The sequence below is a fragment of the Chiloscyllium plagiosum genome, chromosome 34 (assembly GCF_004010195.1).
Source record: "Chiloscyllium plagiosum isolate BGI_BamShark_2017 chromosome 34, ASM401019v2, whole genome shotgun sequence".
Classification (NCBI taxonomy): domain Eukaryota; kingdom Metazoa; phylum Chordata; class Chondrichthyes; order Orectolobiformes; family Hemiscylliidae; genus Chiloscyllium; species Chiloscyllium plagiosum.
This window is the reverse complement of record NC_057743.1, coordinates 36,035,571-36,103,789: the sequence shown is the minus strand read 5'-3', so window position 1 is coordinate 36,103,789 and position 68,219 is coordinate 36,035,571. Positions and strand designations below refer to the sequence as shown.

The window sequence follows — 68,219 nt, the reverse complement described above, 5'->3', positions numbered from 1 at the left end:
ATCTGCAGTCATTGTTTTTACCAACCAGATATCCTAACCTAACATAGTCCCATTTGCTAGCATTTGGCCCATATCCCTCCAAACCCTTCCTATTCATATACCCATCCAGATGCCTTTTGAATGTTGTAATTGTACCAGCCTCCACCACTTCCTCTGGCAGCTCATTCCATACACGCACCACCCTTTGCATGAAAAAGTTGCCCCTTAGATCCCTTTTAAACTTTTTCCCTGTCCCCCTAAACCTATGCAGTCTAGTTCTGGACTCCCCAACCCCAGGGAAAAGACCTTATCTTTTTACCCTATCCATGTCCCTCATTATAAACATCTATAAGGTCACCTCTCAGTCTCTGACGCTGTAGGGAAAACAGTCCAAGTCTATTCAGCCTCTCCCTATATTATTCAATGGAAATCATGTCTTGAATGATAAAGAGCCAAGTAAAAGGCGTCTGGTGGAGCAGGATCAAAGGTCAGAGCAGTGGACTTTATGTAAGAGTATGGGGACTAGATGTTGGAGTCTGGTAACAGGATGCAATCTAACACAGGGGTGGTCAACACGGCCAACACCATTCACAGGGGCATATCACAGAGAGTATGTGAGCAATATAATCATTGCTCCTCACTCCTCACTTAACATAAACCTGGTACACACCCCCTTGAGTACATTACATAGTATCTCACAATGTTGATGAGGGCTGTTTGTCACTCACTGACATCTTCTGGGCAATAAGTTGTCCACTATCTTCCTTCTCTTGCCTTCATCATTATGACTCCAGACTATTGCTCAATGTTCCTTGAGTAAATAGCCATTCAGAAAATATCTTTAGCTGCATTGTATGGGCATTTTCTACATATATATATTTCTTTATATTTTCTAAAATCAGTAAGTGATCAAAGTTCTGTCGCTGGATGGAATTCCAGATAATATTTGCAGTATCTTACTGTAAGATATGTGACTTGACTCTTGGATGCCTTCTGAAGCAATTATTTCTTTTCCTCACTATGTACATTGTAGCACTGCATGATGTCTATGCCGATGTCCTTCTCGAGAGCAGGGCTTCCCAAATTTGGGGTCAGGACCCCAAGTTGGGTTGCGACCTTAGGTTTCTGTGTGGTCGACTTGGAGACTGCAATGGCAGACCTACTCCCCCACTCCTGCTCTCCCCAGTTTTAACCCTTTACCTACTGCTCACTGCAGGTAGCATTCATAGGACCATCAATGCAAATGGGCACCCCCTGCAGGATTCAGGTTGATGATGCAACCTTTGTGGCCCATTTATGGGCTAGAGAGAAAGAGGAGATGCTGGTCACCTTCATTCCAGCCTATCAGCCAGAGGCTGCCTCCAAGATGGTGTTGGCCTTAGCAGAAGATCTCAAAGGCATCAGTAGTGAGCCCCCTATTGGCCACTTAATTGGCATAACTACTTGCTGCTGCTATGTGGGCAGCCACAATCATGTTGAACCCGCCTCCAGAAAGGCCATGCTGAAAGTAAGGAAGTGTCGTGGGCCTATGTGATGTGCAGTTCTCAAATTTGGTTCCCATTCCTTCCCCCAGATTTGACGGATGAGGAAGATTCTTCCAAAAGTTTCCCCTAACCATCCCAAGAAAAAGGATAAATATGATTTATGAGAAGATTTGTAGCTCAGGTTAAGGTTCAGGATGTAAGTTTGCTCGCTGAGCTAGCAGGTTTGTTTCCAGCTGTTTTGGCACCATGGCGGGTAACATCATCAGGGAGCCTGCGATGAAGCACTAGTGTTCACTTGAGGTTCACTGATGATGTTACCTAGGAGAAAGTGAGGACTGCAGATACTGGAGATCAGAGTTGAGAGTGTGGTTCTGGAAAAGCACAGCAGGTCAGGCAGCATCCAATGAGCAGGAGAATCGACGTTTCGGCTTAAGCCCTTCATCAGGAAGATGATGTCACCTAGGATGGTGACGAAACATCTGAGAACAAACCTACCAGCTCAGCGAGCAAACCTACAACCCAAAAAGGGTAATGTCAATGGACGAGTGGTTGAGAGTCCCAGGCTAATGTGCTTGAGAGATGTTTTCAAATCTCACCACAGCAGATAGTTCAGTTTTAACCCAATAAAAATATAGAATTTTCTAGCCTAATGGCAAACAAGTAATTGTCATAAATACTCATTGGCTTATGGATGTCCATTAGAGAAAAAAACTTGTTGTTTCCTTGCCTGGCCTCTATATGACTCCAGGCCCACCACAATGTGGTTAACTCCCTGAAACGTCCTAACAAATCACTCGGCTGAAGGGCAGTTTGGGACTGGCAATGAATGCTGATCCAACTGACAATGCCCACATCCTGTCAGGGAAAAAAAATCAACAAGTTAGAGCATTCCTCACTCCACTCTTCAAAAAAAATCACATTTTTCCTGATTCAGTAACAAGTGGGTCACAATTTCAAAACTGTCAGTAAAGGAACTCGGAGTGAGATAAGGAGAAACCTCTTTACTGCTGGAATTTGGAATGCACTGCCTGGGAGAGTGGGGAAAAGCGGATTCCAAAGGTGGTATCAAAAGAGAACTGGATATATATTTGAAAATGAAAAAGGCTACAGGGATAGGGCTTGAGAACAGGACTAACTGGGTCACTCTTTCAGAAGCTGGTACAGACACTGTACTCTAAACTTCTATGATTCAATCATGCCTAAATTATTTGACCAGAATAAGCAGCAGCAACTCCATTGTTTAGTAACTGTAGTTGCAGATTATTTGTTTTCGACTCATACTGCCAATCAGATTTATGAAATGGAAAGATAATTGACAGAGCGCATCAAACTTTACAGCAGGTAAATGAAAAGGAACTGCAGCGAGTACATGACAAATGAGGTCAAAATTTAAGTATCTTGTAAATAGAGTCATACAGGATGGAAACAGACCCCTCGGCCCAACTCACCCAGTCCAACGGGTTTCTCAAACTAAACTAGTCCCACTTCCCTGTGTTTGGCCCATATCCTTCAAAATCTTTCCTAAACATGTACCCATACAAATGTCTTTTAATTGTTGTAACTGTACCTGCATCCACCAGCTTCCTCTGGCAGTTTCATTCCACACGAACTCAAAACTTTAGCTTGCTGTCTCTCCATGGATGCTGCCTGACCCACTGTGATCTCCAGCATTTGTTGTTTTCAGTACAGATTCCAGCATCTGCAGCAATTTAGAGTCATAGAGTCATAGAGATATACAGTATGGAAACAGACCCTTCGCTCCAACCCATCCATGCCGACCAGATATCCCAACCCAATCTAGTCCCACCTGCCAGCACCCGATCCTATCCCTCCAAACCCTTCCTATTCATATACCCATCCAATTGCCTCTTAAATGTTGCAACTGTACCAGCCTCCACCACTTCCTCTGGCAGCTCATTCCATACACGTACCACCCTCTGTGTGAAAAAGTTGTCCCTTAGATCTCAACATCCTTGTAAATCTTTTCTGAACCCTTTCAAGTTTCACAACATCTTTCTGATAGGAAGGAGATCACAATTGCATGCAATATTCCAACAGTGGCCTAACCAATGTCCTGTACAGCCGCAACATGACCCCTCAACTCCTGTACTCAATACTCTGACCAGTAAAGGAAAGCATACCAAATGCCTTCTTCACCATCCTATCTACCTGCGACTCCACTTTCAAGGAGCTATGAACCTGCACTCCAAATCTCTTTGCTCAGCAATACTCACTAGGACCTTACCATTAAGTGTATAAGTCCTGCTAAGATTTGCTTTCCCAAAATGCAGCACCTCACATTTATCTGAATTAAACTCCATCTGCCATTTCTCAGCCCATTGGCCATCTGGTCCAGATCCTGTTGTAATCTGAGGTAATCCTCTTTGCTGTCAGAAGGCCCAGTTCACCAGCTCTGGAGATGTGTCAACATCCATGAATAGATTGCTTTACAAATGATAATAAAGCTCTCACCTGCCTTGTTCACCTGCACTTGACATGCTGAAGGAACTGTGCTACGTACATCCAAATTGCTTCGCTTAAGCCCAGATATGCCAGAATGTAGCATGTGTATGTATATAAATGCCAGGAAGTGTAAAAAAAAAGTTACGTGGCCTACAGGAGCTGTCACATGTAACACAGTCTGCCACTTACACCATTAGTGAAACTCGCCATCTCACATCTTGGTAATGAATCATGTCAGGGTGAATCCAAACAGGAAGAACTTTGTGTCCACACACAATGTAACTTTTGTCACTATACGTATCTCTTTTGGTTTTGCATTCCCTTTCCAAAGTTATTGCCTCACCTTTATTTCCCAACAACTTTTGCCTTTGTCATCAACGTGGGACACACGGATTTGCATTTGAGCCTTTAAAAGCTGTAATTTTCCTTGTTGTTTTAAGTTAGACATCATGTCCCAGTTGCTAACTTAGTTGCACTTCACAATGATGAGGAACTTGTCCATGTTCCTGTTTTTCTAAGCCACCTGAGGTCACACTGATTGACCAATGAAGGAAGTAAAAAGCTGGGCAGAAACTAGTATGAACTATTGAGTATTTGTGCACAGTTTTGGAAATGTTTCATGTTTGATGCCACTGGGAGAAACCAGTGTCTCCTTATTAGTTTTATTGAGAAATGGCCACGTTCGGGAGCACTTATAGGAAGCTGGGCAGCTACGTCTGGACTGGATTTTAACCGTCTTGTCCTTGAATTTGCAGCCACATGGGATCAATGTGGATTTCACCAGTTTCCTCATTTCCCTTCCCCCACCACCTTATCCCAGTCCCAAGCCTCCAACTCGGCACCATCCTCTTGACCTGGCCATTTTCCTTCCCATCCATCCACTCACCCTCCTCTCTGACCTATCCCCACCTTCATCTGCCTAATAAATTCCCAGCTACCTTCCACCCAGCCCCACACTCCTACCATTTATCTCTCAGCCCCCCCAGCACACAAGCCTCTTTCCTGATGAAGGGCTTATGCCTGAAATGTTGACTCTCCTGCTCCTCAGACTCTGCCTGACCCTCTGTGCTTTTCCAGCACCACACTCTTGAATCTTGTGTCTGAATACAAAGTTCATTACTGACGGAATGCTGCATTGTCAGAGACGCTGTCTTTCAGATACGCTGTTAAACTGAGGCTCAGTCTGCCCTCCGAGTTGGGCAGAACAGATAACATGGCACCATTTCAAAATAATTTTGATTTGATTTGATTTTTGTCACATACATCTAAGTACAGTGAAAAGTTTTGTTTTGCACGCAGTATCGGTGGATCATGATATACAAGGACATACAGATCACTGGGTGCTTAAACAGAGTGAGGCATACAAGGTTACATCTGCACAGGAGGGGCACAAAAGCAAAGTCAACATTAGATTTGGAATTGGAGAGGTCCATTCACAATCTAATAACAGTGAGGAAGAAGCTGTTCTCAAACCTGTTGGTGCATGTGTTTAAGCTTCTGTATCTTCTGCCTGATGGAAGAGCTTGGAAGAGATCATTACCGGTGTTGGAGGGGTCTTTGCTGATATTGGCAGTGTTTCCACAGCAACAAGAACTGTAAGTGGAGTCTGTGGATGGTCTGGGCTGTGCACACCACCTTCTGTAGTATCTCACAGTCCTGGGCAGAGTAGTTGCCGTACCAGGCCATTATGCACCCAGATGTGTGGTGCAGCTGTAAATGTTGGTAAGCGTCCATATGGACATGCCGAATTTCCTAAGCCTGCTGAGGAAGAGGAGGTGTCGTTGTGCCTTCCTGACTGTCGCACACACATGGGAGGTCCAGGACAGATTGCTGTTCATGGTCATTCCTAGGAACTTGACACTCTCAATTCTCTCCATCTCAGCTCTGCTACAGCACTCTTTCCATAATGACCTTTGTGTTCAAGGACAAGACGGTTAAAATCCAGTCCAGATGTAGCTGCCCGGCTTCCTATAAGAGCTCCCAAATGTGACCATTTCTCCCAGTGACATCAAACATGAAACATTTCCAAAACTGTGCACAAATACTCATTTGTTCACACTAGCTTCTACTGCAGGGTATGTCCTCCTCTTTTCTTCCTGAAGTCAATGATCAGTTCTTTAGTTTTGCCAACATTGAGAGAGGGGTTGTTATCTTTGCACCATGACACCAAGCATTCTATCTCCCTCCTGTATTCCAAAATAACAGGAGGGCAGTTATCTCTGATCCCTGGCCAGTGTAAGTCCCTTAATCGACATCACACAAAAAAATCTATCGTCTGGGTGATTAGTATATCAACAAAGAGGCAGTTGGCCATCCAGCCCCTCAAAGCTGCTATCCTGTTTAATAAGATCATGCCTGATCTGATTGTAACCTCATATCCACATTCCTGCCTGTCCCCAAAAATCTTTGACCTATTTTGTTAACCAGAATCTATCCATCTCAGCCTCAAAAAATATGAACGGACTCTGCTTCCATCCTGTTTACAGGAGGAAAGTTCAATCCGAGTGAAAGAAATTGACACATCTCTGTTTTAAATGGGTGTCCCCTTATTTTTAAACTGTGACCCCTAATTCTAGATTCTCCAACAAGAGGAATGACCCTCTTTATATTCAGCCTGTCAAGTCCTCTCCAAATCTTTTTATACGTTTCAATCAAGTCACCACTTAAATCTCTAACTGCAATGATTACAAACTTAGTCTCTGCAAACTTTCCTCATCATACAACACCTGCTCTCCTTCCTCCATTCCAGGTACTAGTCTAGTAAACCTACCTTCTTGGCCATTGCTGACTAGGCCAGTATTTATTACCCATCCCTCTTTGCCTAAAGGGCAGTTGAGAGTCAACCACATTGAGGCAATGGCCTAGTATACTATCACTGGACTGTTAATCCGGAGACCCAGGTAATGGTCTGAGGACCTGAATTCAATCCTGCCATGACAAATGGTGAACTTTGAATTTAATAAAAAAGCACTGGAATTAAGGCCTGATGGTGACCGTGAATCCATTACTCATCTGTCAGGGAACACCCATCTGGTTCACTAATGCCCTTTATGGAAGGAAACAGCCATCCTTACCTGGTTTGACCTACATGTGACTCCAGACCCACAGCAATGTGGTTGACTTTTAACTGCACTCTGGGCAATTAGGAGTGGGGTAATAAATGCTTCTGAGCCAGTGACACCCTCATCCTGTGAATGGATAAATAAATAATTGCTATGGGTCTGGAGTCGTGTGTAGGCCCAGTTGAAGTAAGGATGGCAGACTTCCTTCCCTAAAGGTCATGAATGAAGAAGGTGGGAATTTCTTGACAACTGACAATGGGGAACAGCTGGATGAGTGGCTGATTCCCAGAGGACGACGATGCCAACAGTGTGGGTTCAATTCCTGCACACCACCTTAACCTTGCCCCTTCACCTGAGGTGTGGTAACCTTCAGGCTAAACTCTCCACCTGTCCTCTCTCTCTCTCTCTCCTTCTTTAACATGAGGTGGCGACGCCGATGTTGAACTGGGGTGGACAAGGTCACAAGTAACATGACTCCAGGTTATAGTCCAACAGGTTTATTTGAAATCACAAGCTTTTGGAGCGCTGCTCCTTCATCAGATGAAGTGACTTTACATCAGTTTCAGTTCCCATTCATTATGTCAGCCTGGGAGAGGTGGCAGGGGAGATATGGGGGAAGTGGCAGGGGAGGTATGGGGTAAGTGGCAGGGGAGATATGGGGGAGTTGGCAGGAGATATGGGGGTGTAGGAGGGGAGATACGGGGGTGAGGGGTGGCAGGTGACTTTGTGACTTCACCTGATGAAGGAGCAGCGCTCGAGAGCTTGTGAATTTAAATAAACCTGTTGTACTATAACCTGGTGTGGTGTGACTTCTGACCTGCTTCTTTGAAGGTGTTGCATTGGGCGACCTGCTGGGGTTTGTGAATGAGTATAAAAAGCAAGTCTATCTCTTTTTTTGGTGATGTGTGGCACTGAAGTGGTCGCTGTGCCTTTAAGTGAAAGGTTGGTTGGTTGGTTGGTGTGTGTGCGCGCGTACATTGAGAGACAGGTCTCTGTTTGGCAGCCAGCTGGAATGAGAAGGGAAGGGATTCCCAAATGAGTGCGTTGCTCTCACATGATGTTTACTGAACTGGAGGTTGGGAACGAATGCACGAAAGCGGCAAGAAGCAACATCTCACGCTGGGAATCTGCTTCCTGAATGCTGGGATAAAACAACATGTAATCTGAGGAAGAATTGGAGAAAGTTTGAACAAACAGCCACATGACGAGTGAAGTATTTAAACCAACTTGAATGGAACTGGCTGTCCTTGTAACTAGTGGCTAATCAGCGCTGCTTCTTTTTAAACCGAAAAGATATACTTTTTTGCAAAGTGCTGGATGCAATTTGAGTCCCTGGTTTTGCAAATATGCTGACTGTGCCCCAGACAGAGGTTTACACGTATGAGAAGGTTGTCATTGTGCTGTCCTGTTGTAGCTCCTGCCTGGGTTCCTTGCTGATTATTGGCACTCACTGCTGGTGGCCAGAGCTCAGGACCAGAGCTCGCCAGCTCCTGGTCTACCTCTCCCTCGCTGACCTGCTGTCGGCCGCCTCCTATTGCTATGGGGTGCTGCGGGATTTCCAGAGCTCCACCTGGGACTGTGTGCTGCAGGGAGCCGTGTCCACCTTCGCCAACACCAGCTCCTTCTTCTGGACAGTGGCGATCGCAGTCTACCTGTACCTGCTGCTGGTCAGGTCGGAGCGGGCTCTCGCTGATAGCCTGGTACTCTGGTTTCACGCTGTGAGGTAAGGCTGGACTCTTGGGGAGTTCGTGTTTATGCTTTTGTTGGATATTTTCAAAATGAATTTGTTCCCCACCTCCCCTTCCCCCATTCCCCATATCTCCCAATCCCCCCATATACCTCCCCCTCCCTAGGCTGCCATAATGAATGGGAACTGAAACTGAGGTGAAGTTAGGGATTTGCCAGCTGCGGGTTAGGCTGTTGTTTGACAATGTTGAGGTTGGCTCACTTGACTGGGTTAGGCTGCTGTCTGTGTGGGGAGGGGGGCTCTGGTGTTGGGATCTCCTGGTTCGAAGTTAGACTGCAGCCTGTCAGATTGTGTTGGGTTTGCCTCACTGAACTGACTTGGACTGCAACCTGAGGGGAGATTGGGTGTGTGGTGGTGAAGGGGGGAAGAGATGGAGGCTCCAGTTCGAGTTAGACTGATGCTGACTCTGAGCTGAGCAAATGCACATTGCCGAGTGATGCCAACAGCGTGGGATCAGTCCCACACTGGCTGGGGTTACCATGAAGGACTCTCCTTCTCAACCTCACCCCTCACCAGAGGTATGGTGACCCCCCAGGTTAAACCACCACCAATCATCTCTCTTTAGTGAGAGCACAGCCCTATAGTCTGCTAAGACTAATGTGGCTTTGTCTGTCACTTTGTGTTGTCAGCAATTCTCACCTTAAAACAAATCTGGCAAACATTGCACTTTATATTCATACCATTTTTTTTTAAATTGGGAAGTTGGATGTGAAACTGGGAATTGGTTGCTCTAGATTATCTCATTTGACTAGAGTTTGAAAGTCCAACCTCAATAACCTATTATTGAAAGGCTCGCTTATTGTAAGAATTTCTCTAGGTTGTATCATTTTATTATTGATTTTTAAACTCCAGTCTCTACCTCTTTCAGTTGTCATAAAAAGAAGTTAATGTAATACCAAAATTGTATATTTTGGAGGTTCAGCTGTCAATGAAATGAATAAAAAGTAATTGGGAAGATGGAAGTTTTGTAATGTTTGGTGATTCACCGCACTCTGAAGTTTTCAGCTTGAATGTCTGCTTTGTGACTAACCTCTGCTGAGTCAATGAAAGCTTACTTCCCTCGCCTGGAGGAAGGGAAAAAATATATCAGGTTTTATATCTCTAGTTTTGTACAGTAAAGCAGGCAGGTTCAAAAGGGAGAGTGTGGTGCTGGAAAAACGCAGAAGGTCAGGCAGCATCCGAGGAGCAAGAGAACCAATGTTTTGAGCATAAGCTCTTCATCATCAGGAATTATGCTCAAAACGTTGATTCTCCTGGTCCTTGGATTCTGCCTGATTGGCTGTGTTTTCCATCACCACACTCTTCAACTCTGATCTCCAGCATCTGCAGTCCTCACTTTTTCTCCCAGGTTCAAGAGGGAGTGTTAGCCTTCATGGTGAACCTTGCATTGTCGAATAGCTGGTGATATTCATCATCTTGACTATAGAGAATAGCCACTGTGGCAAGGAACTCCATTATATAGCCTAAGTAAGAGAGAAATTGGAGGAAGGAGTTAAAGTACTTTGAACAATAGAGGTTACAATTAATCTGCATCTTTGCAGATTACTAAAGTTGTTTGGAAGACTGAGGTTCAGGTGAGAATTCAATTTTAAAAAGCGCACATTTCGAAAGTGAGGATGACTTCCTGTGAGAGTTTATTCTGTGAAGATGCTGGTTCAGGCTCGGGTGAATTGTCAGTGCTGGAAGCTTCTGGGCATTTTCTGTTCATTTCAGTGCACCGATTGCACCCTGGCCTCCTTTTCTGTCCCATTAAACTTTGGGAGAGGTGGTCATTTTCTCAAACAAAATTTATGATGGTTAGGTATTGTACCAACTTCTCCAATATGTTGATTTCGATCACCACATTCCAAATCATTGCTCCTAGTTTTGATCACTGTTACATGACCCACCTCTTTTTAAACTAATGTAGCCAATTCAATGATAGGGAAGTGTTGATTTCTTGCACACTCCCTTGTCTCCATACACTGCATTGCCCCCTTCACCCCACAACACACAGAGAGAGAGAGATAGACAGAGACACACACACGTTCCAATGAAGAGCAGATGCACTGCAGAACGCGGTAACCAGCCTGACTCTGGAGAACTTGCAGTAATCAGACTCTCCTGCCCAAACACGCCACCAACAGGAACACCCTTCCCCGCTGTCAATTGAGCTCTTGCCAACAAGTAGGTGAGGCATTGCAGCTATACCAAATCCCAACCCATCCTCTCCTCTCAGCCACACCACCTGGTTCCCGGTAGGGCCAGGGATAACTAACATGAGCCCTGAATAATTGCCCCCACTCCCTGACTCCTGCAGCTGTCAATGCTCTGGCCACTTGTTGTGTTGACTGACTCAAAGGACAGTGATTGTAGTGATACTCGAATCAGAGACTTGAGTTATTAGCTGACACCATCAGTTATTACTGAAGGAGGTAGGATGGTGTCTTGGGTGAGATGTTAAACTGAAGCCTGGTCTGCTTCAGGTATGGGTCCTATCACATAAGATAGAGGAGCACTATGAAACTATTTGGTCCATCGAGTTTCCTCTACTATTCCATCACGGCTGATATGTTTCCCAACCCTACTCTCCTGCCTTCTCCCTCTAACTCTTGATCCCCTTACCCATCAAGAACCAACAATCTGTCTTAAATACACACACTCTTCTGCCACAACCAGAGATTCGCCAACCTCTGGCTGAAGAAATTCCTCCTCGTCTCAGTTCAAAAGGGTCATCTCTTCACTCTGAGGCTATGCCCCTGGGTCCTAATCTCTCCTACAGTACTAGTAGAAACATCTTCTCCGTGTCCACTTTATCCAGGATTCTCATAATTCTGTAAGTTTCAATCAGATCGCCCCCAACCTCGTCTTTCTAAACTCCATTGAGTACAGACCCAGAGTCCTTATCCACTCCTCATACGAAAAGCCCTTCAACCCCGGGAGTAGTCTTGTAAACCTCCTCTGGACTTCCTCCAACACCAACACATCCTTCCTTCGATACGGAGCCCAAAACTGCTCACAACATTCCGAACGCAATCTGGCCAGAGTGGAATGCACCAGATTGCTGTAGGGTATTTTCTCAGTTGCATGGGCAATATTTAACCCTAAACCAGCATCTCAGAAACAGCTCATTTAGTTATTAATAATGTGATGGTATGTAGGAATTTGGGGTGTTGTAATTGACCGCTTTAATTCCTACATTACAACATTGACTGCACTGGTACTTCATTTGCTGTGGATCTCGATTAGTGCTACATGAATTATTTCTTATTTCGTTCTGTGATGCACATGGTATTCACTTCACAACTGAGCCACACTTATACCCAATCCCACTTGTAAGGTTTTGTTTGTAGAAATTTCACAAATTTTCACATGTTGCTAAATGAGTTGTTCTTTGCTTCAGTAGCTGGTACCAGCAACACTCAGGGATCAGATTTTTCCATTTTCGAGGTCTCGAAGTAGAATTTGTCGATTATTCATTAAACATTTCAAGCCTTTCCTGACTCTCATACAGGACAAGTGAGTAGGTTTCTGTGAATCATAGAGATGTACAGCATAGGAATGGAGCCTTCAGTCCAGCTCATCCACGCTGACCATCCTAAATAAATCTAATCCCATTTGCCAGCATTTGGCCCATATACCTCTAAACCTTTCCTATTCATATACCCATCCAGATGCCTTTTAAATGTTGTAATTGTACCAGCATCCACCACCTCCTCTGGCAGCTCATTCCATGCACACACCACCCTCTGTGGAAAAAGTTGCCCTTTTAAATCTTTCCCCTCGCACCCTTAACCTATGCCCTCTAGTTTTGGAATTCCAAACCCCTCAACCCTGACAACATCCTTGTATTCAAACTCAAAATGCTCAGTCTTTACTCCCCTCTGCAGAGATTTGGTGACTCATTAGTCATCTCTGTCTAATGAGAGGAGCTCCAGTCCAGTGGGATTGTGACAATTTTACAAATAAGTCCACTTTCTGTCTGTGCGCTGTGTACGTGCCTTCTCTCAACACTTGCAGCTGTAGTGATTGTAATGAGGTCAGCCAGGTGGTCCTCCTAGAATGAGTTCTCTGATTGGGGCTGTTAAGCTGGTCCCATCAGGGAGCCCTGGCTGACAGATGTAAACAGGAATGTCAGGGGTTCTGCTCTGAGCTAGCTAGGTCAATCATGTGCTATGCATGTGTAAGTAAAGGGTGACTTGAAACCAGCTGCCTTGGAGTTAATTCAGCAGTATTTTTAGAAAATGGCTTAAATGTTTATTGTGTAAGCTAACCCTGCTTGCTCAGTTTCCTTTATTCCTTCAGAGGGATTTGGCTGGGCTAGCATTTATCCCCCATTCCTAATTGTCCAAACGCAGATATCCTAAATAAATCTATTCCCATTAGTCAGCCAAAGGGCACTTAAGAATTTACCAAATGGCTGGGTCTGGAGTCACGTGTAAGCCAGACCACACAGAGTTGGCAGTTTCCTTCACTAAAGGGAGCCAGATGGGTTTTCCCTGAAAGTCAATATTGAACTCTTGACTGGAGACTTTTATTGAATTCTGATTCCACCATCTGCTACAGCAGGATTTTAACCTGCCTTTTCAGAACATTAGCTGGGTCTCTGGACTGTTTTAGCAATAATAGCATTAGGCCACCTCTACCTGCTAGAGTGTAATAAGGTGTACAGCAAGCAGTATACACGTTCTGGTTTGAGTCAGCTGTGTTTTGCAAACTAATAAAGAATTCCTCCCGAAAAATGTATTCCTGGAACTGCAAGAATTATGCTAAAAGTCTGGCTTGTTATCTGGATATTTGCCGGGAGTTACTACCATGTTGATGTGTTCCATAACAGTGCAAGTATGCCGTATCTCATAAAACCTCTCCTTTCAAACAACAGACAGGACTGTCTGTGTTGTGCTGGTTAATTCAGTGCAGTCCAGATCATGTCTTGCCCCACATCAGTGCTGGGCCCTCCTCTCACCATGGATTATTAGGTTATTGTTGTACTATCTCTTAAGCCAGTGAATGAGTTGAAGAAAGGATTTGCCGGCGTTACTAATGAAAGACAATCTCTTTGTTTTGCAGTTGGCTCGTGCCTCTCCTCATCACTGTGGCTGCTGTCAGCCTGCAGAAGATCGGCTACGATGCATCAGACGTGTCAGTGGGCTGGTGCTGGGTCAGTATCCAGGCAGAAGATCACGTCTTGTGGATGCTGCTAACAGGCAAAATTTGGGAATTTATAGCTTACATCACCCTGCCAACTCTTTACATCCTCATTAAGAAGCACATCTACAAAGCGGTAAGGGGAGGTTTTGCTATAGCACTGTGCGGAGACACAGGCAGATCTGACTTCTAAAGATCAGAGTTTGTGAAGATTGAATTTCTTGTCCCAGCTACTGATAGAAGCTCAGTTATGCAATTAATTTGGGAGAAATGAGAGCCTAACTAGAGAGATTTGTAACTTACCTTTTTCAGCAATACGATGAGACATCTCAGGAAAAGGTGGGATTTGAACCCAGATCTTCTGCTTCAGAGGTAGGGACACTATCACTGTGTCACAGGAGACTCTAGAGCCTAGAAGGCTTACCAACCAACCACCTAAAGGTGATATATATCAACTATTATCAGCTGCTTCAGAAATGTTTGCTGGTTGGTCTCCAATCCACTTAACGATTGTGTGAAAAGGTACAGTGCAGGAAGCCATTCAGCCCGTAATGCCTGCACTGTCTCTTTATAAAAGCAACATCATTTCTTGTCAATCTCCTGTCTTTTTCCACATTATTTCTCTCCAAATACACTCTCGAATGCCATCGTTGAACCTGCCTCCTTCCAGGCAGTGCCTTCCATACCCAAACCACTTTCAGAATGAAAAGTTTTTTTCACCTCACCATTGCTTCCTTTGAACATAATTTCTAATCCCCACCCTCTTGTTCTTCTTCCTTTGAGTGGGAGCAACTTCCCCCTATTTACCCTGTCCAGCCCGCTTATGGTTTTGTAATCCACTATCAGATCTCTGTCACCTTCTCTTCAAGGAGAACAGTTCCAATGTCTTCAATCTATCCTCATTATTGACGTTTCTCATTCCCGGAACCATTCTTGTGAATCACTTCTGCACTCACTCAGTGTGTTCACATCTTTGCTAAAATGAGGCACCCAGAACTCTGCACTGTACACTAGCTGAAGTCTAAACAGTATCTTGCACAAGTTCAATGTCATCTCGTTGTTCTTATACTCTATACCCCTATGAACAAAGCCAGGGACACTGCATTTTTGACCTGCTTCTCTCTCCACTATCCTGTTACCTTCAACGATCGACACACATAATTTCTAAATTTTCTTTCCCAAGGTTTTAATTCCTGTTTCAGTCAATATTTTGGTACTTTTCCTGGGTGCTCGTTTGGTGAGTGGATGTGTCTCGTGCATTCTTAATTGAAGTTTTGCCTAAATTGATATCTTGCATTTGCATGTTTTGTTTTGTTTCAGTTAAACATTTGTATAAGATTTGAAGTTATTTGCAATTATGTACTTTGTTTTCATACCTGGATTTGAGAGGAAACTTTGTTCTATCCAGAACTCCTTTGCCCTGCACAGGAAGACTGTCTTGGGCAGGAGGAAAGTGAGATATTGTTGGGGTATACTGAGGCTACACCATAAGTTTTAAGGAGAGGCAACACCGGTAATTATTCCAACAAGTTACAATCTCAATTACGTACCCTGCTGGTTGACAGCAGAGTTCAGTCAAACAGCGAGTGACTTCTAAATAAAGTTCAAGAATATCTGCAGGTAAGGATCTAATGAATAAGATAATTGCATTATAAATTTTAAGACAATTGGCAATGGATTCAAGGGGAAAATGAGAAGTTTATAATGCAATGAGTTATGGTCTGTAGTACCACTGTCATAAAGGATGCTACCAACAAACTGAATAATTTGCAAAGTAAAAGGAATGAGGAAAATTGTAGAGGTGGGATAGGTATGGCGAAGGGGATTAATTAAACAAATTCTTCAGGGACTTGTACAATCGGAGTGGATCAAATGGCCTCCTGTCCTGTAAGATAATAGGTGTTTGCAAGCACCCCCGCCTCCCAAAAAAAACCTGGCCTTGAGGTGATTCTAGAGCGGCATCCCAGCCTCCAGGTGAAGCCTGGCACGGACTGGAGATGAGATGCCACCATGGACTGGGTTGGAAGGACTGTTGGGCTGAACTTTTCTTCATTTTTCTATTTTCTAACTTATTCCTGTGATCTGTAATGCTTGACATTTTATTTCTTTAATTTTTTTCCCCTAAGAACTTGTACTGAAGAATCTAGTACCTTGTACCTAAGGTGGTGCCTTGTAAACTTTTCGCTGCAACAATAAAACTAATCCAATTCAATCTGAAACATTTTGAGGAATGCCTCAGAACAGCCTCAGGAGAGCTCTGTAATGAGAATCTGCTGTTCAGTTCAATGTTTATTCAGCATTGTTGCTTAGTCCATGTGTAACAGAGTTAAAAATCACATGACACCAAGTTATGGTCCAATAGGTTTGGAAGCACCAGCTTTCAGCGCACTGTTCCTTCACTAGTTATCCGATGAAGGAGCAGAGCTCGGAAAGCTAGTGCTTCCAAATAAACCTGTTGGACTATAACCTGGTGTTGTGTGAGTTTTAACTTTGTCCATCCCTGGTACTGCAGGCAGAGACAGGGCTCACTCAAATGAGGCCTGAAGAATCTCTACAAGCCTGATTATTGCTTGACAGGCAGTACCAATATCCTGCTGCTTCTATTTGAAGGTCTACACTTTTCAGTCTCCCTGTGACAGTTACAGGATATTGTGAGAAAAGATTTTGGTGATTGGGTTTGGAATGATAAAAATAATGTGTACAAGAGTTTTAACTGGCGCTTGGGTAATGGCTTTAACTGGCATTTGGGTAATCTCATGTGAAGTGTCACATTTTTGGGATGTTTGTATATTGTGACTGTAATCATTATGCTGTTATGATCCCATCAGGCAGATCCCGGAATGAAACAAGCTTGCTAGATTTTGTTTTTTTTTAATGTTTAACATGGTGGTCATTCACTGAAATGTAGACAAAGATTTTATTTTGGTTTAGAATAATTGAGGATTGATTTAGCATCGAAAGGTGAGAGGCTGATAGTTGTCTCAGGGCAATTTTGGAGGAGATCTTGGAAGTAGAAGCAAACATGATTTTGCTCCTGTAAAGGAGTATAGGGGATTTCAGGGAAAGCACAGTTTATTTTTATTCATTTACCAGATGTGGACGTTGCTGGCTACGCCTGCATTTATTGCCCATTCCTAATTCATAGCAGAGTAGAATCCCTACAGTGTGGAAGCAGGCTGCTGAGTCCATCAAGTCCATACCGACCCTCTGAAGAGGATCCCACCCAGACCCTAGCCCCCTACACTATCCCTGTAACCCTGCCATTCCCCATGACTAACCCACCTAACTTGCACAGCCCCAGGCACTGTGGGCAATTTAGCATGGCCAATCCACCTGACCTGCACACCTTTGGACTGTGGGAGGAAACCCGAGCACCCAGAGGAAACCCATGCAGATGCACGGAGGACAGTTAAGAGTCAAGTATCTTTATTGCTATTAAATAAAATGTTTTATTTTTCTCTCAAAGAATTAATTTAATTTCAAATTGAACCATTTCAGATCTTTATTAAAAAGAGAAAATTGAAACTGAAAAGCCAGCTGCATTGCTGTGGATCTGGAGTCACATATAGGCCAGACTGGGAAAGGTGGACAGGGTAAATATTTAATAGTTGCCACCCACAGCATTCATCAAGATCCAAGCAAGGTTTCTGTTTATGAAAGTGATGTTGGCACCCGTGTGTTTAAGAGTTAGGCCTGTACCACAGATTAATTTGGGACTCTCAAAAGCCATCAGTTATGTATTTGGAACCAAAACTAATGCTTTAGTCAAAACGGAGAAACTCAGCATGTCTGGCAGAATCTGGAGAGAGAAAGAGAGAGAAAATCTGAGGTAATGGCTTGAGTCTGGTATGACTTCTTCAGGACTGAAAGGGTGGAAAATGATGGGTGTTATGCTGTTGACAGTGGGGGAGGAGGAATGAATGGATGCAGATTGTAAGGGGGCCCAGAGCAAAAGACAAAAGGGAATGGTAAAGGAATGATAGAGATGTAAAGTGGGTGTGAATAGGAGATAGTGGTTTGTTCCACTGAAGCCTATACCCTTCAATGCTGTAGCCTTTCAGAATTGACAAACAGCAATGATGTGGAATGATCAATTATGCAGAGGGAACTGACTGATTCAGAATTCATTTGTTTCCCCTTCTCCATATAAAAATGCTTGAAGAGACTGATGCAAAAAAATCTAATTCATCCCCATAAATATCAATCCACTGAGAATGTAACTGAGAGGCCGGAGAGCCCAGCAGCCACTAACATACCCCGAAGTTTCCTTTAACAGTAAACCAGAAGGTTTTTACACAATATGATTGAACGGCGGAGGGGACTCGATGGGCCGAATGGCCTTACTTCCACTCCTATGTCTTATGGTCTTAAATCAAGCTAGCTAAATATGGAACACATGTCGAAAGATCTTAAAACACACAGCAAAACAAACTGTCCATCACCGTAATATTACAGTGATTCAAATCCAGAGAAATTACCCTTCTATATCAAAACTTAGGGCTGAGCCTTGTCAGAAAAAACCCATTTGATTCACTCCTGTCCTTTAGGGAAGGAAACTGCCATCTTTACCCGGCCATGCCTCCATGTGACTCCAGACTCACAGCAATGTGGTTGACTCAACTGCCCTCTGAGCAATTAGGGATGGGCAATAAATGCTGGTGTAGCCAGTGATGCCCACATCCCATGAATGAATGAATGGCTTTGTCATTTTTGGTGATTTTAATGGAGAGTTTGTCCATACGGGCCAGGTATGTTTTCTCCGTCTCTCCTACCTAAGCTCACCTCATTACCTATGCCCCACACACCACTGATGGGTTTTATGCTGTTGACAGTGGGAGAGGAGGAACAAGTGGATGCAACTTGTAAGGGTGTCCAGAGCAAAGATTAGATTAGATTCCCTACAGTGTGGAAACAGGCCCTTCGGTCCAACAGGTACACACCGACCCTCCGAAGAGTAACCCACCCAAACACCTTTTCCCCTCTAACTAATGAACCTAATTGACAATTTAAGCATGGCTAATTCACCTGTCCTGCACATCTTTGGACTGTGTGAGGAAACCGGAGCACCCGGAGGAAACCCACGCAGACACCAGGAGAATGTGCAAACTCCAGACAGACAGTCACCTGAGGTTGGAATCGAACCCAGGACCCTGGTACTGTGAGGCAGCAGTGCTAACCACTGAGCTATCGTGCCACCCCAAACCTCAGTGCGTTCTCCCATTCCACCACCAGTAGAAGTATCATGCACTGTGGCTGTTTCCAGGATCCCAGACATCGACTCCCTCTTTAGATCCTAACTGTGCTCCTGCTCAATCCCTGGCAGTGTGCAGCTGCTCTGTGCAGTTCATATCAATTTCCCCCAGACAGAGGGAACTTGGCACACTGCCTTGCTGATAGGGACCTGAAGGTCCTGGTGGGCACGGGCTTCACCCATGAAGCATGCTCTGAAATGATGGTGCTTAGGCCAGAGGAACCACCTGAACCTCTAGGGGTCACTAAGTGTGAGTAAGCAACAGTTCTCTTCACCTTCCTCTATTCCTCCTCAATTTGCCTCTTGGATAGCTGCAGAGGTTTTTTTTTCAGCACACTGTTCCAAGCACGTGGGTCATAAAATTCCTACAGTGTGGAAACGGGTCCTTCGGCCCAACAAGTCCACACCGGCTCTCCGAAGAGTAACCCACCCAGACCGACTCCATTACTCTATATTTCCCCTGACTAATGCACCTAACCTCCACATCCCTGGACACCATGGGCATGGCCAGTTCACCTAACCTGTACATGTTTGGACTGTGGGTGGAAACCAGAGGCCTGGAGGAAACCCATGCAGTCACACACAGTCACCCAAGGCTGGAATTGAATCTGGGTCCCTGGTGCTGTAAGGCAACAGTGCTAATCACTAAGCCACCGTGCCACAGTGGTTGCACTGAAACAAAATGGCGATAATTACTGCCGCTGGTTGAACTAACCAATTATTGATAGAAATGCTGACTCAGCTGAAATAACTGAGGGCAGACAAACTGGATCTCACCTCTTTTTATCCCCCCCTCCTCTTCCACACACCACCTCCCTTCTCTCCGTCATAACCATGGTATCCTTCCAGTTTAGTCCATTAAATGACTTTCTCTGTGAACTAAAACTTTTCCATTGAATCTCACTCTGTGTGAATTAAAACATTACGACCCAAATGCCAGGACTAGGAAACAAAGACTGTCTGTCGCAGTAGTGTCCCTTTAAACCATCTGAGTTGTCATGTGTCCCTGAAAGTGTATTTGTCCCTGTCCCATGCCAGTTATTTACAATTTCTAATCTAATCCTCAAGGCTTAGACAGAATTAGGCACATTCCATATTAGATTTTCCCTTTTCCTTTAAAGTGAAGAATGACCTGATTAAAGCAAAGCTAATGTAAAGCATTTTATTTTCAAATTTTACCCACAACGTGTTAATCCTTTCTTTTCGCGTCTGAAAGATTGCAGCAACATCTCCCTGATAATCCTTCCCTGTGGCTTGGTGAACAATGCCGCGTTCATGCTGAGGCTCCCAGCCAGTCAAAGGGGGAGGCAAACTGTTTCGCATGCCTGTGGGACGCACTATAAATAGAATTTGTACTGGGAGTGTTTAATTCAAAGCCATTATGTTAAACCTCCCCTCCCCCCACCCACCCCCTACCAACCCTTCTCTAGGCCACAAGGATGGTGTTGGCACATTAGTTTAGTGACATGAGACCATCTGATCCTTTTTTTTTTGCTTTCCCAGTGTGGTCTCGCCTTCATTATTCATGGATTTGGTGCCGAAGACTAGTTGCTTTAGATACGTGAACAAAAACAGAGGTTGCTGGAAAAGCTCAGCAGTTGAAAAGTTTGGCACTGGGAAAGCACAGCCAGTCAGACAGCATCCGGGGAACAGTAGAGTCGACACTTCAAGCGTCAGCTCTTCCTGATGAAAAACAAAGCCACTTGTTGCCAAGCAAAATTTGGCACAAGGAGACCTGTTTGGCACAAGGAGAATGGCCATCAAAAGCTTTCTGATGAAGGGCTTATGCCAGAAACATCGACTCTCCTGCTGCTCGGATGCTGCCTGACCGGCTGTGTTTTTCCAGCGACGCACTTTTTGACTCTGATCTCCAGCATCCACTTTCTCCCGGAAAAGCTCATCGGGTCTGGCAGCACCTGTGAAGAGAAATCAAAGTTAACGTTTCGGGTCGTGTGACCCTTCCTCAGAACTTCCTCCATTCTGAGGAAGGGTCACCGGACCTAAAAAGGTTAACTCTGATTTCTCTGCACAGATGCTGCCTGACCTGATGAGCTTTTCCAGCAACTTTGGGTTTTTGTTCCTGACTTACAGCATCAGCAATTCTTTTGGTTTTTGCTTTAGATACTTGCCTGCCCTCTTAAACATTTATGAAACAGTTCAAAGGCAGTGGCAGATTCATTCTTAGACTTTTTTTTAAAAATCAGCATCATGGATAATCCTGAGAGGTATTCTCTCCCACGAGATGAAACAAAGCATGGCTGTAGAGCATTCTTATTTCCTTGTTGTCTCTACAATTACCGCAATATAAAATATCTTTCCATACTAACAATGATTATGAGTCATTTTCTGCTCTGTTCCTGGTGCCTCGACCCCTACCCACCCAGTGAGAGCTGAACATCACAGGCAAGGCCATCATTTGTCGCCCTGTCCCTAATTGCCCCTGAAAAGGTGATGGTGCGGCATATCTGTCGTATTTGGTACAACTGCATGATTTGACCAGGCCAATTTGGAGGGCACATGGCTCTGTGTGTGTGGATCCGCAGTCCCATGTAGGCCAGGTCTGCTGAAGATATAAAATTTCCTTCCCTCAAAGTCATTAGTGACATGGCTACCAAGGGTTAATTGAGTTAACATTCCACCAACTGCTGCAGGATTTGAACCTGTATCCTTAGAGCATTAACCTCAGCCTCTGGATTACTAGACAAGTGCCATTACCACTACACACCAGGCATGTGACATTTTTCTCATCCTGTGCTATTCTTCTGTGCTGCTCTTCATCAGCCCTTATACTCGAAATGTTGATTCTCCCGCTTCTCAGATGCTGCCTGACCTGCTGTGCTTTTCCAGCACCACACTCTTGACTCTGATCTCCAGCATCCGCAGTCCTCATTTTCATTCTTCTGTGCTGCTCTTCATCAGCCCTTATACTCGAAATGTTGACTCTCCCGCTTCTCAGATGCTGCCTGACCGGCTGTGTTTTTCCAGCACCACACTCTTGACTCTGATCTCCAGCATCCGCAGTCCTCATTTTCTCCCGGAAAAGCTCATCGGGTCTGGCAGCACCTGTGAAGAGAAACCAAAGTTAACATTTTGGGTCGTGTGACCCTTCCTCAGAACTTCCTCCATTCTGAGGAAGGGTCACCGGACCTAAAAAGGTTAACTCTGATTTCTCTGTACAGATGCTGCCTGACCTGATGAGCTTTTCCAGCACCACACTCTTGACTCTGATCTCCAGCATCTGCAGTCCACACTTTCTCCTTTTATACAGGTATATGTTCAGTTGCTTTCTCTAATGTTTTTCATTTGTTCATTCGAGATGAGCATCGCTGGTGAGGCCAACATTTATCACCCACTGCTCATTGCCCTTGTGAAAGAGATGGTGAGCTGGTGCCTAGATTGGCTGCAGTCCATGTGTAATTTGTGGAAGGAATGGACCTATTACCTTAGAACCTGTGACATGCTCTTTGCAACACCATAGGTGCCTGGGAAAATCCTTTCAACACTTCAAACCTGCTTCACCGTTCTAAATTCTGACTGGTCTCCTTCTTCAACGCCATTTTCTTGCACTTTTCCCATGTCCCTTCAGGTCATTAGAATCTAGGAATCTATAATTTTTTTATTTTATCTTGTCAAATGAATTTGCCATCTGTATGGATCCATGTATGCTCAATCAAGTCTTGGTTAACACTCCTTCCAAGACTTATATCTTGTTGGGCATTGAGTGGTTTAGTACGGAAGGGAATACATTTCTTTAACATGAGTAAATACTTTATCGGTGTATATTTGAAGATCTAATGCAGGAGGGAAGTAAATGGCAGAACCCTTAGTAGTATCAACAGACAGAGTGAGCTAGGCATGTAGACTCACAATTCCCTGAAAGTGGATACAGTGGCCAAGAAGACATATGGCATGCTTGCCTTCATCAATCAGGACACACAGTATAAAAACTGACAAGTCACTGTTCAACTGCATAGAACTTTAGTTAGGCCTCAGTTGGTTGTACAGTTTTGGTTGCCACACTATAGGAAGGATGGAGAGGCTTTGGAGAAGGTACAGGAACGGTTTACCAGGTCGTCACCTGTTTGGAGGGTATCAGCTATGAGAAGAGATTGGGCAAACTTGGTTTGTTTTCACTTGAACTTTGAAGGATGATAGAAGTTTACAAAATTATGAGAGGGATGGACAGAATGGATAGTCAGAGTCTTTTTTTCAATTTCCCCAGGGTAGAAATGTCAACTCTGGGAGCTTGGGTTTCAATTAACAGAGAGTATGTTTAAAGGAGATGAGAGGCAAGTCTTTTACAACAGAGGGTGGGAAGTGCCTGGAATGCGCTGCCAGAGGAGCTGGTGGAGGCAGATACTGTAGCAGCATTTAAAAGGAATGTTGACAGATACATGAATAGGGATGGAATTGAGAATTAAGGGAAAAGGTTTTCCGTTTAGAACTGCGTTGTGTTGGCACAGTCTTAGTGGGCCAAAGGGCCTGGTCTTTGTTCTTGTTCAAAGCCAAGGGTAGAGCAGAGCATTTTCAATCAGTGAACTGGATGAACCGTGGCTTGCCTTAGAACAAACCTTCCTCCCTCCTCCATTAAACACTGTGACTCCTTTGGCTGGGCACCTAACCAGGTACCCACCCTCTGAGGTAACCATTCCCCAAAAGGGCAAGGAGTGCACATTCTAGACAAGGAGCTGTTAAGGTTATGGATAAACTCACGAGGCCTAACTATGTCAAGTGTCTCAAAGATCCAGTATGAGCTGAAGGGCTGAATGGCCGTCTCATTTTGAGCTGTAAGTTTCTGCGATTTGTGTTCTATTTGAGTATATTACCAGGTGTGTAACGCAGCCAAATGTTCATCCTCCTGTCCAAACAGGCAAATGTTAGATAAACGGTGGACAACAATTAGGTGGAAGCACTCTATAATTCTGGGGATAGCATCAGATTCCAGAATATTTCAAGCCACTCAACTCCTATTGTGGACTTTAAAAGATCAGTTTTTGCTGTAGCACAACATTTTCTCTGTGCTTAATTACTAAATCTTGCAACTGTTGTTAAAATAGCCGCTGGCAATGTGATTATGAGTACAGCATGTTATGCCTGGAATCTGGTAGCTTCTTGAGTAACTAGTAATTGGAATGTCATCAGAAGTACAAGAGCGATTTTCATTCTGTATTTATTTATTTTCTAACCGGTGAGTAGGGTAAGTAGAGAGTCAATATTTTATGAGAGAATTGAATTCTCTTCCTTAACCTTTCTGCACTCTCTCACACTCTCTGTCTCTTCTTTTGGAAATGTAGCTTAAAACAAACTTCTTTGGTAAAGATTTTGCTAGTGTGTTGCAAAGCCTCCTCCAGTGGCTTAGCGTCACATTTGGAAAGGACTCCTGTGAGATATTTTGGGACTTCAAGGATTGAATTGAATTGAGTTTATTGTCAGGTGTACTGGTACACAGTGAAAAACTTTCATCTTGCGAGCAATACAGACAGATCAGAGATAAGTAACATAGATAGTAAATAATAGGTAAACAGCAGCAGAAACAAAAACACAGGTACAGGCGAATGTGAAGAGTTCAGTATTCTAACAACAGTAGGGTAGAAACTGTTTCAAAACCGGCTGGTACATGTGTTGAGGCTTCTGTACCTTCTCCCCCATGGTAGAGGTTGTAGTAAAACATTGCCAGGGTGGGATGGATTTTTCAGAATGCTGGCAGCCTTTCCTTGACAGCGGGCCTGGTAGATGGATTCTATAGATGGGAGGTTGGTAAAGAGAACTAGGTTGTTCTCAGTGCACCATTTTTTCCAGGTCTTCTACCTCCCGTCTGTAGTCTATTTTGTTGTCATCTGAGATTCGACCAACTATGGTGGTGTCATCAGTGACTTGTAAATGGCATTAGTCTGGTATTTGGTGACACAGTCATAGGTATACAGTGAGTACAGTAGGGGACTGAGTACGCACCCCCGGACAGCTCCAGTGTTGAGTGTTAGTGAGGATGAAATATTGTCACCAATCTTCACTGATTGTTGCCTGTGGGTCAGGAAACTGAGGATCCAGTTGCAGAGAGTGGGGCTTAGTCCGAGATCACGAAGTTTAGTAATCAGTCTCAAGGGGAGAATAGTGTTGAAAGCTGGACTGTAGTCAATGAGTAGGATTCTAACATAGCTGTTCTTGCTGTCAAGATGTTCCAGGGAGGAGTGAAGGGCAAGTGATCTGGCATCTAACATGGATCTGTTGGTCTGATAAGCAAATTGGAGTGGGTCAAGAGTAGTGGGGAGGCTGGAGTTGATTACTGCCATGACCAGCCTTTCAAAGCACTTCATGACCATGAAGTCAGGGCCACTGGGCGGTAGTCATTGGGACATGCTCCATGGGCCTTCTTAGGCACAGGGATGATGTTGGCCCTCTTGAAACAGGCAGGGACAGTAGCCTGCTGCAGGGAGAGGTTGAAGATATCTGAGAAGACCTCTGTCAGTTGATCTGCACATGCCCTGAGTGCACGACCTGGTACTCTGTCTGGTCCCATCGCTTTCCTTGGATTCACATGAAAGAAAACTAACCTGACCTCTGAGGCAATGGCTGTTGGGATAGGTTCGTTAGGACTTGTCGGAATAAGTGTTATCTCTCCGCCGAGATTCTGCTCAAAGCGAGCATAGACGGCATTGAGATGATCTGGGAAGGATGAGTCATCGTCTGCTATTTTGCGCTGGATGTTTATATAAATATCAATTGTAGAATAAAGCAGTGTTAAGGTCTGATCAAAATGACAGAGCAGGCACAAAAGGCTCCTAATCTAAGCTGTTGATGTGCACTTTCCCCACAGCCTGCAAATTACTCCATTCTGGCAGTGAAGTGCCGATTAATTTGCAGGCTTGTTTGCAATAAAACCACTTTGATTCTGAACTCGTTTTTTAAAAAATTAATTTGCAATTTAACTAGTTAATTTGGAACACAACCTTCAACTTCACCTTTAAGTGCCACAAACCCTGCTGTCCTGGAACTATATTGATGTTCCTTCACTGTGCAGCGTCAGAACTCAAAAACCCTGCATTTTGCAGAATGTGGGTCTACCTACAGCACACGGACTGCAGTGGTTCAAGAAGGCAACTCATCACCAAATTCTCAATGACCACTGGGAATGGTAGTTAATACTGAGTCACGAAAATGTCTGGGTGAATATTAGTTTTTGGTTTTCTACAAAGCCTAATGTTTTGGCCAAGCATTCTGCCAGCCAGCTGAAGGTGGGTTCAGGGATAGTTAGCCCTTGTTTATTTGCTGGAAAATCAAGGCAATAACCGAATAATCTTTCTTTGGGCAGGAAGTGTGGATTGATACGTTCCAACTGCTCTTGAGCTTGTGAATAGGAGATACATGGTACGGTGGCTCAGTGGTTAGCACTGCTGCCTCACTGCGCTAGAGACCTGGGTTTGATTCCAGCCTCAGGCAACTGCCTGTGTGGAGTTTGCAGATTCTCCCCGTGTCTGTGTGAGTTTCCTTTGGGTTCTCCAGTTTCCTCCCACAGTCCAAAGATGTGCAGGTTAGATGAATTGGCCATGCTAAATTGCCCCTAGTGTTCAGGGATGTGTAGGTTAGATGCATTAGTTAGGGGTAAATGTAGAGTAGTTGGGGAATGGGTCTGGGTGGGTTACTCTTCGGAGGGTCACTGTGGCCTTGTTGGGCCAAATGGCCTGTTTCCATACTGTAGGGAGTTGATGACAATGTCACAGTACCTGCTGCGTTTGCCTTCAGTGAGACTAAGTATGCTTTTTTGTTTTCTCTTCCCAGCACGAAGCCTTATCAGAGTATCGTCCGATCCTCACCAGCAGTTCCAGCCATCACACGAGATCTTCAATTGCAGATCGCAAACTCACCATCATACCTATCATATTTATCTTTCTGCGAATCTGGAGCACTGTGAGGTTCATTCTGACACTTTGCAATTCGCCTGCTGTGCAGAATGGAATACTGGTAATATTACATGTAAGTGCACTCATTTTAGAAGCATACGGTTGGTCAGTTGTAGCAATTCATAATTATGGCAGCCTATCAACCTGAGAAATTTCTGATTCTGGAAGTCATTTGTTCAAGCTCTAGCTCTTGGCAGAGTGAATATATGATCAGTTGGGGAAATGGCTTAGAAATACAAACAGGTAATAGAAACTCACAAAAAATAATTAATGATGGATGTGTATTTGTATCTAGTTCAAGCCCCTCTTCTCCCAGTATGGAGATTACACCAGTACACAGCGCAGTTTCACTCTCGGGTATGCACCAAGGAGGAGACCCATGTTGCTTGTTCATGTTCTGCTGTTAATCTGATGGGTGGCACGGTGGCTCAGTGGTTAGCACTGCTGCCTCACAGCACCTGGGACCTGGTTTGATTCCACCCTCGGGCGACTGTCTGTGTGGGGTTCTCACCTTTTCCCCGTGTCTGAGTGGGTTTCCTCTGGGTGCTCCAGTTTTTTCCCCACAGTCCAAAGATGTGCAGGTTAGGGTGGATTTGCCATGGGAAATTGCCCCATAGTGTTCAGGGATGTGCAGGCTAGGTGGGGTTAGGAGGGGTAGACTGGGTTTGGATGCTCTTCGGAGGGTTGATGCAGTCTCAGTGGGTGTTTTCCGCACCGTAGAGATTCTAAGATCGGGGCTGACTTGATCCCATTCTCCATCCATCTTCCATCATATCTAGAAATGGTAAGGCCTGCAGATGCTGGAAGTCAGAGTTGATCAAATGTGCAGCTGGAAAGGCACAGCAGGTCAGACAGCATCGGGGGAGCAGGAGAGTCGATGTTTTGGGTTGGGACCCATCATCGGGACCAGTCAAAATGTTGACTTTCCTATTCTGTCATACTGAAATCACCCCGGATAGTTTCAAACAAAAACAGTTTTTGATCTTGCTGTGACATGAATTGAGCTTGCATCCGGTATTTTTTGTGGATTCTGCCTCCATTTGCATAACAAGGAGTTTCCTACCTCCTGTCTTAAACAGCTGGCTCTTCAGCCTGATACTTAAGTGCAATGCTATGGGAGTGCTGCGTTGTCAGGGGCATCTATTCAGATGCAGTTTCAAATTCCAACACCCTTATGCTAGCTCTGAAAAACCTTCAGGGAAATGTGTTTCATTTGAAAAATAACCTTTTTTTAACAGAGGTTCTCCCCTCAATCAGACCATCAAAAATGGAATATTTTCAAAGAATCAACACAGACCTGATGGGCTGAATGGCCTCCATCTATGCAGTATTGTTCTGATTCCTGATTGTGGAAGATTCATAAGCACGTAACTTGATATGACATTTGAAACCTCCCAGGATGTGTTTTTTGTTGTCAGTTGCTTCTGTACTTTCTTTAATGAGTCAACATTCGTTAAGGTGTTTGACCTGTTTGTAGCCAATCACGTCACAGTCATAGAGATGTACGGCACGGAAACAGACCCTTCGGTCCAACTTGTCCATGCTGACCAGATATCCTAACCTAATCTAGCCCCATTTGCCAGCACTTGGCCTATATCCTTCTAAACCCTTCCTATTCATATACCCATCCGGGAGCCTTTTAAATGTTGCAATTGTACCAGCCTCTACCATGTTCTCTGGCAGCTCATTCCATACACTTACCAGACGTGAAAATGTGTTGCTGGAATAGTGCAGCGGGTCAGGCAGCATCCAAGGAGCAGAAGAATCGACGTTTCGGGCATGAGCCTTCCTGAAGAAGGCGCCTTGGATGCTGCCTGACCTGCTGCGCTTTTCCAGCAACACATCTCCAGCATCTGCAGTCCTCACTTTCTCCATACACTTACCACACTCTGTGTGAAAAGTTGCCCCTCAGGTTCCTTTTAAATCTTTTCCTTCTCACCCTAAACCTGTGCCCTCTAGTTCTGGACTCCCCCAACCCAGGGAAAAGACCTTGTCTATTTACCCTATCCATGCCCCTCATGATTTTATAAACCTCTATAAGGTCTCCCCTCAGCCTCCGATGCTCCAGGGAAAACAGCCCCAGCCTATTCAGCCTCTCCCTGTAGCTTAAATCCTCCAACCCTGACAACATCCTTGTAAACCTTTTCTGAACCCATTCAAGTTTCACAACATCTTTCCAATAGGAAGGAGACCAGAATTGCATGCAATTTTCCAAAAGTAGCCAAACGAATGTCCTGTACAGCCGCAACATGACCTCCCAACTCCTATACTCAACACACTGACCAATAAAGGAAAGCATACCAAACGCCACCTTCTCTATCCTATCTCCCTGTGACTCTACTTTCAAGGAAGCTCTTTTTAATGTTATTTGGGACTGGGTTGTGCCATTGACTGTGGGAGCTACCATTTACTTACAGCTGACAAGGCAGATTTCTTTTCTTTGGTGGAAATTCCATCCCAGTGAAGCATGGCAAAATAAATGGGATTTGAGTGTTAATTGTTCTTACTTTAAAATTTTTTATGTGTAAATTTGGCCTTCTAACATCTTGTTCACTCACTGCAGAGACTGGCCAGAGGGTAAGTTATCAAATCCCATTTTTTTTTTCCAGTTGTCCTAGATTGGTTATGTTTAGCCAAGAGCTATGACACAAGAATAGAATTGAAACTCAGACGATTCTAACACTTCACATTCTCTAAATTGCTGAACCTTTTTCAGTTAAAGTCCAGGTGGAATTCAAATCCAGAATTCAGATTGATATTGTGATGCTTTGAAGCCAATCAGCTAAAAGGCCTTTACTCAATTTATAATCCATTTTTTATGTCTGCAAGATAATAAAGAATAGTCCCTGTGGAAAAATGGGATGAAGGAAGCTAAGTAGACTTTACCCATAGCTGATTGTACTCCTGAGCTTGGTCACATGGGGCTGTATAGCGTCTTAGAGTCATACAGCACAGAAACAGACTATTCGGTCCAACCAGTCCATGCTGAACATAATCCCAAACTAAACTAGTCCCACCTGCCTGCTCCTGGCCCATATCCTTTCAAACCTTTTCTATTCATGTATCCATCCAAATCTCCTTTAAATGTTGTAACTGTGCCCACATCCACCACTTCCTCAGGAAGTTCATTCCAATTACTGACCACCCACTGTGTAAAAATGTTTGCCTCCATAGGCCTTTTTTAAATCTCTCTCCTTTCACCTTAAACATGTGTCCCCTGGTCTTGAAATCCCCAATCCTAGGGAAAAGATAACTACCATCAACTGATGAGGATTCAGAGTGCATTCTGGTCACCAGTGAAAATAAGAGCAAGCTTCTGGGAGGGTGTGTCCTGTTGAGAGTGTTGGGAGCCCACCCAATGCTCTGGGTTCAATCAAAGCCCTGCCAAGGGACCAGGGGCCAATGCAGAGGTAGACTGGTGAGTCAGTAGTCCGAGGTACCTTAGACAGTCTGGAAACAGGCCGGACCCCAGCGAAGCCATCAGGTTGAATGGGAAACCCCTGTCTGTGTGTCTGACAATGGTTGTGGTCTGTCATTCCTGTGGCACTGTTGTTGGGACCTTGACCACCTGACTCCAGCGACACCCTCATGAAGGGCTTTTGCCTGAAACGTTGACTCTCCTGCTCCTCGGATGCTGCCTGACCTGCTGTGCTTTTCCAGCACACCACACTCTTGACTCCAGCGAGCCCCTGGCCTGGTGCTTTGCTGGCAACAAAATACCAGCATCTCGGCACAGGGGCCCTGGAGTGGGGTCTTCATTGTACTGACTGGCTGCCAGAACGTTCCTTTAAAGGCAGATGCAAATTGTGTTTGCACAACATACTTCGCCTTTTGCAGAATCCTAACCAGGCAAACCACGGGTTCTCTAGGTTTAGGTTTTTTTAAAAAAATAATTCATTCATGGGACAAGGGTGTCACTGGCTAGGTCAGCATCTGTTGCCCATCCCTATTTGCCCAGTAGGCAGCTACAAGTCAACCACATTGCTGTGGGTCTGGAGTCACATGGAGGCCAGACAGCAGTTTCCTTCCCTAAAGGACATTAGTGAACCAGATGAATTTTTCCCGATTATCCACACCAGTTTCATGGTCATCACTAAACGCTTAATTCCAGATTTTTTTATTGACTTCAAATTCCACCATCTGTGGTGGCAGGATTCAAACCCAGATCGGTACTGGGATCTCTGAATTACTAGCGATAATTTTGCTAGGCTGCTACCTCCCCTATAACACGACTTACGGCATGTGTTTTGGAGAGTAGAAATGCAAGGTGTGTCCTTAAAAGGCCAGATATGTAGAAACAGGAGAAAAACAAGAGACCATTTGGCCCATTGTGCTGTTGGTGGCACTCCAATGACAATGGTTGGTGCTTTTCTGGTTGAATCAGTAACTCTCACCTGTGCCTAAAACACAGTAGATATTAAATTACACACTGTATAATCACTGCAAAGTGTTTTGCAGTGGGCACTGAAATATGCCTAGAACGTAATGAAGGTCCTGCTGGGTTCCGATTCTATTCCACCACCGCGTCTTCAGTACCTTTTGGCAGCTGTGCCTCAAACTCCCCCCTTCCCATCCTTTTGAAAGCCTTCAGCTCTTGGATGCTCCATGGATTCCAACCTTTCGGTCACAGCCCAGAATTTTAAATTTGTTGTACTAAGCAGTTTCTTATTCCCAGTGCAGGGAAGTACTCTCAGGTTGCATCAGTATTTGCAATTCTTGATATGGCTGAGAGAAGCAGACCAGGCAGGTTGTGAACTTGCTCCCTCCTGCTGCTAGGGTTCCCTCCTGCAAGTGGAAAGGGAGGCGAAAATGGTAGAATTGACCAAGTTACCTTTTATATGATGAATTCTTGCTATTGTTCATCATATTGTAGGAGTTAGCTGGACTCTTACCATATTGTAGATTTTGCTGCTACCATCTTCCTCTTTAGGTTGGGACGAGCAGGACCAGCTGTGTGGAGGAAAACTACTTGGGTAGATTGACAAAAAGAAGCTCTTAAACATTTTTTATTCATTCTTGGGTATTGCTAGCTAAGTCAACTTTTACTGGCCACCCCTAAAGGCCCACCAATCACGATGGTTTCATGATCATCATTATGATGATTCATGGCATGGTGGCTCAGTGGTTAATACTGCTGCCTCACAGCGCCAGGGACCCAGTTTCGATTCCCGCCTCGGGCAACTCCCTCTCTCTGTGGAGTTTGCATGTTTTCCCCGTGTCTGTGTGGGTTTCCTCTGGGTGCTCTGGTTTCCTCCCATAATCCAAAGATGTGCAGGTCAGGTGAATTGGCCATGTTAAATTGCCCATAGTGTCAGGTGCATTAGTCAAGGGTAAATATAGGGTACGGGAATGGGTCTGGGTGGGTTACTCTTCAGAGGATCGGTGTGGACTTGTTGGGCCAAAGGGCCTGTTTCCACACTGTAGGGAATCGAATCTTAAAAAATTAAACACTTAATTGCAAATTTGTGTTGAATTCAAACTCCATCTGTTGTGGCAGGACTCAAACACAGAATCCCCAGAACATTACCCCAGTCTCTGGGTTAACACTCTAGTGACAATGTCACCAGACCATCATCTCCCCAACATCTCATTTTATGATTGGGTGTTGGAAGAAATATGTAACACTTATGACACAGCAAGCATTTTTTGACAGTTTGGATACGATGCCTTGGGTACGTCCAGTGCCACCTTATTAGTCTAAGTTATTGATATCAAGTGGGCAAGGATACCCTCCAGTCTTCAGCAAGAGGTAAGCTTGGTCCTGATTAAAAATCATAGGTTTGTTACATAGCACTTGATAGCTAGTCTCCTTATCTCTAAAATACAGAGTCTAATGAGACATTGGCTCAATTGAGATTGAGTACTGATTACTGTTAGCTATGTGAACTTTGAGAGATCCTGAGGAAAAAATGAACACAGGTTAGTTCCTCCCATAATTGCTCCTTTTATACCTTGAGGGTTAGCACTTATCGTACAACACCAGTTAACCCTGTCAGGTAATGACTGTCTAATACTAAGCACTGTTTAATCAACAATATCACCTTGTGGTGTTCTGTCAAATTTTGTCTCCAGAAGTGCTCCTTCCAAAACACTTTGCAGTGTTTTTGTTAGATCAAGGGCATCATATCAATGTCAGTTGTTGTTGGGAGACTACAAGTGTAGTGTAAATTATCTTTTTAAATTTTTGCTCATTTCTTTGTTCACATTCTTTGGTATCTTTTCAAGTCTCTGCTGCTTGTTGAAGTGTATAGTTCCATAGACCGCAGTTGGAAATTTGTGTGCAATTCTGGTCTCCTTCCTATTGGAAAGATGTTATGAAACGTGAAAAAGTTCAGAAAAGATTTACAAGGATGTTGCCAGGATTGGAGGATTTGAGTTATAGGGAGAGGCTGAACAGGCTGGGGCTGTTTTCCCTGGACCGTCAGAGGCTGAGGGGTGACCTTACAGAGGTTTACAAAATCATGAGGGGTGTGGATAGGATAAATAGATAAAGTCTTTTCCTTTGGGTCGGGGAGTCCAGAACAAGAGGGCATAGGTTTAAGGTGAGAGGGGAAAGATATAAAAGAGACCTAAGGGGCAACGTTTTCACACAGAGGGTGATACATAAATGGAATGAGCTGCCAGAGGAAGTGGTGGAGGCTGGTACAATTACAGCATTTAAAAAGCATCTGGATGGGTATATGAATATGAAGGATTTAGAGGGATATGGGCCGGGTGCTGGCAAATGGGACTAAATTAGATTAGGATATCTGGTCGGCATGGATGAATTGGACCTAAGAGTATATTTCTGTACTGTACATCTCTATGTCTCTTGACTTTACTGGCTGGAGGTAGATCAGCCAGCCTCCTGAACAGTCAAATTCATAACTTGGACAGAACTGCACATGCGTGCGGTGGAGGTGGAAACAAGGGAAAAGGAGTAATTTGCCCATAACTACAGGCATCTAGTGATATTTACAACACACCTGTTGTTGCAACTGAAACTTGATGTATTTTCTAATCAATCTGTTCAGAGATGTTATATGTCTGGAATAGAATAGAAATTTATTGTCATATGTACTTTTATGTGAAAAATACAGTGCGAAGTTCTATAAGTTGTCTCACTGTGGACAGAAGTCATACATAATATAAATAAAAGTAAAAGTAAGACAAAGTTCTTCACAGTTCGGATAATTGCTCCGGGACTCAAAGAAAGCTGATTAAGGAACACTGGAATACCCTGAAGATGTAGCTGGGATGAGACCATTATTCCAGGACAGGACTGCCACGCTGGGTCTCTGGAATACCAGGCTGGAAAACTCCATCTTATTGGACTGAGAGGCCCAATCCTGGATGAGACTGCCTGCTAGGCCAGAGGAAGGTGAAGATCTCCATATGGAGATGAGACTGCCATGCCAGGACAAGACTGTCTGACTGGAACACTGCCGCACTGGGCTGAGACCGTCACTTCTCCTCCTTCCAGTGCCCAAATGGGACTTGAATCCTGTCCTTATGGCTTAGAGGTTGGGATACTACCAGTGCATCATACGAGCCCCTTGCAATTTGTGTGTGTCTGTATGAGTGTCTCACACACAGTCTTTATTATGATGTGCAAGTTCAGCTGTCTCTCTGTTGGAATTCCATGAAGACATTATGATCAAGGTAATGTGTTGTACCTAGATTTTCAAAAGGCTTTCAGCAAGGTGCCGCACAAGAGGCTGCTGCATAAGATAAAGATGCATGGCATTATGGGTGAAGTATTAGCGTGGCTGGAGGATTGGTTGACTAACAGGAAGCAAAGACTAGGGATAATTGAATGCTATTCTGGTTGGTGATCAGACACTAGTGGTGTGCCTCAGGGATCAGTGTTGGGACGACAATTATTCACATTTTATACAGATAATTTGGATTTGGGGACCACGTGCAGTGTGTCAAAGTTTGCACATGACAAGAAGATGAGTGGCAGAGCAAAGTATGTAGAGGGCTGTGAAACTTTGCAGAGGAACACAGATACTTTGAGTGGGTAAAGGTCTGGCAGACGGAATAAAATGTTAATAAATGTGAAGTCATCCATTTTGGTAGGAGTAACAGTAAAATGGACTATTACTTGAATGGTAAAAAGTTGCAGCATGCTGCTATGCAGAGGGACCTGGATGTCCTTGTGCATGAATCCCAGAGGGTTGGTCTGCAGGTGCAACAAGTAATTAGGAAGCCAAATGGAATTTTGTCCTTCATTGCTAAAGGGGTTGAGTTTAAAAGCAGGGAGGTTATGTTGCAGCTGTACATGGTGCTAGTGAGGCCATACCTGGAATACTGTGTGCAGATTTGATCTCCTTACTTGAGAAAGGATATACTGGCTCTGGAGGGGGTGCAGAGGAGGTTCACTCGGTTGATTCCAGAGTTGAGGGGTTGGCATATGAGGAGAGACTGAGCAGACTGGGATTATATTTGTTGGAATTTCGAATATAAAATTATGAAGGGAATAAAACAGGTAGAAGCAGGGACGATGTTTCCACCCGTGGGTAAAACTAAGTCAAGAGGGCATAGTCTCAAAATTATGGGGGGCAGAGTTCAGACTGAATTGAGAAGGAACTTCTTCACCCAGAGGATTGTAAATCTATGGAATTCCCTGCCCAGTGAAGAAGTTGACACTACTTTCTTAAAAGGTTTTAAAACTAAGATAGATTTTTTTGACCTATAAAGGAATTAAGGGAAATGGTGAGAGGTTGGGAAGTGGAGCTGAGTCCATGAAAAGCTCAGCCATGATCTTATTGAGTGGTGGAGCAGGCTCGCTGGGGCCAGACGGCCTGCTCCTGCTCCTAGATCTTATGTAATGCTCTAAGATGATTTATTAGCCTTTTGTTTCTGTCCAGTAAGCTGATTGTTTGTTTGTTTCTTTTTTCCCCCATCCTCTCTCCCCAACCCTCCTGCCACCCTCCCCCCTTCAATAAATGTCCTGCAGGGAATAGGAAACACGTTTCAAGGAGCAGCTAATTGCATTATATTCGTCCTGTGCACACAAGTAGTGCGAGCACGGCTGGTTTCCTGTCTGTGCAGCTGTTTTGGGGATAGGACCAACTCCATACCCGACAAAGCACTGGCGAGAAATTATGGGGAAGTTGTGTGTCGGCGGAATGCAGAAATGTTTCCTTCCTACGTAACTGAAGAGTAAATGATTCTAAAAGGCACAGACGGGGGGGGTGCAAACTGAAGCCGGCTTTGATCCGTTTTAAGCAATATCACAAAACTGGCCGTTGCAAATGCCAATTTTGTTTTTGTCACCAGGTAGAATTTATTTCATTGTGGTGCTTAAGGTTGGCGATACGTTAATTGGCCTACATTAAACTGGGTTATAGTCCAACAGGTTTAACTGGAAGCACTAGCTTTCGGAGGGTTGCTCCTTCATCAACAACCATCGGGTGAAAGAGCAGCGCTTCGAAAGCTAGTGCTTCCAGTTAAACCTGTTGGACTATAACCTGTGTTATGTGATTTTTAACTTTGTACACCCCAGTCCAACACCGGCATCTCTAAATCGTGACTGCATTAAACTGGTTTTTCAGGTTGGGTTTGGTACAGGTTGACCTGACAGTACCTCACTGGGGAACTGCGTGTACAAATGTTCACACAATCACTGCAGAACCAAAGATGGGCAGATTTCTGAATCATGTGCTTGTTTTGAAAACCATGGTGCCTGCTCAATATTTTATAAAAGTTACTTCAATTGACTTTTTGACTTTAACAGTGATATTACATTCTGTGGAGTAAAACTCTGCTGCAACATCTGGACATTGTTGGATACCAGATTATGAATTAATAATGCTACTTCTGACTTCTTTCTAACACTTCGATCTCTGCTTCCCTGAAGGTCATTGAAAATTTAATGTGTTATTGATATGAAGGCCGTGTGAAGCCTGATTGAAATCTCTTATTCAACTGGAACCATTCAGAAGTCACATTTGCCATTATAAACTTCCATGTTTTGCTTCCACTTACTCATCTTTTGGACCTTTTTTTAATGTTACTGAGGTACAGGTCATTGCACAACTGCACCCAATGTCACTAATTCTGTTTATTGGGTCTCCATTGGAACCAGACTGGACTCCTATTCAACACTTAAAATTCAATGATATAAAGCAGCTAGAAAGATATAGTTGTCAGGGAAATTGTTAACCAGTTCATAACGTCTTCTCTGCCTGTTGCAAGATGCTGCTCCAACTAGTAGCATCCAATCATTGAAATTCCCCGGTCTGCACTATTGCCAAAGCCAATTCAGGAACAAAAATGTCTTGTTCATGTTAGGAATCTCTTCACTGAAATTATCACCAAAAATGTTAATGTCTTGAGTTTTCTTGGTCATTAGTTGCATGACACCCAGGTTATAGTCCAACAGGTTTATTTGAAATCACAAGCTTTCAGAGCCCTGCTCTTTTGTCAGGTTCACCCAAAACTTGAGATTTCAAATAAATCTGTTGGACGAAAACCTGGTGTCATGTGACTTCTGATTTTGTCCATCCCAGTCCAACACTGGCACCTCCACATCTTGAGTTATTGTGAAACTGAGTTACAATCAGGTGATGCATGCCAGAAGCAAGTTCAAAATTCATGCTGTTAGTTCAAACAATGCATAAAGGATTGTGTATTCTTCACAGGATGACAGAACTTAAGAAACTGTTTTGAACCATTTTTCTCCAGTTACCAATCTAATCTTATAGAGAAGGATCCAATCCCAGCACACTGACCTGGGAAGAGCATTCAATTCTGACCCGTGTTTCCTGCTTGTATCATTATAATGGGGAAGTTTTGATTGGTTGGCAGTGGGATGAAATTATTTGAAAGAAGAGGAGAATGCTGATGTAACAATTATTAATAGTGAAATCATAAAGCCTCCAGTTACCAATCTAATCTTGTAGAGAAGGATCCAATCCCAGCACACTGACCTGGGAAGAGCATTCAATTCTGACCCGTGTTTCCTACTTGTATCATTATAATGGGGAAGTTTTGATTGGTTGGCAGTGGGATGAAATTATTTGAAAGAAGAGGAGAATGCTGATGTAACAATTATTAATAGTGAAATCATAAAGCAATTCTATCCCTTTTTTTGCCCTATTTTGGCCATTCTCTAAATGCTAGTTTCTGTTGTGATGGCCACTTCCAGATGATCGTTTGAAGTATGGGTGTACTTCAAATTGCTTTGGAATATGGAGAAGATGGGTGCGATTATCTTCCGCTTGAATGTAGTGTTTCTTTTTACTAAATCAATATTAGGCATTTATATTAAAAAACACCTCTAAACCAAACTAAACCCTTGGATGTAAGAACGTAAATTAATTTCATACATTTTATATTGGAATGTCCTGTAAAAGTGAGAACAAAGCTCAACAATTACCTTTTTCTGACTTTGGAAAGGCCGATTACAGCTGTACACTGATGCTACAATGGCACACTGTTCCTTCCCACAGTCATTACTCTTCCAAACTGTACCCACCTACTAAAAGATGTTTACAAATTTTTCCCTTCTTTCTGAGGGAAGTGTCCTTTTTCTCACCTCTCTTTCTCTCCTTCTCTCCTTCTCTCCCTCCCGCTCTCTCCCTCCCGCTCTCCCTCCCGCTCTCCCTCCCGCTCCCCCTCCCGCTCTCCCTCCCGCTCTCCCCCCCGCTCGTCTTTCTTTCTGTCTTTCTTTCTGTCTTTCTTTCTGTCTTTCTTTCTGTCTTTCTTTCTGTCTTTCTTTCTGTCTTTCTTTCTGTCTTTCTTTCTGTCTTTCTTTCTGTCTTTCTTTCTGTCTTTCTTTCTGTCTTTCTTTCTGTCTTTCTTTCTGTCTTTCTTTCTGTCTTTCTTTCTGTCTTTCTTTCTGTCTTTCTTTCTGTCTTTCTTTCTGTCTTTCTTTCTGTCTTTCTTTCTGTCTTTCTTTCTGTCTTTCTTTCTGTCTTTCTTTCTGTCTTTCTTTCTGTCTTTCTTTCTGTCTTTCTTTCTGTCTTTCTTTCTGTCTTTCTTTCTGTCTTTCTTTCTGTCTTTCTTTCTGTCTTTCTTTCTGTCTTTCTTTCTGTCTTTCTTTCTGTCTTTCTTTCTGTCTTTCTTTCTGTCTTTCTTTCTGTCTTTCTTTCTGTCTTTCTTTCTGTCTTTCTTTCTGTCTTTCTTTCTGTCTTTCTTTCTGTCTTTCTTTCTGTCTTTCTTTCTGTCTTTCTTTCTGTCTTTCTTTCTGTCTTTCTTTCTGTCTTTCTTTCTGTCTTTCTTTCTGTCTTTCTTTCTGTCTTTCTTTCTGTCTTTCTTTCTGTCTTTCTTTCTGTCTTTCTTTCTGTCTTTCTTTCTGTCTTTCTTTCTGTCTTTCTTTCTGTCTTTCTTTCTGTCTTTCTTTCTGTCTTTCTTTCTGTCTTTCTTTCTGTCTTTCTTTCTGTCTTTCTTTCTGTCTTTCTTTCTGTCTTTCTTTCTGTCTTTCTTTCTGTCTTTCTTTCTGTCTTTCTTTCTGTCTTTCTTTCTGTCTTTCTTTCTGTCTTTCTTTCTGTCTTTCTTTCTGTCTTTCTTTCTGTCTTTCTTTCTGTCTTTCTTTCTGTCTTTCTTTCTGTCTTTCTTTCTGTCTTTCTTTCTGTCTTTCTTTCTGTCTTTCTTTCTGTCTTTCTTTCTGTCTTTCTTTCTGTCTTTCTTTCTGTCTTTCTTTCTGTCTTTCTTTCTGTCTTTCTTTCTGTCTTTCTTTCTGTCTTTCTTTCTGTCTTTCTTTCTGTCTTTCTTTCTGTCTTTCTTTCTGTCTTTCTTTCTGTCTTTCTTTCTGTCTTTCTTTCTGTCTTTCTTTCTGTCTTTCTTTCTGTCTTTCTTTCTGTCTTTCTTTCTGTCTTTCTTTCTGTCTTTCTTTCTGTCTTTCTTTCTGTCTTTCTTTCTGTCTTTCTTTCTGTCTTTCTTTCTGTCTTTCTTTCTGTCTTTCTTTCTGTCTTTCTTTCTGTCTTTCTTTCTGTCTTTCTTTCTGTCTTTCTTTCTGTCTTTCTTTCTGTCTTTCTTTCTGTCTTTCTTTCTGTCTTTCTTTCTGTCTTTCTTTCTGTCTTTCTTTCTGTCTTTCTTTCTGTCTTTCTTTCTGTCTTTCTTTCTGTCTTTCTTTCTGTCTTTCTTTCTGTCTTTCTTTCTGTCTTTCTTTCTGTCTTTCTTTCTGTCTTTCTTTCTGTCTTTCTTTCTGTCTTTCTTTCTGTCTTTCTTTCTGTCTTTCTTTCTGTCTTTCTTTCTGTCTTTCTTTCTGTCTTTCTTTCTGTCTTTCTTTCTGTCTTTCTTTCTGTCTTTCTTTCTGTCTTTCTTTCTGTCTTTCTTTCTGTCTTTCTTTCTGTCTTTCTTTCTGTCTTTCTTTCTGTCTTTCTTTCTGTCTTTCTTTCTGTCTTTCTTTCTGTCTTTCTTTCTGTCTTTCTTTCTGTCTTTCTTTCTGTCTTTCTTTCTGTCTTTCTTTCTGTCTTTCTTTCTGTCTTTCTTTCTGTCTTTCTTTCTGTCTTTCTTTCTGTCTTTCTTTCTGTCTTTCTTTCTGTCTTTCTTTCTGTCTTTCTTTCTGTCTTTCTTTCTGTCTTTCTTTCTGTCTTTCTTTCTGTCTTTCTTTCTGTCTTTCTTTCTGTCTTTCTTTCTGTCTTTCTTTCTTTCTTTTCCCTGGTGGATTGTTTATTGGTATGGTTAAATTACAATACGTAAATATACTTCTCATTGTTTTCTCATCTGTCTTTCTTTCTGTCTTTCTTTCTGTCTTTCTTTCTTTCGTTTCCCTGGTGGATTGTTTATTGGTATGGTTAAATTACAATACGTAAATATACTTCTCATTGTTTTCTCAATAGGTTTGAACATAGATTTTTGGAAAATGTTTATATTACAGAAATGTGCATATATTATGGTATGCCATAACTAATAAACTATTTTTGTTAAGCAGAAACTCTCCAACAAATTCTGTCTTAATTTTGTGCATAAAATAAGTCTCTATTGCGAACATAAATGTAGCCTCTTTACATTTAAAATGATTTTTCCATCCACACGTGTGCCAGCTTTTTTGGGAATTTATGTCACTACATTCATGGGTTTTCAACCCTTCCCTCCTTCCTGTGTGTTTCTCCTGTTGGATACTTGCTTTGAAACAGGAGTTTAGGTGATGGTGGCCTCGTATCTTTATGTTTTGGCCAAGTTGTGAAATTTTGCTAGATTTGAGCACTAGTGAATGGGTGAAGATGTGAAAATGGTCTTATTCCATCAAGGCAGCCTGCCCCTGGATTCCTGACCAGCTCAGTGTCCTGAGTTGCTGAATGCACAAAAAAAGGAATGCTGGTCAGGTAGAGAGCTTCAAACTGTGGAGGGAAAAGCACTGAGGTGGGATCTAACAGAGGTTTTAAACACTCTGTCAAGTTTTCAGTGGCTAAACAGCAAGATAATTTGCTCTGTGAGCTGGTAGCTGGAGAATGTTTTTAAAAAAAAAAGCTGCCTATTATCAGAAAATGAAGGAGAAAGTTAGAGATTTATTTGTACAGTTGGTTCTCAGTTTTCCAAATCTCTTTTGCAATAAATTACTAACACCGGTGTGAATATCATTTTGTGTTAACCATGGCTGTTGATCTTGTATTGAACCAAAAACGTTAAGTGACTGTTGTTCCACTTCAGCTTCCCATCTTCTGCCTGGTCTTGCCGCCTGCACCAGAATAAAGCTTGCTGCTTCACATAACATGCTGTGCTATTGGAGAGTACCACATTTCTTGGACTGCAGGAATATGGATGGTTGCTCTGGGAGTAGCTGCCTGCTTGGACACCGGCTTGTGGTCTATTGCTGTTACAACTGGATGTAGGCCCCAAACTCACTTTACACAGGCCGCTGGTTTGTTGCTCAGTTTCCAACCCAGGATTCCAGAGTTTAATGGACATGTCTGAGAACTCTCTGCATCGCCTCTTTCTGTCATAGTCATACAGCACAGTCCAACCAGCCTATGCATACCATAATCTCAAAGTAAACTATTTCACCCACCTGTTCTTGACCCATATCCCTTTCATATTCATGTACTTAACCAAATTCTTTTCAATGTTTTAACTGTACCCCCATCCTCTGGAAGCTCATTTCACACATGAACTACTCTGACTTTTAAAACAAAAAAATGCCACTCATGTCTTACTTGTCTTTCCCCTCTTATCTTAAAAATATGCCCCGTGGTCTTCAAATCCCCCATCCGAGGGAAAAGACACTTGCCACTCACCTTATCTATACCCCTCATGATTTGATAAATCTATGTAAGGTCATCCCTCAACCTTCCACTCTCCCAGTGAAAAAACTCCCAGCCTCTCCCTATAGCTCAAACCTTCCGGTCCTAGCAACATCCAGGTAAATCTCTTCTGAACCTTCTCCAGCTTAATAACATCCTCCATATAACACGGGTGACCAGAACTGGGCATAGTACTCCAGACGTGGCCTCATCAACATCTTGTACAACCTCAGCTTGACATCCTTGTCTTCTCCTAGCTAACAAGCGCCTTCTAAGAATGGAAGCAACTTGGGTTTATTAGCTAGCAGTTCTTGATTATTAAGTGCTGGTACTTCAACTTGACCTTAGAATCTGTAATCAAGCACATATCCATATTGTCATCCACCAGGGTATCACAGCAGTTGGCTGGTCCTGATATAGTCTGCCCCCTACCACCTCCTATGACCTTTTGTAGTTAAGTATTCATTCAAGCACTCCATACAGAATTTATGACCACACTCTTAAGCTTGTGAAGCATGAGTTAGGATAATTCAGATAGCAGATCACACACAATATATCTTGAGGATGATCGAGTGTTCATCTGACATGTTTGAGATTTTTGTAATAAGAGTTTACTACATGACATTCTGTAAAATGTTTCTCCAAGTTTTTGTCAAAGTATCTTTCCATTAGTTTATCATTATCCCAGTGGCTGAGAAGTATCCTGGAAAATCTAGTACAATGTTTTTTTCTTATTCACTAATGGGACATGGGCATCGCTGGCTGAGTCAGCATTTAATGTTGGTCCCTAGTTGCCCCGAATGTAGTGGTGGAATGCCTCCTTGAAGCACTGCAGTCGATCTGCTGTAGGTAGATCCCACAAAGCTATTAGAGAGGGGGAAGTCCAGGAATTTGATTCAGTGATACTGAAGGAACAGTGACAGAGTTCCCAGTCAGAGTGGCTTGGAGAGGAACTTGCAGGTGGTGGTGTTCCCCTGTATCTGCTGCCCTTGGCATTCTATGTGGAATTGGTCATGGGGTTGAGTGTGTTACCTAAGGATATTTGTTGAATTTCTGCTGTGCATCTTGTGTAGATGGTGCAATGGTGCCACTGAGTGTTGGTGGTAGAGGAAATGGATGTTTGGGGATGTGGTGCCAGTCAAGCAGACTGCTTTGTTCTGGATGGTGCCAAGCTTCTTGTGTTGTTGGAGCTGCACCCATCCAGGCAAGTGGGGAGTATTCCATCACACTCCTGACTTGTGCCTTGTAGATGGTGGATAGGCTCTGGAGAGTCAGGAGGTGAATCATTTGTCGCAGTATTCCTAGCCTCTGACCTGCTCTTGTAACTAATCTGTAATGGTGAAGCCATTTGAATGTGAAGAGGCAGTGGTTAGATTGTCTCTTATTGGAGACGGTCATAGCCTGACATTTGTGTGGTTTGAATGTTATTTGCCAGTTGTCAGCCCAGGCTTGGATATTAACCAGGTCGTCTTGCATTTGAGCATAGACTTCTTCAGTATCTGAAGAGTTCTGAATGGTGCAGAACATTGTAACCATTGGTGAAGATCTGACCTTGTGATAGAGGGAAGGTCGTTGTTGAAGCAGCTGAGGATGGTTGGGCCCAGGACACTACCTTGAGGAACTCCTGCAGGGATGTCCTAGAGCTGAGATGACTGACCTCTGATATCCATGGCTATCTTCCGATGTGCCAGGTCTGACTTCAGCGACTAGGAGAAAGTGAGCATTGCAGATGCTGGAGATCAGAGTTTAAAGTGCTGGAAAAGCACAGCAGGTCAGGCAGCGTCCGAGGAGCAAGGGAGTCGATGTTTCGGGCGTAAGCCCTTCATCAGGAATCTGGGGAGGGTGAAAGGGGGCTGAGAGACAAATAAGAGGGTGGGACTGGAGGAAGAGAGCTGGGAAGTCGATGGGTAGATGGAGTTGGGGGTTGATGGTGATAGGTCGGAGGGGAGGTTGGGGCAGATAGTTGGGAAGGAAGATGGTGGTGCTGAGTTCAAGAGGGCGGTACTGAGTTGGAGGGTTAGGTCTGGGATGAGCTGGGGGAGGGGAGATGATGAAACTGGTGAAATTGACGTTGATGCCGTATAGTTGGAGGGCCCCAAGCGGAAGATGAGGCATCTTCCTCCAGGTAACGCTGGCTAAGATTTGGTGGTGGAGGAGGCCCAGGACTTGTATGTCCTTGGTGGAGGGGGAGGGGAATTGGCCTCAGGGTGTTGGGGTTGTCTGGTGCATGTGTCCCAGAGATGTTCCCTGAAACATTCTGCGAGTTGGTGTCCTGTCTGCCCAATGTAGAGGAGACCACATCGAGAGCAACAGACACATTAGATGAGGTGTTTGGATGTGCAGGAAAATTGTTGCTGGATGTGGAAGAATCCTTTGGGGCCTTAGATTGAGGTGAGGGGGTAGGTGTGGGTGCAGGTTTTGCACTCTTGTGGTGGCAAGGGAAGGTGTTGGGAGGGGAGGGTGGATTGGTGGTGGGCGTGGATCTAACAAGGGAGTCATGAAGGGAATGGCCTCCACAGAATTCTGATAGAGATGGAGAGAGAAATATATCTCTGGTGGTGAGGTCTGATTTGTAGGTGGTGGAAGTGGAGGATGATAATGCATTGTATCCAGAGATTAGTGGGGTGGACGGTGAGGACCAGTTGTTGGAGTTGAAAGGGTGGGTTTCAAGGGCAGAGGTGCAGGAAATGGAGGAGATGCACTGGAGGGCATCGTTGATCACATGGGAAGGGAAATAGGAGGGTATCTGGAATGTCCTGGAGTGGAATTGCTCCTCCTGGATGCAGATACGGCAGAGGCAAAGGAATTGGGAGTAAGGGATAGCGTTTTTACAGGAAGGTGGGTGTTAGTCCAAGTGGCTGTGGGAGTTGGTGGGTTTGAAGTAGTTGTCCATGTTGAGTCGGGAGATGGAGAGGTCCAGGAAGGGGAAGGAGTTGTCTGAGATGGTCCAAATGAACTTGAGGTCAAGATGGGGAAGGTGTTAGTGATGTTGATGAACTGTTCAACCTCCTTGTGGGAGCCTGAGGTGGTACCGGTACAGTCATCAATGTAGTGGAGAAAAAGGTGGGGAATGGTGCCAGTGTAACTCCAGAAGATGGACTGTTCCATGTCCTCGACAAAGAGGTCTCTGCCATGTTGGATGGATGTGTACAGGGATTGGATGTCCATGGTGAAGATGAGGCAGTGGGGGCTGGGGCAATGAAAGTCATAGAGAGGGTGGAGGGCTGCGGAACATTTCAGGGAACATCTCTGGGACACGCACCAAACAACCCCACCGTCCTGTGGCCGACTACTTCAACTTCCCCTCCCACTCTACCAAGGGCATGCAAGTCCTGGGCATCCTCCACCGCCAAATCCTAGCCACCTGATGTATGGAGGAAGAATGCCTCATCTTCTGCCTTGGGACCCTCCAAGCACATGGCATAAACATCAATTTTACTAGTTTTCTCATCTCCCCACCCCTCACCTCATCCCAGATCTAACCCTCCAGCTCCGGATCACCCTCTTGAATTGTCCTAGCTGTCCATCTTCTTTACATACCTGTCCTAGCTGTCCATCTTCTTTACATACCTGTCCGCTCCACCCTCTGTTCTGACCTGCATCTACCTATTGCCTTTCCAGGTACCTTCCCAACCCTTCCTGTTTATCTCGCACCTTCCCCCCCACATTCCTGATGAAGGGCTTATGCCCGAAATGCTAACTCTCTTTCTCCGTAGTTGCTGCCTGACCTGCTGTGCTTTTTCAGCACCACACTTTTTGACTCTGACCTCCAACCAGTGGAGAATTTGCATCCCAATTCCCATTGATTACAGTTTTACAAGGGCTCTTTAATGCTACATGTGGTCAACTTCAGCCACTCTCCCCTCTGGCATTCAGGTCTTTTGTCCATGTTTGAACCCAGGCTGTAATGACGTCAGGAGCTGAGTGACCCTGGCAGATCCCAAACTGGGTGTCACTCAGCAGGTTATTGCTGAGCAGGTACTGTTTAATAGCGCTACACCTTCCATCTCTTTACTGATGATCAAAAGTAGTAATTGGCTGGGTTGGATTTGTCCTGCTTTTGTGTACAGGATGTATCTGGGCAATTTTCCACATTGTTAGGTAAATGCCTGTGTAACAATACTGGAACAGCTTGGCCAGGGATGTGGTAGGTTCAGGAGCACGAGTCAGCATGAATACTGAAGATAAGTTGTCAGGGCCCATGACCGTTGCTGCATCCAGTGCCTCCAATCATTTCACTCCGCGTGAAGTCTTTTTTTAAAATTTCAAATATATACTTTATTCATTAAATTATTTTGATATCTATACATACATGCCATACATACATATACATTCCATTTCTTTATATACAGAGATCGGAATTAATCATTCATATGTACAAATCTGTACATTTACCATCCATATATTTAGCTGAGGCTTCAGCGGAGCCCACTTACTGAGTGGGCCCCCTGTTCTTAGGCAGGCTGACGTTACACTGTGATCTTTCCCCACTGCGCCTTGGCAGCAGCTGCCCCAAGCTTCAACATGTCCCTCAACACCTAGTCCTGGACCTTGGAATGTGCCAGTCCGCAACACTCAGTCGGGGTCAGCTCTTTCAGCTGGAAGATCAACAGGTTTCGGACAGACCAAAGAGCGTCTTTTGACCGAGTTGATGATCCTCCAGGCACAGTTGATGTTCGTCTCGCTGTGTGGCCCGGGGAACAGACCGTCGAGCATGGAGTCCCACGTCACAGAGCTGCTTGGGATGAACCTCGACAAACACCACTGTATTCCTCTCCAGACTTCCTCTGCATAGGCACATTCCAGAAGGAGGTGTGCGACAGTCTCATCCTCTCCACAGCCGCTTCGAGGGCAGCATGTGATGCGGCAGAGAGTCCGCATGTGCATAAAGGATCTCACAGGCAGAGCCTTTCTCACCACCAGCCAAGCCATGTCTTGGTGCTTGTTGGAAAGTTCTGGCGATGAGGCATTCTGCCAAATGACTTTGACAGTCTGCTCAGGGAACCGCTCGATAGGATCTGCCCTCTCCTTTTCCCAAAGGGTCTCAAGGACACTACGTGCTGACCACTTCCTAATGGACTTGTGGTCAAAGGTGTTTTTCTTCATAAATTTCTCCACGAAGGGCAGGTGATACGGAACGGTCCATCTACTTGGAGCGTTCCGCGGCAGCGAGGCCAGGCCCATCCTTCGCAACACCGGGGACAGGTAGAACCTCAGTACGTAGTGACACTTGGTGTTTGCGTACCGGGGATCCACGCACAGCTTGATGCAGCCACACACAAAGGTGGCCATCAGGGTGAGGGTGGCATTGGGTGTGTTTTTTTCCCCCCGTTGCCCAGATCTTTATACATTGAGCCCCTTTGGACCCGGTCCATCTTTGATCTCCATATAAAATGGAAGATGGCCCGGGTGACTGCGACGACACAGGTCCTGGGAATAGGCCAGACCTGTGCCACGTATAACAACTCTGACAGTGCCTCACACCTGATGATCAGATTTATTCCCACGATGGAGAGCGACTGTAGCTTCCATCTGCCCAGTTTCTGCCTCACTTTCCTGATATGCTCCTCCCAAGACTTGGTGCATGCCCCAGGCCCCCCCAAACCAAATACCCAGCACCTTCAGGTGGTCGGTCCTGATGGTGAAGGGGATGGAGGATTGGTCAGCCCAGTTCCTAAAGAACATGGCCTCGCTCTTGCCTCAATTTACCTTGGCCCCCGAGCCCATTCGAACTGGTCACATATGCACACTCTGCGTGAAGTCAGGAATTGAATTGGCTGAAGACTGATGTCTGTGATGCTGGGGACCTCTGGAGGAGGCCAAGATAGCTCATCCACTTGACACTTCTGGCTGAAGGTTGCTGTGAATGCTTCAGCCATACCTTTTACACTGATGAGTTGGGCCCTTCCATCATTGAGGATGGGGATATCTGTGGAGCCGCCTCCTCCAGTGCGTTGTTCAATTGTCCACCACCATTCACGACTGGATGTGGCAGGACTGCAGAGCTGAGATCTGATCTACTGGTTGTGGGATCGCTTAGCTCTGTCTATCGTTTGCTGTTGTAGGCTTTGAAATCTGCATCCTAATTGAGATGATGCTGAGCTGTCAACCATCTAAGATTTTTCCTGCTGTGAGGTTTGAGTGCTGTGCTCATGTGAGATGGAGGTGATGCCAGCAATATCGTAAAGCAGAAGAGCGCAAGTAGGATGCTCATTAGTAAATGGTAATCGATCTTAATTTGTGGCAAACCTGCCAATGGTCTGTTTTAATTAACCTTTTAAGCAGTCTGGTTTCAGACTGCAGAATGGAGGCTCAGATGGTCATCCTGCATTGAAGTGTGTGTTTACAACAGGGTCTCCCAGCAGGTCAGGAGCAAAAAATAGAGTGGAGCAGGCTAGTGCGCTGTCATCACTGGAGTGATGCTGTTGGATCTCTATGTGGTGCCTTTACATTAAGCATCAAAGCTGCAATGATTGAACCACTTCACTCGGAGCACCATATGGATGTGAAATGTAACTTTACCGTCCTGTGTAGGGTGAGGTTTGTAATTTTACCTTTTTTTTTTCCCTTTCCCTACCTTGTGTGACAGAGAAGGCCATTTAAATGTTTGCTTGTTCTGTTTTCCCACATGCAAATATCAGCAGTTACTCAAGGTTAGCCATCTCCTGAGAGTTTTCTGGTGCCTGAAAGAACAAAAGCAGTGCCTTGCAGCACAGCCTGGTACAGACTAGTACGGGTCTAAGGTTTGCTGAGATTACAGATTTCATCTTGTTCTTGATGATTGGTGGTGTCCAGTGACCTCTGCTGGAAGATACATGCTTCAATATTCTTGCTGAGAATGAAGACCCTTGTGTCTGAACTGCCTTTTGCTATGTACAGTTTAAACTCACAATAGGGCTTAGTCATATGGGGATAGAAAGAAGTATTTAGATTTATAGCATATCTTCACATTCTTAGTAAAAACTCTGCTTCATTAGCATGTCTTTTTCAAGTTTATAATGTAAGGAATGCTGCCAGTAATTTATCCACCACAAGCTCCCAACAGTGGCACAGTGTCAATGGCTAGATGATGTAATTCTGTAAATTAGTCTCTAAGCAGTTTTTTTTACAGCCACCTGAGTTCACTGTCTCATTCACTGTCCTCGTGGGTCACCAGTAACAGTGAAACTGGAAAGCAACAGCATCTTCAGAGGAGGAAAGGATTGGAAAATCACTATTGGACCACTATGGAGGAGTGGAATTAATGCAACATGTAGATGAGGAAATTCACAAAGCTGTTCTGCTATTTAATACAATGTGTTTCTGTTCCAAATTCCACACTGCCCTCTAACCTGCTCTGAGCCCTCTTATTTTAAATCATTATATAAATACTAATCACTGCTTAGTGACCTTTACTTGAATGTGTGAATGTGACAGAGTGGAAGGACTAGCAGAGCTATCAAACCAGTACAGGCACAGGAGAATAGTGACGAGGAATGTTGGGCCAAAGGCTCTGTTTCCACACACAGGCACAGGCACAGGCACAGGCACAGGCACAGGCACAGGCCCTTTCTTCCCCCCCCAAAAAAAATCTGTTGATTCCACATTCACTCCTGTGGGCAAGTAAGAAAAGAGAAAATATTTCAAGACAATCAGAATATTCTTGGGAGGGGCCGTCAGTGAACTTGAAACTGTTCAGTTGCGTGTGACAGCATTTTTAAATTTGTCCAGTTTTTTTTTAATATAATGTGATTGAGGTGCTCAGGGCGTAAGAAATGAGAGCAGGAATAGACCACTCTGCCCTTGCTACTTGCCCTGCCATTTGATAGCATCATGGCTGATCTTCGATCTGTTGTATAAGGGCTTCAGAGTCCTTGAACAGCCTTGCAATTATGTCACAGAGCTGCACATCACTGAGCACAAAGGGCACAGCGTGAGCAGAAACATTACACACGATTATAGAACTTGAAGGAGTTGTAAGGACAATCACAGACATGAACTTACAAAGGCGATAGGTTAGTGCTTACTTAATGTGACTCTAGGTGAAAGTGAAGACTATAAATGGTGGAGATTAGAGTCGAGAGTGTGTTGCTGGAAAAGCACTGCAGGTCAGGCAGCATCCGAGGAGCAGGAGAATCTATGTTTCAGGCAAATGCCCTTCATCAGGGATAAGCGCTGAATCAAAAGCCCTGATGAAGGGCTTTTGCCCGAAATGTCTATCCTCCTGCTCCTTGGATGCTGCCTAATGTAACTCTAGCCTAATGTGTCCATAATGGCAATGTATTTAGTGATAATGTATAATAAATATTGTTGTATTGAAGTCCAAGCGTGAAGACAGTTTGTGACTTTGTCCTCTCCTGTTGTCTGTCTCAAACCCAAAATTGCACAGTGGCATCAAATCACACGATGAAAGGAATTTTCAATCTAATTGTACTTTCCTACTGCATCCCCATGTCTCTTGATTTCCTGAGAACTCAAAAGGTCTTATCAATCTCAGCCTTTTGAAAAACGCTTAAACCAGTTTTAAATGACTGAGTTTTCAATGCAAGTGTAAACTCTGTCAAACTGATAACCCTCCTTGACCTAACAATTCTAAAGTAAGCGTTTCAGAATCGGGAAGTCCTGAGGGTATGATAAGCTGATATATAAGTACCAATCATTTCTACTTTCAGATGCCTCATGTTATTAACTGAGTCACGTTGCAGACTACTTCAGCAGTAGCAGCATTAGATTATCAATTTCTTTACTTGACAAGTTAGAAATAGCCCAAAGATATTTGTAGCAGCTTTTAAAATTAATATTAAAATTGGCTATAAGAGATCTGAACCTTGAGGGACCTGCCTGTACCTGGGAGAGGAATTCTTGATGCTAACCCTGAGTTCAAAAATTGGAAATCTTTCACCTTCTCCAGCACAGGCCCCACTCTTCAATGAACGCATACACAAAGAATTCTGGGTCTTTATCATTGGGGGTAATTCACTGAACAAGCCCAGTTTGGATAGAATTGATAAAATCACAGTGCCATTCAGCATAGAAAGTGGCCATTCAGTCCATCGCGTCTTTGAAGGAGCTATATCATCACTGTCACTGGGTTCAAATCCTGGAAATTCCTCTTTAATGTCACTACGGGTGTAACTTCACCAAAAGGGGTGCAATGGGTGAGAAGGCAGCTCACTACAGCCTGGGCAATTAAAACCATCAGTTCTCAGGAACGATCACTCAACCTGAAACATTATCTCTGATTTCTCTCCACCGGTGCTGCCAGACCCGCTGAGCTTTTCCAGCAACTTCTATTTTTGTCTGTAAAATGATCTATTCTTTGGAAAGGGAAAGGAAATATAAGAAAAGGAAGGACATCCATCACTTCAGGTCAGTTAGGGATGGGCAAAAAATGTTAACCCAGCTAGCCACGCCCACATCTCTTCATCAATCTTTTTCAAGTTAGTTTGACTTCCCCTGCTGGTTCAAACAGCAATCTCTGCCTCTTCATGCATACGTTTTATTCATTATTCAAGGTTGGTCTTGAATCTGTTTCCACTGTGCTTTAAACTCACTCATTCCAGATCAGATTGACCTGCTATGGAAAAGAATATCCTCTATCCTTCTTGTACCATCGCAGACGAACTAATATCCTCTGGATTAAGTTAAAAATCACACAACACCAGGTTATAGTCCAACAGGTTTATTTGGACGTACAAGAGCTTGTACATCCAAATAAACCTGTTGGACTATAACCTGGTGTTGTGTGATTTTTAACTTTGTCCACCCCAGTCCAACACCGGCTCCTCCATATCATCCTCTGGATTGAAACAGTGTGATGCCTGTGACATTCCTGAAACGTGCAGTTTTAGAAAGTCACTATTCTGCATATGAATGAGGCCTATGAAGCATTTCTGTCTCAATTCTATGACTGTATTGGTGACGTCCTCTGAGAGATTATATATTCTGCGCACTTACCCTCTAGGCGTGTGAGAGACTGACGTTACTAGCAGTATTGACAAAATCAAATCTATCACTAAAGTGCGCACCTTTCCCTCTTGCAAACATCGTCGCTTGGGCTCGTTTGATCTTGGTCAGAAAGGGAACCAATTCGCAGCATAGTTGTTTGGAAATTGGCCACATAGTTTCTTTTGGTGTTACAACATTACCCGAATTTACAAAAGAGCCTGCCTTTCAAAATAACATCACCAGCTTATCCTGAGGTTGTGAAAGTTGCTATGCAAATGCAACTCTTTTTATCATTAGTTGTGCCAAGACTTGGAAGGTTAAATCACCTGGCAGCCTGAGTTACAGTACAGCTTCGCTTGTTATGAAAAAGTGAGGGCAGCGACCTTGGAATCTGATTCATTAGTTTAAACATTTAAAGGATGCATTTGTTTGAGCTTGAGAGATAGAACCTGAGGTATGCGTTTTGTTTTTTTTGTACACATCATCATCTTGCCTGCTGCCCCCTTGGTAAGATGCCACTCTGATGAAGATTTTAGCACGTAATGACCTGTGTTCTCCCCTATGACCTTCTCCCACAGCCTCTCCTCTGCCCTCAGTTCCCATTTACATCACAGGCTTCGCTATCCGTGGACACGGTTCATGTTTCTGCCATTTTTCCAGCTCATCAGCTGTTGTTGACACTGAAACATAATGGGGAAGCAGTTGGTTTTGATAGTGACTTTGCTTGAGCTGGCAGCCATCACTGAGCAACCGGAATCTCACAAGGATGTCTCGTGTCTGACCCAGCAGCTGCTCTGGAAACCACAAATATGCCTCCACATTCCCCAAGTGCTTCCATCCTCGCCATTTGTTCCTTGGTCCTGGCTGACTCTGCCTTATTCATGCTCAGGCTTGCAGATGGAATGTGAAGTGAGCATCAGAAGGATTGTTCCCTCAACGTTCCCTCTGTCGGTGATTAATCCCCTTTTTGACGGGAGAGGATTCACCAACTGGAGGGGAAAAGAGCACCGCAGCCATGTTAATTTATCACAAACAAAAGGTCAGAAGTCACACGACACCAGGTTATAGTTCAGCAGGATTATTTGAAATCACAAGCTTTCGGAGTGCTGCTCCTTCATCAGGTTCACGAAATAAAGCTTGCTATTTATTCATTCAAGGGATGAGGGTGGCACTGGCTAGGCCAGCATTTATTGTCCATCCCTATTTGCCCAGAGAGCAGTTAAGAGTCAACTCCATTGCTGTGGCTCTGGTGTGACATATATGCTGGACCGTGTAAAGATAGCAGTTTTCCTTCCCTAAAGGGCATGAGTGAGCCAGATGGATTTTTCCTGACAATCGACAATGTATTCATCATTCCAAATATTTATTGAATTCAAATTCCACCATCTGTCATGGTGGGATTTGAACCCAGGTGCCCAGAACATTACCTGGGTTTCTGGATGAACAATAATATCACTTGGCCACCGCCTCCTGGGTTTCAAAGAAACCTTTTGGACTATAACCTGGTGTCATGTGACTTCTGACTTTGTCTACCACTGGCACCTCCACATCATGACAGACAAAGAGGAAGCTGGAGAAACTCAGCAGGTGTGGCAGCACCTGTGTGGAGAGAAATCAAGAATCCTTGGCTGAGATCCTGAGATTGCATTTAATGATTGAATCACTAGGGGGCATGTGAACCTGCGGTGGTCTCATCCAACCAGTCGGGGCAATCTGAAGTTCTCAAACTCCTACTTGGAAGCGTCAAGAAGAGAATCCTGACCAAGTGTTTGGTGCGCACTCAGGAATGTAACCAGAGAAGTAGTCCTGCATCTACATTCTCACTGAGTCTAACTTTTCACACCAGTAGGAAAAGATTACAGGCAACAAGTCCATGCTTTTTTAAAAAATCTAGGGACAAATAAAAGCCAAATAATGAAATTATACATCAATTCCTTGCATTATTCAAGGATGGTTTTTCTTGTTAAATGGTTTATGATGTAAATTAAGCTATTATTCAGTGCTTTGGGCAAATAAAATAAAATCAGTATCTAGAAAGTAATAGTTTCTCCAAGAGAAAGTAGTTAGTTCATATGGCTAGGAAATAGACTGCCTCAGTGCAAAGGCTATAGCTTGACAATTCCAGACCAGAAATATTTGATTAAAACTCAGAAAGGCTTATTTGAAGCAAGGCTCTTTTTAGTTCAAAGTTTTTATGTGATCATTTTTGCAGTTGTTTTTATTTTGCACTTTCTCTAGCCTTCACCCACAAACCCTGGTGTAATAGCACCTCAGTCTATTGGTTCTCCTATCAATGGTCTTACAGAAGGAATATACATGTACACAGCACCTTATCACATCGTCTCAATGATCTAAAAAAAATGAACGTGAGCAGGCCAAGCCTCCTGGGCACGTGTGGTAACAGATTTGTCTCTTTGAGGCATTGAAGGCAGCGAGAATCCTGGGGGAGGAGGGCAAGCTCAGTGTTGTCACTTCCTGTTTCAAATAGTGACACCAAGCTATAGATTTTCTTTTGCTGTTGTCTCAAGGCCTGAGATGGCAATGAGTGGAGACAAGATCATAGAATCCCTCGAGTGCAGAAAGAGACCATTCAACCCATCATATCTGCACTGACCCTCCAAGGAGAATCCCTCCCTATCCCCTCATTTACCATGGCCAATCCCCACCTAGCCTGCACATCTTTGGATTGTGGGAGGAAACTCAGCAGACACAGGAAGAATGTGCAAACTCCACATTGACAGTTGCCCGAGGCTGGAATCGAACCCAGGTCCCTGGTGCTGTGAAGTAGCAGTGCTAACTACTGAGCCGCCCCATTAGATTCCTAATTCTCAATATTCTTTATTCCACCAGCTGCCACAGCAGGATTTGAACCCCAACCGCAGAACATTAGATAAGTTTCTGGACTAGTAGTCTGGCAATAACACTATTCGGCCATCACCTCCCTATTCAATGATTGATTTATTGGGCTGGGTGTTAGGGTTAGGTTTCAGAGTGAGGTAAGGGTTGGGAAGCATTGAGTGGAGGCCAGTTATCCCCTTGAGAAAGTTGGGGGGGAGTACTCTCAGAGTGGACCCTAACCAGGTTCCCTCCTCTTTATCTCCTTCCTATGCCACCAGTGAATTTGTTAACTCCCTGATTGTTTCTCTGATAGTTGAAGGAGCAACCAAGACCTCCCTTATATTTATTCATTGATATTTGAATTGATGCAAGGATTGATACAATAGTAAGAGAGGGAACAAAAAGTAGGTAATAATTTTGGGTCAGTGTGATAAAAGTTTCAGAGATGACATTAAGAAGATTTATTGTATTATTGATGCAAATAATTGAGGCACTGTAACTAATTTTGATTTATTTACCAATTCAACCATAGTAGGGGATTGTAACATGTCAGGTATGCAGTTCAGAAACTAATTCAATGAATACATAATGAATTGTTTTCTCTCTTAATGAAGCAGAATGCTTTAATTTGCCATTGAGGCTTTGAAGTCCCAAATATTGATAGTCTTGTTCTCAAGTAATGAGCTGAAGATAGGAACATGTTGGTTGTTAATCTATGAACAGACTGAAGCTTTCTGTTCATTGATGCACAGAGTCCGAGAGTCATACAGCATGGAAACAGACCGTCCGGTCCATGCCAACCTTAATCCCAAATTAAACGAGTCCCACTTGTTTGCTTTTGGCCCATATCCTTCCAAACCTTTCCGACTCACATACTTACCCAATGTCTTTTAAACATTGTAGCTGTACCTACATCTATCACTTCCTCTGGAAGTTCATTCCACACATGAAGCACGGTCTGTGTAAAAACGTTGCCCTTGTCTTTTTTAAAATTTTTGTATTCTCACCTTAAAAATAAATTCTCTAGTCTTGACATCCCTCACCCTCAGAAAAAGACACCTTCCATTCACCCTATCCATGCCCCTTTATAAACCTCTATAATGTCAGTCCTCAACCTTCAATGCTCCAAGGAAAAAAAGTCCCAGCCTATCCAATCTCTCCTTGTAGCTCAAACGTTGCATTCTCAGCGACATCCTGGTAAATCTTTTCTGAATCTTAATAATATCCTTCCTTGAACAGGGTGACCAGTGCTGGACACAGTGCTCCACAAGGGGCCTCACCAACTCCTGGACAATCTCAACATAACATCCCAACTCCTATAGGCAAAGGTCTGAGCTCTGTCTAGCCCAGCAAAACTAAACTCAGGGGAGGGGAGGGTGCTGGGGGAAAACAAAAGCAAATATTGGGAAAGTGCAGCCTGCCCGTTGAGATTAGATTAGATTACTTACAGTGTGGAAACAGGCCCTTCGGCCCAACAAGTCCACACCGACCCACCGAAGCGCAACCCACCCATACCCCTACATTTACCCCTTCACCTAACACTACGGGCAATTTAGCATGGCCAATTCACCTGACCTGCACATCTTTGGACTGTGGGAGGAAACCGGAGCACCCGGAGGAAACCCACACAGACACGGGGAAAAACGTGCAAACTCTACACAGACAGTCGTCTGAGGCAAGAATTGAACCCGGGTCTCTGGCGCTGTGAGGCAGCAGAACAGAAAAAAAGACAGAATTACAATTTGGGAATCACATCATCAAAAAGGAGATCTTCCCAAGTCTGAAGTCAACACAAAGAGGCATTTCAGGCGGACAGGAGATTTCTCTTAAATCCTTTCTCTCCAGCTGAAGACCTTGAGCTCTTTATTAATGCTCTCTCGTGACTGTCTTTCAAGAGTAAGCACTGTGGAGGACCCAATGGATATCCTGTGGGGAGCTGGGTGCTGGGGCAGGAAGAGGGAAATCCGAGTCAAAAGACCTTACGTCCTCATTCTCATCATAATTAAAAATATGCTGTGACCCGGCTGTTGAATGCTCTACACTGGAAAAACAAGCCGATATATTCTTTCCAGACACATTGTGTATTTACAGGATTTGAAGGATGATATAAACTCGAAAGGGAGACTTTCATGTTTCTATTGCCCGAATTCTTTAAAATGAAGGTTTACTAATTCCATCTCTCCATATAATTACATTATCATCTAAAGCTGAGCAGAACCTCTGAGTCATGACCACAGCTGCAGTCTTTCCTGAGAAAACAGGCAGTTTGCATTCCTGCTTGCTGGCAATCTGTTTTTATTGCCCACAAAATATATGCTGTGGGTACAGGCATTAGGGAGTTTTCAACAGCAGATGACCTGGTGCCAGAGGGGAACAGACATGACTGGCTGGTTCTGGGCACTGTTATGAAACGTGAAGCAAGGTAACTGAGATTGAGGCTGCTTGACTGTTGGGGTGATCAGACAGGAACATGAGAGATAAATCACTGGAACACTTATCTAATTATTGAGTGTAATGGCCATGCTGGGAAGCAGTCCACTGACCATGATTGACAATGCTCTGGGAAACCCACAGTTGGCCAGATATATCACTGAGTGGTGTCACAAGCTGAAATAAGATTCCTATCAGTTTGAATCAAATGATGAAACAGTTGCTACTTTTGTATGTATCTGTTTGTTGACACCAACACACTTCCAACTTACTACTGACACTAACACAGTCCTGACACCAACACAGTCCTGACACCAACTTGCTACTAACACCAACTCGCTACTGATACCAACTCACTCCTAACACTAACACACTACTGACACCAACTCACTAACACCAATACACCACTGACACCAACTCACTATTGATGCCAGCTCATTAATACCAACACACTACTGACACCAACTCACTGCTGATACCAACTCACTAATACCAACATACTACTGACACCAGCTCACTACTGATACCAACTTACTACTAACGCCAACTCATGACTAACACTAACTCACCACTGACTAAAACTCTACAGATACCAACACAACTTGGATATCAAAATGCCACACATGTGTGCACAAGGTTAAGACAACTATAGACTATAAAATAAAAGTTGCACTTTATTACATGCTTTATTTCTATCACCACTGTAAAATATTACCATTGCAATACACACGTTTATTATAATTGCATTTTTTAGATCATTCTTAGGACATGGATATCACTGGCCTGACCATCAGTTATTGCTCACCCCTAATTGTCCAGCGTCAACCACATTACTGTCAGCCTAGAGTCACACGTAGGCCAGACCAGGTGAGGACAGCAGTTACCTTCCCAAAGAACAGGAGTGAACCCAGTGGGTGGTTTTTCCTGGCAATAGTTTCACAGTCAACCTTAGACTCTTATATCCAGGTGCAACAAATTTTGAAGATGGTTAATGTAATATTAGACTTTATTGCAAGAGGATTTGTGGACGGAAGTAAGTAAAGTCTTGGTTCTATTGTTTAAGAGTTCATTTAGTCTATTTTAGTCTCCTTATTTCAGCAATGATATTATTATCCATGCAAGGGGTATAATGAAGAATCATCAGGCTTGTTCACTGCATCTTGGGACTGTCCTATGAAGAGAGATGTTGGTAAACTGGGCATGTATTGTCTCAAGGTTTGAACAATGAGAGTTGATTTCATTGAAACCTTCAAACTACTTAAAGAGACAGAGAAAATCAGTGCAGTAACAGGCGCAGTGAGGCAGTACCAGGGGGCTGCCAGGAAGGTAAATGTCTCATTTAAATACTTATGTCATGGAATCAGCAGCCTTCAGTTTGCTGAGGTAGCAGGGATAGTGAGGACCAGGGGGCTGCCAGGAAGATACGTTTCCCATTTAATAACTTACCTTGTGGAATCAGCAGCCACCATTTTGTAGTGGGAGTGGGATAGTGAGTGTGAAGACCAGGGGGTTGTCAGGAAGGTAAATTTCCCATCTAATAACTTACCTCATGGAATAAGCGGCCTCCATTTTGCAGCAGCAGTGGGTATGGTGAGAGCGAGGACCAGGGTGCTGTCAGGAAGGTTCATTTCCCATTTAAATAGTTACCTCGTGGAATCAGCAGCCTCCATTTTGCAGAGGGAGCAGTGAGAGCGAGGACAAAGGTGCTGCCAGGAATGTAAGTTTTTCATTTAATAACTTACCTCATGGAATCATCAGCCTTCATTTCGCAGCGAGAATGGGAGCGATGAGGGCGAGGACCAGGGGGCTGCCTGGAAGGTACGTTTCCCATTTAAATAATTACCTCATGGAATCAGTGGCCTTCATTTTGCTGCAGTAGCAGCAACAGTGAGAGTGAGAATCAGGGGTCTGTAAGGCAGGTAAATTTTCCATTTTCATACAAAATTCATGGAATCAGAGGCCTCCATTTTGTAGCAGCAGTGGGTGTGGTGAGAGCGAGGACCAGGGTGCTGTCAGGAAGGTACATTTCCCATTTAAATAATTACCTCGTGGAATCAGCGGCCTCCATTTTGTAGCAGCAGTGGGTGCGGTGAGGACGAGGACCGGGAATTGCCAGGAATGTAAATTTTTCGTTTAATAACTTACCTCGTGGAATCAGCGGCCTCCATTTTGCAGCGGGAGCGGTGAGGACGAGGACCAGGGTGCTGTCTGGAAGGTACGTTTCTCATTTAAATACTTTCCTCGTGGAATCAGCAGCCTCCATTTCGCAGCAGGAGCGGGAGTGGTGAGAGACAGGACAAGGGGTTTCCCAGGAAGGTAGATTTTTTTTTTCTCTTATAGACTTATTTCGTCAATGGGCAGTGCGAAGGCTGAACAGGAATGGGAGCGGACATGGGGATTGCTGGGTACGTGAACTGATATATTCAGGCTATAGCTAAACCTGAGACACCTCCCAGCCTTCCACTTCCTCTAACCAAAAAAAAGACCATGTGGAGGCTTGGTAAGATGTTTTTGTTTTTTTTTTCATTTATTCAATCTCTCTTCCCAGTTTAGAACACAAAGGATAGAAGCTCGGGCAGTTGCATGCTCCTCTTGCAGGATGTGGGAGGGAAGGGTCGCCACTGGTCTCCCTGCTGAATTGGCCTGCGAGAGGTGTACCCAACTCCAGCTGCTCACAGACCGCGTTAGGGAACGGGAGCTGGAGCTGGATGAACTTTGGATCATTCGGGAGGCTGAGGAGCTGATAGAGAGGAGTTATGGGGAGGTAGTCACACCTAAGTTACAGGATAAAGGTGGCTGGGTGACTGTCAGGAGACGGAAAGGGAATAGGCAGACAGTGCAGGGAGCCCTTGTGGCCATTTCCCTCAATAATAAGTATACCGTTTTGGATACTGTTTAAGGGGGAGAGAGAGCAGTCAGAAGTCGAGGTACACATCAGTACCAATGACATAGGTAGGGAAAGGGAAAAGGACCTGAAAAGAGAATATAGGGAGTTAGGTTTAAAGCTAGAAGGCAGGACGAGCAGAGTAGTAATCTCAGGATTGCTACCGCTGCCACGGGCTAGTGAGGTTAGGAACAGAGAGCGACTGCAGCTGAACACGTGGCTGCAGCGCTGGTGTAGGAGGGAGGACTTCAGATATGTGGATCATTGGGATACATTCGGGGGAAGGTTGGACCTGTACAAGGAGGACAGTTTGTACCTGAACTGGAGGGGCACCAATAACCTCCAGTTTACTAGGGAGGTTTGCTAGAGCTCTTCGGGAGGGTTTCAACTAGATTGGTGGGAACCAGATGATGAAGGCAGTGAACAGCCAGATACAGTGTGCAGAGAGTCTGTGAGGAGGGATAGGCACTCGATAGGGCAAAGGTGCCGTGAGTGTGATGGGTTGAAGTGTGTCTATTTTAATACAAGAAGTATCAGGAATAAGGGTGACAGACTCAAAGCACAGATCAGTACTTGGAACTATGATGTTGTGGCCATTGGATATCACAGGGGCAGGAATGGTTTGTTAATGTTCCAGCGTTTAAATGTTTCAAAAGGAATAGGCAGGAAGGTAAAAGAGATGGAGAGGTAGCATTGCTAAACAGGGATAGTATCACAGCTGCAGAAAGGAAGGTCATCGAGGAGGGTTTGTCTGCAGAGTCAGTATGGGTGGAAGTCAGAAACAGGAAAGGAGCAGTCACTTTATTGGGAGCTTTCTAGAAGCCTCCCAATAGTAACAGAGACACAGAGGAGCAGATTGGGAGGCTGATTTTGGAAATGTGGAGAAGTAACAGGGTTGTTCGTCATGGTGACTTTAACTTCCCTGATATTGATTGGAACCTATTTAGTTCAAATAATTTGGATAGAGCAGTATTTGTCAGGTGTGTCCAGGAAGGGTTCCTGATGCAATATATAAATAGGCCGACTCGAGGGGAGGTCATATTGGATTTGGTGCTCGGCAACGAACCAGGCCAGGTGTCAGATCTCTCAGTAGGAGAGCATTTCGGTGATAGTGATCACAACTCCCTGACCTTGATTATACTCATGGAGAGGGATAGGAGCAGATGGAATGGGAAAGTATTTAATTGGGGAAGGGGGAATTACAATGCTATCAGGCAGGAACTGGGGTGCCCAGATTACGAATAGATGTTCTCAGGGAAATGCACAACAGAAATGTAGAGGTTGTTTAGGAAGCATCTGATGAAAGTGCTGGACAGGTTTGTCCCACTGAGGCAAGGAAGGGGTGATAGGTTGAAAGAACCTTGGGTGACAAGGGATTTGGAACATCTAGTCAAGAGGAAGAAGGAAGCTTAATTAAGGTTGGGGAGGGAAGGATCAGACAGAGCTTTAGAGGGTTATAAGGTAGCCAGGTAGGAAGTGAAGAATGGACTTAGGAGGGCTGGAAGGGGGCATGAACTAAGGTAGAACTACGGAAAACCCTAAGACATTCTACACTTACGTGAGGAACAAGAGGATGACCAGAGTGAAGGTAGAGCCGATCAGGGATAGTGGCGGGAATTTGCGCCTGGAGTTGGAGGAAGTAGGGGAGGTCCTTAATGAATACTTTGCTTCAGTATTCACTACTGAGAGGGACCTTGATGTTTCTGAGGACAGCATTAAACAGACTGATATGCTAGAACAGGTTAATGTGAGGAAGGAGGATGTGCTGAAAAATTTGAAAAACATGAGGATAAATCAATCCCCTGGGACATACGGGATATATCCCTGGTTACTACAGGAAGCGAGGGAAGAGATTGCTGCATTTGGCGATGATCTTTGCATGCTCACTGCTGACTGGAGTAGTGCCAGATGATTGGAGGGTGGCAAATGTTATTTCCTTGCTCAAGAAAGGGAATAGGGATAGACTTGGGGCCAGTCAGTCTTCCTTCAGTGGTGGGCAAGGTATTGGAGAGGATTCTGAGGTTTTATGATTACTTGGAAAACTAAGGTTGAATTTGAATGAAGAATATTGGGTTAAAGGCAGGATTCTTGGCAGTGTGGAGGGACAGAGGGACCTTGAGGTCCATGTCCATAGATCCCTCAAAGTTGCCACCCAGATTGGTAGGGTTATTAAGAAGGCAGATGGTGTGTTGGCTTTTATTAGGAGGGGGATTGAGTTTAAGAGCTGCGAAGTTATGCCGCACCTCTATAGAGTCTTGGTTAAACCAGACTTGGAATATTGTGTTCAGTTCGATTGCCTCATTATAGGAAAGATGTAGATGCTTTAGAGAGTGTGCAGAGGAGATTTACCAGGATGGACTGGAGGGCATATCTTATAAAGAAAGGGTGATGGAGCTAGGGCTTTTCTCTTTGGAGTGAAGAAGAATGAGAGGTGACTTGATCGAGGTGTACAAGAGGCATAGAATGGATTGCCAGAGACTTTTTCCCGAGGTGGAAATTTCTATCACAAGGGGACACAATTTTAAGGTAATTTTTAGGGGAGATGTCAGAGGTAGGTTTTTTAGTCAGAGGGTGGTGGGTGCATGGAATGTACTGCCAGCAGTGGTAGTACAATCAGAAACATTAGGTGACTCTTAGATAGCCACATGGAAGATAGTACAATGAAGGGTATGTAGGTTAGTCTGATGGTAGAGTAGGATAAAAGGCTGGCACAACATCGAGGGTCGAAGGGCCTGTACTGTGCTGTACTGTTCCATGTTCTATGTTGTAGTCCACTGACCACGATTGACAACGCCCTGGGAAGCTCACAGTTTGCCAGATACATCTGTGAGAGGTTCCACAAGCTAAAATAAGATTCCTACTAGTTTGAATCAAATAGTTAAACAGTTGCTACTTTTGTCTGGATCTGTTTGTTGACGCCAACACACTCCCGATGCCAACACTCTCCCGACACCGACGCCAATTCCCTGCCGATGCCAACTCCCTGCCGATGCCAACTCCCTGCCGATGTATGCACAAGGTTAAGACAACTATAGACGATGAAGTAAAAGTTGCACTTTATTCTACGTTTTATTTCTGTCACCACTGTAAAATATTACCATTGCAATAAACACGTTTATTATAATTACATTTTTGAAATCATTCCTAGGACATGGATATCACTGGCCTGACCATCAGTTATTGCTCATCCCAAATTGTCCAGAGTCAACCATATTACTGTCAGCCTAGAGTCATACGTAGGCCAGACCAGGTGAGGACAGCAGTTGCTTTCCCAAAGGATAGGAGTTAACCCAGTGGGTGGTTTTTCCTGGCAATAGACAATAGGTGCAGGAGTAGGCCATTCTTCCCTTTGAGCCAGCACCACCATTCATTATGATCATGGCTGATCATCCTCAATCAGTATCCTGTTCCTGCCTTATCCCCATAACCCTTGAATCCACTATCCTTAAGAGCTCTATCCAACTCTTTTTTGAAAGTATCCAGAGACTTGGCCTCCACAGCCTTCTGGGGCAGAGCATTCCATACACCCACCACTCTCTGGGTGAAGAAGTTTCTCCTCAACTCTGTTCTAAGTGGCCTACACCGTATTTTTAAACTGTGTCCTCTGATTCGGGACTCACCCATCAGCGGGATAGTTTCACAGTCAATCTTAGCTTGCTGCACCTGGAAGTAAGAGTCTATGAAGATGGTTAATGGAATACTAGCCTTTATTGCAAGAAGATTTGAGGACAGAAGTAAGTGCAGTCTTGCTTCAATTGTTTAAGAGCTTAGTTAGACCGCACAGAATGTTCTGTGTGCAGTTTTAGTGTCCTTGTTTCAGGAATGATATTATCCATGCAGGGAGTGCAATGAAGAATCATCAGGCTTGTTCACTGCATCATGGAAGTGTTCTATGAAGGAAGATATTGGTAAACTGGGCATGTGGTGTCTCGAAGGTGGTGAATCTTTGTAATTCTCCACCACAGAGGGTTGTGGAAGCTCAGTCTTTGAACAAAGGGGGAAATTGGTAGATCCCTGATTATCAATGGCACACAGGATTATGAGGATGTTGGCGAATAAAAGGCATTGGAGTGTGCAATAAGCAATGCTCATACTGAATGATGGGCAAGTTTGATAGACTGAGTAGTCTACTATTATATTCATAAGTCCCTATAACTAGTACAAAGGCAATTGATAATGCTTGTTGAAGGCAAATCCTATCTGCCCTAGGACATTGTTGCAATTTGGCAAGGCTCCTTCAATAGCACTTGCTAAAACCATAACATGGCACCAATTAGAAGATCAAAGCAGACCACGAAAACACAGCCACATGAAAGCTCTCTTCCAACTCACAGACCATTCCGACTTGGAACAACCAGTATTTTAATTATTCTGCTTAGACAATGTTGTGACACACCTCTGGGACAGATCAATGAATGAATGATGATTTAATGTCACTTGTACTCCACAATAAACAACATGGTAAAATACAGCGAAAAGCTTCAATTGTTGCCACAGTATGGTGCCATTTTGAATAGTTTCAGAATAAAAAGATAAAGAGAATCCATCTTGGTTCTGCCACCTCCACCAAGAGGCCTGTACCCTGAGCTGGCTGACTGAAGATACCTGCACCACCACCTCATAGCCACCTGTGCCAGACCCACTAACTTCACCATACTCCAGGCACCATCTCTACATCACTGGGCCCTCCTCACCGAGAGGCCGCTGATACTGAGTTTCATACTGGACCCACACTTGCCCAGCAACCAGGAGCACCCCCCTCAGCTCCATTGCCGTTGCCATTCTCATTGCCAACCAGGAGTCCCTGGCTCTGGGCCTACCACAACCAGGAGTTGCGGTCACTGTCTTCCCGATAACTAGAACTTGAGCCCAGGCCCAATGGTATTGATGCTACCACTACTTGACCATCCTGGTCAGATTCCTGGAACTCCCTCCATGATAAAAGTGTTATCATGTGGACTATGGCGGTTCAAGAAGGCACCTCACCTTCTTCAGCGAAAATAGGGATTGGCAACAAATACTGTCCTTCAGTCACTTCCACATCCCATGAAACAAATTTACAAAAAGCCATAAGGCCTTCTTAGCATGCAACAAGTGTTTTGGTTTTTGGAGCACTCGCATTGAAAACATTGACAGTTTGGGCACCCAGCATCTTCAGTTTCTATCTTGTTCATTTTCAGGAAGTGGGCATCACAGTTAAGGCCGACAGTTATTACTTGCCCTCAGAAGTATTGGTAGCTCTTTGCCTTCTAACGACAGGCGCTGGTTTGATACACCCTCGGCCATGCCAGAGGACAGTTAAGAATGAATCCCTCGAGACACAGCTCGACAGAGTAAAGACAATACCCCTTACATGAAGACCGTAATGAACCAGCTGGATTAGCAGCACAATCTGACAGCTTCACAGTTACTTTACCTGGAGCCAACCACTTTTTAAAAACTGAATTCCGATTTCCAAAAGAAGGCAAAAGTTAAACAAAAACATGACTGTTAACTATTTCTGATTGCATTCTCCATGACAAAACCTTTATCAATCAGACTCGACTGACCAACCCCTCTTTCTATGCGGTATAAATTGTATTCCATTTGAGATTTGGTATTCTTGAAATCCTGTCCTGATGAGCAGAAGTGAACAGTTTCAGCGGTTTGTCTATTTTTGCAGCTGCTGCCAAGTGAATTCAGATTTTTAAATTGCCCTGCTGGGATTTGAATTCCTAGCTTGATTGAATTACTAGCAGTATAACCACTGAACAATCGAACTGAAACTCTCTTATCTCTATGTGGCTTGTGATGTGTCTTTACAAACACTAGAGTGGCTCACAAGCCAGTTTGACAATTCTTAGTCAAAGTGCAGTAATACTGACAATTGCTGCCATCATGAAAATAATTGATGGTGAAAGTGGCAATTGTACATGTGGCTTACAATGTTCAGTGATTTATTCTCTCTGAATCACTGATCCTGACATGTATTTTGCTTTTGAATACATTGCAAAAAGCCATCTGGTGCCAGCTCAGGAGGGAACATCCAATTTATGGAAAAGACATCAAAACAATTAGATTGCATGGTGCAAAATTGAACTCTGCTCTACAATAAAGGAAAAATGCAGACACTTCTATCTGAATGAAAGACTCGTGATGAGAGAATGTGTCTCAGGGAGGGCCAGGAACTATAGTTGTGTGTGCATGAATAAATGATGCTGCTCTCTAATGCAGCAAAATAATGATGTCAATAAAATATTTATAGATGACTGCATTTCTGCCATGTGCTGGAAATCAGGAATCAGCTGGTATCCTGTTGAGAAGAGTCCAAATCCCCATTTATTGGTTGCTCCTGTTTCACAAAATATTGACTAATCTGCACACATAGAGTGATTCAGGGCCAGGAAGTAATTCAGACAGAATGGGTTTGTCTACTCAAACAGTGCGGGACCACAGTTGTTTGCAACTGATACTGATTTAAGCTTTAGAATCAAAAACACAACCTGCACATTTGCACCAAATATCCAGCTGACAGGACGAGGATAACTACACTGTGAGAAAGGGCATGGGGAACCACCCAATGGCAGAGGAGGGCGGGGCAGTGGGGGAGTGGGTATTGGTTCGAGAGTGTGGTGCTGGAAAAGCACAGCAGGTCAGGCAGCATCCGAGGAGCAGGAAAATCGATATTTCAGGCAAAAGCCCTTCTTCAGGACTTTTGATTCAGGGCTCATGATTGCTCTTGAAGGGCTTTTGCCCAAAACATCGATTTACCTGCTCCTCGGATGCTGCCTGACCTGCTGTGCTTTTCCAGCACCACATTCTTGACTCTAATCTCCAGCATCTGCAGTCCTCCCTTTCACGGGGTATTAGTATGGTCAGAGGTAGGAGAACACGTGAGGGTGCCTCAAAGAAGCTGCCCAAGCAGGCTGGTCAAACTTAAAGCACATACACAAGCAACTACTGCTTCCATAAACTGTTGCCGAAGCTCCCATCAGCATCCCACACATTGCAGTTATATAAAGGCAGAGATATAATGAAAACCAACGCCGACTGTTATCCTCCACCCCACCCTGATGGATTCATCTTTCAGACCAATGAACATGGATCATCTGATTATTTTATCACCCTCCTCCCTGTCAGAGGAGATTTTAATTTTAAGGACATAAGTTTTACAAGTTGTTCTGCGAATCTCACTGAATCACTCAGTAAGTTGCACCAAAAACAGACCATCCTAGAGCTTGTTACAATTTAGCACAAATTTACAGTCATAGAGATGTACAGCATGGAAACAGACTCCCTGGTCCAACTCATCAACACAGACCAGAGATCCTAAATTAATCTAGTTCCATTTGCAAGCACTTGCGCTATATCCCTCTAAATCCTTCCTATTCATATACCCATCCAGATGCCTTCTAAATACTGTATTTGTACCAGCCTCCACAACTTCCTCTGACAGCTCATTCCGTACACGCACCACTTTCTGCATGGAAGTGTTGCCCCTCCAGTCTCTTTTAAATCTTTCCCCTCTCACCCTAAACCTATGCTCTCTAGTTTGGATTCCACCACCCCAGGGAAAAGACCTTGTCTATTTACCCTATTCATGCCTCTCACGATTTTGTAAACTTTTCCTGATAATGCATAGAATCCCTAAATCATGAAGGCAGGCTTTTTGGCCCATTAAGTCCACACTGACCCTTGAACAGCATCCCACATAGACCCATCCCACAGCCCTGTATTTCCCAAGGCTGATCCACATAGCCTGCACATCACCGAATGCTATTGGCAATTGAGCATGGGCCAATCCACCTAACCTACATACCTTTGGACTGTGGGAGGAAATCGGAACACCCAGAGAGGAAACCCACACAGACATGGGGAGATTGTACAAACTCCACACAGACAGTCGTCTGAGGTTGGAATCAAACCTAGGTCCCTGGTGTATGAAGCAGCAGCGCTATCTACTTTGCCACCCATGAA

The 68,219-nt window shown here is 44.1% G+C and overlaps 2 protein-coding genes across 4 annotated transcripts in view; both read left to right on the top strand.

Moving 5' to 3' along the window:
* The first annotated feature begins 7,959 nt into the window (after window positions 1-7,959).
* On the top strand, window positions 7,960-36,397 carry gpr157 (G protein-coupled receptor 157). 2 transcript variants are annotated; one of them, XM_043676172.1, is made up of 4 exons: window positions 7,960-8,711; window positions 13,785-13,875; window positions 26,890-27,084; window positions 35,953-36,397. In XM_043676172.1, exons 1-4 carry the CDS (start codon window positions 8,335-8,337, stop codon window positions 36,160-36,162), a joined length of 873 nt encoding a protein of 290 aa, XP_043532107.1. In that variant the 5' UTR covers window positions 7,960-8,334; the 3' UTR covers window positions 36,163-36,397. The 2 variants fall into 2 exon arrangements, with proteins under 2 accessions (XP_043532107.1, XP_043532106.1); XM_043676171.1 differs by having other exon boundaries at window positions 13,785-13,998; window positions 35,953-36,396.
* A 22,968-nt stretch (window positions 36,398-59,365) lies between these two features.
* slc2a1a (solute carrier family 2 member 1a) overlaps window positions 59,366-68,219 on the top strand; it is a 65,129-nt gene continuing 56,275 nt past the window's right edge. The window contains exon 1 of one of the 2 annotated variants that reach the window (XM_043676168.1): window positions 59,366-59,594. The gene's annotated coding sequence lies outside the window, so the exon portion shown is untranslated. The remainder of the gene's footprint in view (window positions 59,595-68,219) is intronic. The other variant, XM_043676167.1, reaches the window with a different exon arrangement.

Excerpts from the sequence above, each read along its gene's own strand:
- gpr157 (XM_043676171.1), top strand. The coding sequence starts at position 8,335 with ATGCTGACTGTGCCCCAGACAGAGGTTTACACGTATGAGAAGGTTGTC. Across the intron at positions 8,712-13,784 it reads CTCTGGTTTCACGCTGTGAG|TTGGCTCGTGCCTCTCCTCA; the intron begins GTAAGGCTGGAC and ends TTTGTTTTGCAG. Across the intron at positions 13,999-26,889 it reads AGAAGCACATCTACAAAGCG|CACGAAGCCTTATCAGAGTA; the intron begins GTAAGGGGAGGT and ends TTCTCTTCCCAG.